The sequence below is a fragment of the Hevea brasiliensis genome, chromosome 4, assembly GCF_030052815.1.
Source record: "Hevea brasiliensis isolate MT/VB/25A 57/8 chromosome 4, ASM3005281v1, whole genome shotgun sequence".
Lineage (NCBI taxonomy): Eukaryota > Viridiplantae > Streptophyta > Magnoliopsida > Malpighiales > Euphorbiaceae > Hevea > Hevea brasiliensis.
Genome location: NC_079496.1, coordinates 110,808,943 through 110,881,031, shown reverse-complemented (window position 1 = coordinate 110,881,031; position 72,089 = coordinate 110,808,943). Strand labels below are relative to the sequence as shown.

Below are 72,089 nucleotides of genomic sequence, written 5' to 3'. Positions count from 1 at the left end.
CCCCATCATGTCTGTAAACTTAAAAGGTCTCTATATGGTTTGCATCAAGCTCCGAGGCAATGGTAAAAAAATTAAAATTTGCCTTGGAACAGCTCCATCTTGTCAAGTCAAATGCCGGTGCTTCTCTTTTATCTACAAACAAAGTGACATTCAAGCTTTTTATCTTGTGCATGTGGATGATATTCTAATTACTGGCAATAGTTCATCCTTCTTAAATCATGTCATCGGTAATTTAAAGACCTCCTTTATGGCTAAAGAACTTGGCTCCTTAGAATATTTTCTTGGAATTAAAGCTACCTCCACAGCAACTGGACTCATGCTCCCATAGTAGAAATGCATTGGTGACCTTTTATCTAAAGTGCAAATAGTCAATTTTAATTCCATTTTAATGCCAGTTTGTCCCAACACCAAACTCAGCACACATCAGTGTGATCCATTTTCTCAACCAGAACTTTATCAAAGCATAGTCAGTGGTCTTCAGTATCTCACATCCACCCATCCATACATTGCCTTTGCTGTGCATAATGCCTCTCAATTTTTGCAAGACCCTCGTAAGCCTCATTGGACTACCATTAAACGCATCATGCGTTATTTAAAGGGTACACAAATGTTTAGATTTCATAGTACTAAATGCTCATTTCATATTACAAATGTAAACTCGGATGCTGATTAGGCTAGCAATATTAACAATCGAAAGTCAATCACCAGATATACTATTTTTATAGAGCAAAATCTGGTATCTTGGAGCACCAAACGCCGAGCAACAGTGGCCAAATCATCCACTGAAGCCGAGTATCGGGTTATAGGCGCTGCCACTATAGAGGTTATATGGTTAACTTCTTTTCTTCATGAGATCAGCCACACTCCATCCACTCCACCAACTTTATAGTGTGATAATATTGGAGCAACCTATTTAACTACAAATCCTATTTTCCATGCTTGTACTAAGCATATAGAGGTATATTTCCATTTTATTCGGGACAAAGTATTGAAGAAGGGGTTGCAAGTTCATTTTATTTTCTCGAAAGACCAACTTGTTGAATTGTTAACTAAAGCAATTTCTAGGCAACGACATCTTCACTTGTGTCATCAATTAGCAATTCAACCCATACCTAGTTCAAATTTTTGGAGGGGGGAGGGGGGAGTATGATAGAGTATATCCATACACAATTCTAGTTCCACTTGTATTCTATATTCCTTGTATTATAGTTAGCTTAGAAAGAAAGTCCATATCAAACTATAATTGTATATGCTATATAAATATTCTTTAATAGTTTAATGAAATTCAATTGATTATCAAGAGCTCACACGAACTAGTTAGTTCGAGTAATGTGATGCTCAGATTGTGTCAGGAATTGGTCTCATAGACTTCTCAAAACCTGACGGTGGAGCTCAGACCAACAACTCCTTCAATCACAGAGTAGCAACATGAGTAACAGAAGAATAGAAGAAAGGAAGAATAAAGAAAGAGAAGAAGATTAGAGGAAGAAGAAGAAAGAGAGAGAGAGAGAGAGAGAGAGAGAGAGAGAGAGAGTAAATGGTTGTATTATTGATTAGATAATCTCTAATTCAAGATTTGTACAGTATTTATACTTGCTAGTACATTGAGTTTATTCTTTACATTTAGTTATAATAACAAGTGCTAACTTCAATAACAAATTATAAACAAACTCCTTAACTGTTCTCTCCTAAAATACAGCTAACTCCTTAACTATTCCCTCTTAAAATACAACTCAGCAAAGATCCTCTTGACTTGTTGACTTCTCCCTCTTCTTGAGTTACTGTTACAACATTACCCCCCTCCGCAATAGCATTCTTGTCCTCAAGAATGATCTGAGGAAATTATTGTAAAATAAAATTCTTACCCTCCCAAGTTGATTCTTGAATTGACAAGGTATCCCATTGTACCAACACTTGCTCCACATCTTTGCCATCCTTTTGAATAGTCCTCTTATTTAAAATTGCCACAGGACCCATCCATAGCCCTTGTTTGTTGAACTTAGGCAAGGAACTACGAAGAAATTGATCTGTTCCCACCTTCTTCTTTAATAGTGACACATGGAAAACATCATGTATGGAGGAATCTGCAAGTAATTTCAATTTATAAGCAACTGATCCAATTCTCTGCAAAACTAAAAATGGACCATAATACTTGGGAGACAATTTCACACATTTCCTAAGTTTCATTAATAGTTGTTTATAAGGTTGCAACTTCAGAAACACCTAATCCCCAACATTAAACTCTCTCTCAATTCTCTTTAAATTAGCATACTGTTTTATTCAATTTTGAGCAATCAATAAATTTTCTCTCAATGCATTTGCCAATTGTTGTTTTTCTAATAGTAAATCCTCCACTTTAGCTACTGAAATTACAAGAGGTTCTGCTATATTAAAAATGGGTGGTGGATATCCGTATAAGGCCTGGAAAGGAGACATTTGATGCTGGAATGAAAGCTAGAGTTGTACCACCATTCAGCTAAACTTAGCCATGAACTCCATTTATAAGGATGCTGAAACATCATGCATCTAAGGTAATTTTCTAAGCATCTATTGAGTCTTTCAATCTGGCCATCTGACTGAGGATGGTAGGCTATACTCATGTGCAATTTAGTTTCCAAAGCCTTAAATAATTGTTGCCAGAAAATGCTGGTGAAGACCTTATCTCTATCACTCACTATGCTTGTAGGAACCCCATGCAACTTGAAAATGTTATCCAAGAATATCTTGGCTATTTTCTCAGCTGAATAAGGATGTGCAAGGGCTTTAAAGTGAGCAAATTTAGTGAACCTGTCAACAACCACCATGATGACATCCTTACCTTTAGATTTAGGCAATTATTCTATAAAATCCATAGAAATACATGACCATGCATGAGATGGGATGGATAGTGGCTGCAATAACTTAGGGTAGAGCAATGATTCTCCTTTGCATCGTTGACATGTGTCACAACTCATAATCCATCTCTCAACCTACTGTAACATTTTAGACCAATAGAATAATTGAGACAACCTGTGATAAGTCACCTTGATACTTGAATGTCCCCCAACTGGAGAATCATGAGCAGTAGAAATAAGTCTCTGTTGGAGCTCAAAAGAGTCACCAATATATACCCTGCCCTTGTATTGTAGCATCCCTACTTTATATTGATAATGTGGCTTAGAATGAGGATTTATTGTAAGTGTAGTAATAAGGGCCTGAGCCAATTGATCACCCACATAACTATTACTGACTTCTTGCTACCACATTGGTACCACAGCAGAAATGGCTTGCAATTCTCCCTGCTGAGAAGTCAAGTTCTATTCACATTGGATTGAGTTTCAGGGACCACAGGCTCCTTACCTTTACCTTATGATGCCATCATCAATTCCATCATTTGACTCATCATCTCTTCCATTATATGGCTCACCATTTCTTCCATTCTATGCAGCCCTGCACTCAAATCTTGGATTTTCTGATTCTGCGATTGCATTTGCTCCTCCAGATTCTGCAATCTAGGGTTTTCGATCGCCATATTCTGCTTAGCCTTCCTCGCCAGCTTGCTCAACTCAGCTATAGTGGGATCTTGAGAGACTTCAGGATCTTGATGCTTTGGTACCAAAATGTCAGGAATTGGTCTCATAGACTTCTCAAGACCTGACGGTGGAGCTCAAACCAATAACTCCTTCAATCATAGAGTAGCAACATGAGTAACAGAAGAATAGAAGAAAGGAAGAATAAAGAAAGAGAAGAAGATTCGAGGAAGAAGAAGAAGAAGAAGAGAGAGAGAGAGAGAGAGAGAGAGAGAGAGAGAGAGAGTAAATGGTTGTATTATTGATAAAATAATCTCTAATCCAAGATTTGTACCATATTTATACTTGCTAGTACATTGAGTTTATTCTTTACATTTAGTTACGGTAACAAGTGCTAACTTCAGTAACAAATTACAAACAAACTCCTTAATTATTCCCTCCTAAAATATATCTAACTCCTTAACTGTTCCCTCCTAAAATACAGCTCAGCAAAGATCCTCTTGACTTGTTGACTTCTGCCTCTTCTTGAGTCACTGTCACAACAGATTGTTCTCTAGTAATGACTTCTTCTTTTTTTGACCTTTAAATCAAAATGTTTGACTTTTTGACTATTATGTTAGCTTTTTGATAGAGCACTGACTATTTAACTTAGTTTTGGACAGATTATATCAACTGAAAACCCAGATCAAGTTCCTAATTTTGAAACCCACCATGAAAATAATGGTAGAGTAGGAAAACAGCAAGTTTGTTGCGCAGGACTCTTATAGAGCTCAGAGCTGAGCTGTTGGCTTTTCATGTTGACACATTCGCTTGGCCTTAAGCTTTAGTTGTTATATTCATGACACGTGGAATTCGATGAAGGATAGGATTTTGATTTTATCTATATTACACATTGACCCTAATACTCCCATTGAGTTTAATATTATACAATTTTCTTTTTTCCCTTTCCGTTTTCGCCAACCTCCTTTAGAATTGTATTCCTCTCTTCATGCGCTAGAACAAAGAAGACTTTTTAGTTGGAATCTTATCTTCAAAATTTCAGAATTTTTTATTTTTTTTATTACAGTTTGTAGTGCATTTATTTACATTAAAATTAGAAAATTTGTTAAAAGATATATATATATATATATATATATATATATATATATATATATATATATATATTGTTAGAAATATTAATGAACACCTATGAATTTCCACTTGATTTGAAGCTTTTAGCTGGAATGATCCTTTATTATAGTGTGATCATGACTTTTTATATAATGAGTATTATGTACTTTAATTTCAAATATGAACATTTTTATAAAAATTATTTAATTTAAAATAAAAGTTATTATAAAAATAAAAGATCAACAAATTAATTAAGAGGCATTATAAGAATTATTAATAAAAAAATAGCTATAAGGGGGGATTAAAAAAGTGTAAAGCATGTTTGACAAAAATATTTACATATTCACACTATATATTTTAATATGGCAAAAGACTTATTTTAGCTATTAAAATATGAGTCAATACTCACATATAAGTTCTTAAACACTTTCATAGTTTGAATATATCTTTCAAATTTAAAACAAAATAAATAAATCCTTCAAATTATAAAAATAATTAAAAAGTCCTTAACAAATAAATAAATCTTTCAAATTTCAAAAATAGATCAAATAAATTTTTTAACTTTAAAAAATAAATCAAAAGAGACTGGGTTATAACTTGCCTCCAATATAAATCTTACATATCTGATCTGCAATATCCTGGTGGTATTTGATACATTCTGAAGTAGAATAAGTTGTTACTTGTCGAATGGTTCAATAAACTTCTCTATCACTTCATCATATTCATCATAGTCACCATCACCAATTTGATAATGATATAATGAGATCTGATTCTGACTATTCTATTGAAAATAATATTTTTCATCATTGTCACCACTATCATAATCTTCTATGTCAATAATAGTGTGAAAAGAGTGATACAAATTACAAAATGTGAGAGAATCAATTATAATTCAGAGGTTGGGTTTTGGATTTTAGGAATTCTTTGGTGAACATGTAGGGTGAATATGAATTCGAGATTTTAGGTCTAGGATTCGAAATGGCCCTAGAGTAATGTTCGAATTCATATTTTTCGAATTGGGGGTAAAAGGGTCATTGTCTTTAGTTGGTAGGGATTGGTTGTTATTAGTGGAGGGTAAAGAGGGTAGTGAATTCATGATTTAGAGAGAATGGAGAGGTGAAATATAGAAAAGAGAAGTTTTAGCCTTTAGAGTGTAGAAAGAAGTAGGCAACGCAAGCTTATAGATATCGCCAAAAAAAAGTTAGTCACAGAAAGATAATGTAGAAAATGAACAAAAATATGAATTGGAAGTTTGGGCTTATTTGATCAATTTTTAAAATTTAAAGAACTTATTTATTTATTTATTTATTTATTTTTAAATTTGAAAAGCTTGTTTTGGCCACTAAAAATTTTAAGGGCTTACAAGAGAATCCAAAACATTAAGCATTAAAATAGGTCTTTTTGCTATTTTAATATATATCAAAGTTCCAAGAAAAAAAGAAGTAACCCTCAAAAGAAAATGATGATCAATGGGATGACTAACCCAATTAGCATCGTATTAATCAGGTGTGGAATTACATATATTATAGCCTCCTAAATGTTTTTGAAATTACAATTTTACCTATCAAATTTAGTATATTTTTTAAAAGTTACTTATTGCCCCCAAAATTTTTAAAATTTTAAATTTTAAATTTTACCTATAAAATATTTTTTAAAAATTACTAATTGCCCATTCAATATTTTTACTCTTACTTTAATCTCTGCTTTTTATTCTTATTTTTTATATTATCTTATTTTGATCTCTTAATATTTTATATTTTTATTTTAATTTCTATATTTTATGAAGATTTTATTTATTTTTTAATATTAATTTTTTGCCCTAATCTTGAATTTCTAGTTCCGCCCAGACATTAACCAACAAGAATGTGAAGAGTGTCATAAAATGATTAACCATGTGAACATGATATAGTACATCAAGATGAGTCATTATAAGGTACACCAAGCCCCTAGCTAGATCATAAGGAATAAAATCATCAAAAGAAGTAACGTTAATAGAAGTGAGTTTAATGTTGGACTTCAAAGGAGTAAAAATACTCTCGTTATTAATGATGCCAATACATATGAGAAGAAAAATCATAATATACTTAGCTTAGGAAAGATAGTATCCACCAAAGGTATAGAAGAAACCTCAAAATCTCAAAAAGAAACTGAAAGAACTATGATCTTTTATCTTATAGTGTTGACTAAGATAGTGTTAAATATAACTTCAGTGTCATCACCTGTAATGATCATATCATTAACTAAATCTCAAGTATGAGCTTTCTCAAGAGCTTGAATTTCCTTTGTCACACCTTGTTATGAGGGGGGTGGTCCAAAACTAGCCTCACAATAAGAATGAGGCTCATGTGTAAGGAGACAATTGCAGAAAAACAATGATAAACACTGGTGATAAGGAGTTTCTCTTATCCATATGGAACAAGAAAGAGTGGTACCAAGAGAGTATGAACAATCGCAGTTAATTCCAGATGAATAGGTGTAAAGGCAATATGATTATGGAGCTCTTTAAAAACAACAATTTATCAGAACCAGGAAGCAATTCAACAAAAGAATGAAGTAGTGAAAGATTAATGAAATTTGGACAAGGAAGAAAACATGGAATGCTCCCAAAATGTGACGTGTTTAGAGACGTGCAATTGATTAGAAACAGGATCTGACAATGATAACATTTATGTTTTATTCCATAACCAAGAAAAAAATAAAAAGAAAGAGTATGAGGTTCTAATTTTGCAGGCTTATGAGGTTCATAGAAAAAGCGTGCACATCCAAAGACTTTAAGAGTAAACAGGAGGATTGCTACATAAACGCTCAAAGGGAGAAATTATTGAGGACTGAAAACTCAATTTATAGTGTGTATAAGAGCCATAGTTACTTCTCCTAAAAATATTTCAGGATGAGATGCTGAAAAAAAGAAGGGCACGAACATAATCAAGAACTTTCATTTTGTTGTGAGGGATGAGTACAAGAATGTTGAACAATAGACCTTCTTGAGAAAGAATGGGTATGGATAAGCGTGTGTGTGTTTGTGTGTCTATATATATATATATATATATAATTTTTTTTTTCTAATGGTACGTAAAAATTGAGTATTGAACATGATAGCTAAATTAATATAAATTTATGATAATATTATATCTATGTTTCAGAAAATAAATCCACGTATATAAAACAAGAATAATCAAAATAAAATATCAATAACTGCTCATAGTGGAACATAGAGAAGGACCTAAATATATATCAGAATAAACAAGACCAAAAGAAGTTTCATAGTCATAATCACTATTAAGAAAGAACAAGGTCGGTTGTTTGATAATTTTTCAATGCAGATAATCAAAATACTCAAATTTGAAAGTTCTCAAAATATAACATGAAACTAAAGGGGAGAATTTTACGAGAAGAAGCAGGAACAAAATGAGTACACCACTAATATGAAGGAGAGACAATTGCAATAGTAGTACTAAACAAGTGTTTATGAGGAGATGAAGAGAAGTGGGCTCAAATAAGCTTCCTACCTTGTGATAGTCATAAGATGATAATGAACTATTGAGCTCCAATACTCCATGGGCCACCACTGATACCAATTGATATGAATTGTTGAGTTTCATGAATCACTAAAGTTGTACCACGTGAAGATAGACCACGTAGGTAGAACTCACCCTTGAAAATTGGCTTGCAAAGGGAGAATGCCTAGGAACTTATTAACCTATCAATAAAGTTATTTCTTAGCGATATAGGATTGTAACATAAAATCTTGTACCCAACAACTGTGGGGAGCAAAAACAATAGTAAATCCAATATCACATAATTGACCAACAAATGTAAGATTATATGTCAAGTGAAAGACACAAAAGGTATTAGAAAGATAAAGGTTTGAGGCAAAAGCACTATAGCAAATAGCAGAATTAGCAGTAAAAATTTTGTAATGACATTAATTTTGCCATTATAAAACTAACATACAACAATAACATGAACAATTAACGCTAATGTTATATAAAAAAATATATAACTAAAAAGTATATTGCAACAATTATTATTACAATTGATAAATTTTTGACAACAATAATTATTGTTGTCAATAACTTATTTTAACAACCATAATTTTATTATAAAGTATTTACAACCACAATTTTATAGTAGCAATATGCAGTAATTCAATATTGCTGCCACAAACTTATAGTAGTAAATTTTATATTTTTGGTAGTAAAAATTTTTATTGTTAAATATGATATTTCTTACAATGAAGTATGATCAATAAAAGTGATTGGCATTAGAGCACCATTAGCAGTGTGAATGACAGGAATCGAAGTATTATTCGTCCGGGTAGTCGTGAAAGAAAAATTAGATATATTATAGTTAAAGCAATCGGAATTTGAGGTTTTACCTAGAGTAACAAACAGAACAATAAAAGAATAGAACTTCAAAGAGATAACATGATGCAATGTATATTAATAGGTATAGTATACGATCAAAACCGGAAAATTAAATAAGATTTAATTCAAGATCTAAAATTAAACAAAATTCCATCTATAATTCAACATAAAATAAATTAAGTAAGATAATTTAATTTCTTTGATTATGCCAATCATAATCATATGATTATATATATATATATATATATATATATATATATATATATATATATGATTATGATTAGCAATGGTAATTAAAGTTATAATTAAATTTGACTATTAAAAATGATAATATATGCAAATAAATTCTAGATTTCTTATGGTTAAAACAATCAGAGTTAAGAAGCCAAGAAGTTTTACCTAGAGTAACAAATAATGCAATGAAGAATAGGACTTCAAAGAGATAACAGTCCTATATTAATAGAAATCAATATACGATCAAATCTTCGAAAAACAAATAAAATTTAATTCAAAACCTATAATTAAACAAGATTTGATCTAGAATCCAAGATAAATTAAATTATGTTTGATAATTTCTTTGATTATGCCAATATATGACACACACTGGAAATTAAAGTTATAATTAAATTTGACTTGATTAAAAATGATAATATATGCAAATAAATTCTATATATACACTGAAGATGGTATAAAAAATGATATATATAGTAATTTTACAAGAGAAATTTAAAACAATTATATTTTAATTAATTTTCAATTAACTTTATTAGTAAAATAATCAATTAACTTTCTAAGTAAAAGTCATTGTGAAATTGAAAGATTAGTTTTAATTATTTTATTAAAAAAAATTGTTATGGTGGGGGATTGCAAAGGAAGAAGAAGAAGAAAATTTGTAGCATATTTAGGAGAAAATTAAATAGAAAAAGGGCAAAGAATCAAAGAAACTGATAAAAAAAAAGGAGAAATTTCCAAATACTGTGTCAATGCATCAGAAGAAGAAAGGATTTCCAATGAAAAGATATTGACAATAAAATGAATTTAGAAAAAACAAGAAATAAAGGTGGGTTTTCTACAAGTACATACGCACCTCTAGGGCTTAGCTCTTGCCTCAGTTGAGTTGCTTTCCCTACATAAAAGAAGAGATCAATCAATCACAGTGGGAGAACCTAAAAATGAACCACGCATCAAAACAATTTAAGTTTGAGAGCCTTCGGCTACAAAAACTATATATATAAGCTTTAATTTTCATTTACAAAGCAAAACACTTGTCCGTCCAATTTGCCATTTTGGATACTCATTTAGAAGTGGACATATCCATACCTCTCATATTCCAAAAGGATTGAAATGGTGCCAGCGTTTGGAGCATGAAGATTGAATGTTCTGAAAATAATTTCACGGATAGATACCTTCAACCCTAATCTTATTAGTGTGTGTTAGTCTCACCATATGTTATATATTTTTATTTTAATACAATTAAAATTAAAAAATATATTTTTATTTTAATACAATTAAAATTAAAAATTATAATGAAAAAGAAGGGGGGAATCTCGTAATCAACAGGAACTCAGTAAGGGAGTGGGAATTAATTTCCCACCAAAACAAGGGCAAATTAAAAAGGGGAATGAGTACCCTTTCCACTTGAGCCCATTAACCAGTGGTTACTGCTGTGGGTGCCTATCACAGGGTAAATAACTATGAATATTGTGATTGTGGTGAGCTAGGTAATATCATGAGTTGGTTTCCATTATATTGTGATTGTGGTGAGCTAGGTAATATCATGAGTTGGTTTCCATTTTTGGAGGTATAGACTGGAGGTTTCCAGATATAGAATGGACAAAAACCTTGAAACCCTAAAATTAAAGACCAATCAATGGTTGGCTCCTGGAGAAGTATTCACATGGTTGTCTCTGCAAATGAAATTTTGTTTAGGTTTTTCTCGGTCGTCGAAGTTGTTTCTCGTCCGTAGCTGGAATGCCGTTAAACGCTCTCCCATTGTCTTGCATCTCGATGAACTTTAGCTAGACCAACTCCAAGGCCACCATCTCGCTATCTTCCAAGCACTTCACATGGACCTATCTATCTAAACATCATCTTTTTCTTATCTTTATACATTTTTTAATAATAATCTTTAAGTTCTACTGTTCCCACGAAAGACATATTCCCATAAAATATGCCACCATCACTAGGATATATGTTTAATTATTATTTTATAATTCTCACTATATTAGGATAAAAAAAAATTCAAAATTGATTATCCTTTATACTAGTTCTTTGAAAGGTATATGAGATTAATTATATAAACATATTGTTAACATTATAAGTTATATAATTTTAGTAGCATGAGAAGATCTAATATCTTCTTGAATTATGGAGCTGGACACATTTGAGTTGGGATTATTAAGTTTGATTAATTAGTGAATGGTTTAATTGTCCAAGTATTTTGGACAACCCTACCTCATTAGCAGCCTAATACGTCAAATGCACAAATACTAACTATAAGTGGTACGGATATGTATAGGTTTCTGTTACCTATTTGATCTTTGAGGTCAGATAATTACGGTGCTCGTTTCAATTGAATCCTCATAAAATGGATTATGATAGTTTGAATTTAAGAAATAAAACTCCTATCGAATTTAGGTTTTATACATTAAATAATTATTATTTAAATTTATTTATATAAATAATTAATTAAATATAAAATATATTTTTTATAATAATATTTATAAATATTACATATTATATTTTAAATGAATAGAATTTAAATATTTTATAAAATTATTAAATTTTTAGAATATAAATTATTAATAAAAAAATTATTTTATGTAAATTATTAATTAAAATATATAAAAATTAAATGAGTTCTTATTTTTTTTTAATAATAAAAATTGAGTTTGAGATAAATTTAAATAGTTAATAATAAATTTTAATAAAATTTAAAGTAAATTTAAATATTAAAAATATTAATTAAATTTAAATTTAAATATAATATTTTTTAAGGTACTCCATTCATTGTCACCAATTCCTAAGAATTTCATAAGTGTTTCTCAATATAAAAATGTTCTAGCTAGGACTACAAATGGGCGACGCTCCAAATTCGCATATAATCAATGGCTTATAAACTTCATTTGGAATAAATTATTTGTAAGAAAAAAATTTAATTAAATTCTCATGAAATTATATTAAATTTTTATTTTTTTAAATAAAAATTTTTAAATTAAAAAAAGTTATTTTTATTCTAAATTTAAGAATAATTAAAAAAATCAATTAAATTTAATTTTTGTAAAATTCTACATTCTACAAAAAGAATAATGAACTATACAAGAATGATAAATGTATTTTTTTTTTATATTATGAGCATTCACATAATTTATTAATTAGATAAATTTATATATTTTTTTATAAGTAGATAAATTTATATTTAATTAATAAACAAATAAATAATAAAAATTAAGATACATAATATATAAAAATAAAAATTTGAAGTGGAGAAGATTATTTAATATAACTTAAGAGGGGTGAATTACAATTACAATTCACAGTGTATAGAAATATTGATTTTTTTTTTTTTGAAACCAAAAGAATGAATTTAAAATGATGGAATGTTGGTTTTCCCCTGAAAAATATTGAATTTATTCATGGGAGAAGTGTCGGGTGTTTCCCCCATGATTTGGTTTTTAAAAAACAGGCAAATTGCAAGGTGTGAAAATTTTATCGCGGTCAGACCAAGGCCTTAGAGACACGTGTTGCTCTTGTACAATTCAATATTTCAAAATTTTAAACAAAAATAAAAAATAAAATTTTTATTAAATAAAAAAATATAAAATTTCTTATCATTACAATGTCATATAAAAAAATTTAAAATAAATTATTTATATAAAATATATTAATCATTATCTTAATTTAAAAAATATAATTATATTAATAAAATATTTAATTTAATTATTTAATATGAAACATATTTCACTGTACGGTAATCTATCACATTAAAATGAGTCTTTATATATATATATATATATATATATATATATATATATATATATATATATATATATATATAATTAAAATTTTTATGAATTAAATTAGCATTTAACTAATTATCCACAATAATTTGACTTATGCGTTATTCAAATTATTTAATATTTTATTTTAATAATATTATTTAATATATTTTTTTATGTATTTTTATAATTATTTTATAAAATTTTGTTAATGATATAATTTTTAATTAATTATAATTTTATTTTAAGTGTTAAATAAATAAGTTAATTAATGTATTATTTTTTATTATTTTTAAATTAATCAACATATATTAATAAAACAATAAAAAAAATACATATATCATGGGACAATTTTTAAGTCATCACTATTAAAATTTTTAAACTTTAAATATAAGAAATATTTTTTAAAAATAAATTTTTAAAATTTATAAATAATATTTTATTGATTAAATATTTAAAAATATATATTAATATAATTTTTTTAAAAATAATTCATCATTAATATAATAGAAAGAATTTTATATTATCATTATATAAAATTTTAGTATATAGTTGAAATTTAAAAATTTAAATAAAAAGTTGATTTCAATAAGATAAGTTAATTTTAATTTAAAAAATATAAAAAAATAATAATAATAAGTTATGCCACATGACAATTTTTTAGGTCATTTTATTGAGTTAGCGACATATTTTTATCAAGTCATTTTTAAAGTTTTACTATAGCGACATATTTTTATCAAGTCATTTTTAAAGTTTTACTATGTCTATATTTTAATAAATTAAAATTAAATTAAAACTAAAATTATTAAGAAATGAGTAAGCACTTCAAGTCTCATTATATATATATTAGTTTTTATTGGTTGAGCATATAAAATATAATTTGTATACTTTGATGCAATTACAAAGTCTCCGACGTGACATGGTCATGAAACGCCCACGTGATTGGACAACTTCACGTGCCACTAGTGGTACTCCATGTAGGTAATTAATGGAAACCATGAGGAAAGAGTTATGGGAATTTAATTATTCAATATATTTCATTGAATCGATTGATTTATTTGCCTCGTTGTTCATATATATATATATATATATATATATATATATATATGATTTTTCCTCTAGGACTTAATTGTATGCCAAAAAATGATCTCCTAATATATTCTCAAATAAATCGATGAGTCGTTAATTTTTTTTTAATAATTGAATTCCATTGAAATTTAAGTTTATAATTTTAAAAATTACTTTAATATCAATAAATTAAAATTCATTAATTATAAAGTTATTAAATCTAAGAGACTTAAGCTTCTTCTTCATCTTTGTAATAAAAAGATAAATTTTTTTTACTAAATTTGTTAATTATGAAATCAAGATATAAATATATAGAATCTATGTATTTAATAAATGGATTCATCATACATATTGCATATATATTTAATAAGATTAAAAAAAAAGAAAATTTTTACCTAAACTAGGTACACTATGAATTAAAGATACAAATATGTGGATCTATGTATTTAATAAATGAGTCCTATCATATATTTTATATCTTAGATCAATGATGAATCAAGTTTAAACAAGAAAAATTGAAAAAAAAATTCTTGGCTAAGCTTTTTATATTAATAATTCAAAATATAAATATACAGAATTCATGAATTTAATAAGTAGGTCTGATTATATTATCTTGAATCGATAATAAATTAGATTTAGACAAAGAAAATTTAAAATAATTACCTAAATTCAGTCTACTATAAACATAAATATAAGATATAAATATATGATAACAATGTAATCATTCAATTTTCAAGAGAATCTTAATTTTATCTCGGCTAATAGTTCCAATTCCAAAGCTCAAATGCCTAGTAAAGAGTGCGAATCATGCAAGTTAGTAATATTTTTACAGGAATTTAAAGTCCTGAAAAGATAATGGAATAGTTGAGATTGGATGAAGTAGCCCTTCATCGCATTGTGCTTAATGAATTTGCGTGCAATTACTCTGAAGTTTCATTTTTCTTTTACATGAGAAAAAAAAAATAACAGACATGAGAAAATAATTATACTTAATAATAGAAATAACCATTGAACACTCATCATGTGCCAAACATTTCTTCCTCTTCGTGTCTATTGTTATATTGAATGATTTTATTTATTTGTTTATTTATAAATGGCTATGTTATATGGTAGAGAGTGTTGGGCACTGAAGATAAGATCTGCAGAGACGAAAATGTTAAAGTGGATGAGTGGTCATACTAAATTAGATAAAGTCCGTAACGAGAGTATTAGAGAAAATGTAGGAGTGGTGTCAATTGAGTATAAGTTGAGAGAAGAGAGGTTGAAGTGGTTTGGTCATGTGAAGCGTAGACATATGGATGCTCCAGTTAGACAAATAGAGCACATTAGGGGGTTGGTTGGTTAGAGGATAGAAAGAAAAAAAGGTAGACCTAAATTGATTGACTTGAAGGAGAGTAGTATAACATTAACATATTTATGAGGATCTAACTCAAAATCGTTTAGAATAGAGAAATATATATATATATAGGTAGCCATGTATATATTCACAAGCAGAAGAACGGAGATATTTTTGTTGGCTCAAACGATCAGGAGCCACAGATTTCTCTGCACAACTATGAAGATGGTGCACATAAAATTTGAGTAAACTAGCAGTGTTGGTGGTGAGAGATGCAGCAGGTGGCCGGTGGTCCGGTTAGTAAGGGACATCCCCGTGGCAACATGGTGTATTATCTCCCTTTTCTGCAGGCTGGCTCTTTAACTTTTTCAATTTTTCTATAACATCTGCACCGTGGCTAACTACTCTGTTTTTTGGATGTCGGGGACGGGACGGTCTAATCTGTTCTGTCAATGCTCATTTCCAAGAAAAGATGTTGTTCCTTGTAATAGCCAGAACAATAAATATACATATTGAAGAAGCTCAAGTTAATTTTGTTTCGCAGGAATACCTTTTGCTAATTGTAAAAATTAAAATCGGCAAAACCATATACTATATATATAGTTTGTCGACATTTAGATTTAATCAAGTTTGATTTACTGTGTACTTTGTGACTCGACAGATTCCCTTCTGTGTAGTGCAAGAGTTGTCGTAGACATGGGTACGGTTCAATTTCAGACTCGAATTAGAATATGTCTGGTGATTTCAGTTTTAAGAGTTGAGAATTTAGAATTGGATTAAAGGGTTCTCTTTAGTTTTGATTTATTTTTATTCAATTTATTACAGATTGAATTGAGATTGAATTGATTTGGACAAATTCAACCATCAATTTTTTTTATTCTATTAAAAGAGAAAAATTCAATTTTTTACTTGGATAATAAAACTAATTGCGTTCTCAACAGGAGAATTTAAATTACTCTGAAAGGATTAGTCTTATGTGAAACATAAAACAGATATAGAGAACTTCAAGGCTGAGGTATCTTCTGTTTTTGGATCAGCTATAAGAATTTTCAACATAATGCATGAGAAAATAGAAGGAAAAGGACATTAGTAGTTGGAGCAAAGGGGAGGAGAGAGAAAAGGCGGCAAAAGTCATGTGTTTTGGGAACTTGAACCAATGGCATTGGCACTTACCAGCTTGTCTATGGAATTTATCAATGCTTTAACTCTATATAATCCAATGCTGCTAAGCTTTGGCTTCTGGGATCTGTATACAGAACACTGGATTTCTGTTAAGGCCAGCATCACCACATCCACCTGCAAGTGTCTCAACTCTTAAATCTAAACACAAGACTTCTCCAAAATGAAGGTAAGAGAAATGACTGTCCTCTTTGTCTTTACCGTTTTAATTGAGGATAATTAATTAATTAATTAATAAGTACGTAATTAATTAATTATTTCTCCAACAATTGCAGATATTCGGTTGGATGCAAAACAAACTCAATGGCAGGCATGGCACCAAGCAACTTAATTCTATTTCAGTCAATCGTACGCCCTCTTTAGCCTTTTGTTTAACTTTTATATACGCAGGATTTCTTATTCTTAATTAATTTAGCTTGTCATCGTGTCAATGCCTAATATTGCTTGAACAGACCTCCATACACACCAAGAACCTCGAAACCAAGAATTCAGCGATTGGCCTCATGGATTGCTGGCAATCGGTACGTTTGGAAACAGCAACATAAAAGAAGATTCCAACAAAGCTAACTCTGTTCAAGAAAATCTATCCCAAGATCATCTGCAACAGCTTACACTTGAAGAAGTAGAAAAACTTCATGATGAGGTAAAATCATTATTGCTTAATGATACAGAATCAGATACTGCTAAGCTAGCATTAGACAAGCTTCTCAATGGCAATCCCAGCTCGGAAGATGAAAAAGATTGCCATCTTCAAGGCAGCACCCTCACAATTCTTGGCACAGGGAAAGGAACATGCTTGGATAATACAGGCAGTGCAATGAACAAAAAGTCCTTGTCATTTCTTCTGAAGAAGATGCTTGTTTGCAGAGGTGGATTTACTCCTACCCCTATCCTAAGAGATCAGGTCCCAGAGTCCAGAATGGAAAAGGTAGATATATACCTGTATACTCATTTATATAAAATGTCTAAATTATGCATGTATGTTTAGGTTTTGTCACTTACATGGCTGGATTTTAATATGCAGATATTGAGGGCAACATTTTACAAGAAGATATATCCCCAAAACCCAAGTTCAACTTCGTCTACCAAGAAATACTTGGAGAATAAACACAAGCCAAGGCCTGTCAGCGAGGATGGCATAAATCACAAGGATGACAAGGGAAGTAAATGGGTCAAGACAGATTCTGAATGTAAGTGTACATATTATGGGGCTAATGGGGTTTCCAAGTTGAAAGTTCGCATAAAAAAACATAATTATCTGTTGTTTATTAACACCATTTTTGAATTGCAGATATAGTTTTGGAGATATAATTAAACTAATTACCTCTTCCCGGCAGTGAAGAATATATTACTTGGTATTAGCCAGATATTGCTTCTTAATTGTTCAGTTCATGACAAAACAAACAAATCATATTATTTGATCCAATTTTAATTATAAGTTAAACTATTCTGCAGAAAAACACATGCTTCTGAGCTTTGGATGCACTGAGATGAACAGTTGAACCTAATCATTGAAGCGAAAGCTGTCTTCATTCTTCATGAATAATTCCTGGAATATATGATCTATGTGGATGATCCAATGATTGATGTGTACATGAACTTAATGATTTTTTTTCCTTTACCATTATTGGTTGGCTGTAATCTGTATGGACAGTATGGTGCTAGCTAGCACAAGGACAAATCCCCCACGTCTCTCCTTGTTCTTTAATTTCTTTCATTTAATTTTCCATATTTAGCTTAGTTTAATATATACATCTACCCTTTCTTCAATTCCAATGTATATCTCACATGTGTATACCCTTGATTTCTATCCCTCCTCTACCCCTCTATTGTAGGAGAAAATATTATATGTAATATGTTTTTATAAAAAGAAAAAAAATATGACAAATTTGCATGGACCAAGTCCCTGTTAAGAAACTCCAACGAAATGCAACACTATCGCTGATCTTTACTTTCCATCTTCAATGGATTATCTCAATTCTCAACTATACATCCGATGGTCTACGTTTACAGAGGTTTTCCCATGTGGGAGGAGAATTTTTAGAATAACGGTTTGCATGTAGAACAGTTTTAGGCTTTGTTTGGCAATAGTTTTTAAGATAGCATTTAGTATTTTGACACTAATTAAAATATTACTTCTTTTATTTATATTATTTATTGGTATAGTATTATACTAGTATTTAAAGGATGAGGGAGTGTTTTAACTAGATCAATAAGATTATCAGCTAATTCAGCATTTATTTTTTTTACTAAACACTTCTGATTTAACAGTTATATAAATAGCTAACTACTGGCAGTTAGTAAAATAACTGACAGCTATTAAAACAACAAACAATTACTATAACAACTAATATTGCCAAATAGGACATTAATGGTTGCCCATGGATCCTGCTATAATTAAGAAATAAAATCTATTTATTATATATATAATGATTGCACATGCACGAGAGATTTAATTAAGCATGAATACCTACTACTTTGTCAATAAAGATATATATGCACCAGATGCACCCAATAATTTTCTTTTAGAACTTTATCACTTTATTAACTTCAAATAAATCTAACGAAATAAAATTAAAATTTTACTTGTGTCTTCAAATTTAACGTTTTAATTTTTAAATTCATTTAAATTCAGAGTTTATGAGTGTGAATTGTTAATAAAAATCTTTTTACTTATATGTTAATTTTTGTTTTTGTATCGCTTGATAACATTAGCCATTTAAGAAGAAAATAAACACTTTTGGAAAAAGATTGTGATTAAAAATTAAATTTAGAACTTTTTTTCTATTTTTATTCAATTAAATAATATTTTTTTCAATTTTATCAGTGAATTGATTGTCAGAGTCAATTTTTTCTATTTATGATAGTAAAATGTATCTCTAATTTTACCATAACTCTTCCCATTTTTATTTGTGAACGTTGATCATGTGATTATCGCCAATGGACTCTTGACAATGGCACGCTCTAGGGATAAATAATTAATTCACATGGACAATCAGATTAACTATTAATAATTTAATCGAAGTAGTTATTGTTGATAATTTTGTTTTTATCCTTCCTTTTTTAAATTAGTCTTGGGCCTGTTTGGCAATCGTTTTTAAGATAGTATTTAACATTTTGATTTTAATTAAAACATGAAATAGTTTATGAAAAGTTACTCTTCTAAATTTTTATAAATTGAGAGAGCGATTTCACTATAGTCAATAATATAATATCATTATTTTATATATAACAATTAATATAACATTTATTTTAATCGTACACTTCTACTTTAGATCACTATATAAATAGTTAATGACTTATAATTAATATCTAACAGCTAACAACTAGTCAAATAATTATCATTGAGAATAAAATGAGTGTTAATTAAGATGATATCATCATATTCAATATAGATAATCAAATACTTCAGTACAAAAATGTGTTAAATTAATAGTGAAAGGACAACCATAAGGATACAAGAGATTAATTTTCTGTTGACTATAAAACAGACATAGATAATATCCTAATGTGCCAAAAAAAAAAAATAGTGAACGGAGTAAAAAGGAAATGGAGTAGACCTAAAATGATGTGTGGAAAAAAATAGCATCAAAATATTTATAATTTTTAAATGTTGATGTGAGATTTTCTCTAACAGAAACAAATAGTAAAAAATAATCGATATAAGTGACCGTACTAATTTGAGATTAATACTCAGTTATTGTTATTGTGATGAAATAGAAGTTTCATGCCTGCAGCACCTTGCCCAATATTATGTTGGTGGCCATCTCCATATAATTTTCGGACGGATGCACCAGTCTTTGGGAAACCTGGGCATTCTGGGATTCGAGGCATTCTTCAGACTGGTAGGGCATGTTCAAGACTCATGACGCGGAGGTTTTTGCAAAAGAGCTCTTCTTCTTTCTCCTTTAATTTATGGCTCACATATTAATGGTATTATTATTGAATCAGATTCGTTTGCTGATATTTCTTCAATCAATTCTTTTGATGGAAATAGAACTTAGCATTGACAAATTGGAAGAATTCGATCCCCAACATCTCTGTTCATCATGTTCTTAGAGAATGTAATTCATTTGCTGATTGTCTTGCTTAGCAGGGAGTAACAAGAACCTCTGAATTCGTTGCTTGGTTCTAATTCGGTTCTGGACACGCTTGTGTTGGTTGTCATCACCAAGCTTGAGCAAGAGTTTGAGAGGCTTGTAGAAAGTTCAGTCAGGGTTCCACAACTCGAAGCTAATTTTGAACAATTTGCCTTCTCAGATGATTTTGTCTTCGTTGCTACATTAGGCTATGTTGCTGCTGATCTTTTTTCAGGTGTTGATGCTCTTCCACTAATTTCTGCTCAACATATGCTGCTTGGCTGTTTCACTGATGGACCTGTCAATTTGTCCCTGAAGTTTGCAAGGCTCTTGATATTGCTACCGTGCATTTTGACTTGGTATGCAGCCTCTCTCTGGTTTTTTCATTCAACGTGCAAGTGTTAGGATTGAATGAATTGGGTTAGGAATATTGACCATTGGGTAAACTTCCATGTTAATTTTTCCCAGGTTATTTCAATAATAATTTCTCTGATTTATCCAAAAAAAGGGGGAAGAAAAATTACTACTGATCTGCATGATAGAAAATTATCAGCATCACCATTATGAGCCTAAGCTTGATCCAAAATACGGGGGAAAAAAACTTATTCGAAAATAACTCTGGTACAGGCTTTTATTTTCCTTCAGATGTATACTCTACAATAAGGACTAAGGGCTTATCTTCAATCAGGATACGTGAGCAAAGAGATGAGATGCTCATGACTGGGAAACCGTGAAATGAGCTCAGAGCATTTTGCCAGTTCAAAATCCAGAAACTGAAATGCAGGGGCACAAGTGCAGCCTACTAGAGAGAAGTGGCTCTCGGTCTCCCTCGGTGCAGCATTGGCAACTGCCCCATCTGGGGAAATGATGTAGTCCTTCGTTGGAAATGCACCAAACCAGACATTTGGAGGCACAGTGTACTGTGGTTGCTGGTTGTCTCCAGTTAGATCAGACCCTAGGCATGTTAGTTTGACCTGCCCGTCTGTCTCATTCAATTCCAATACCTGAAAGAGTACATGATCCATTAGAAATTAGAGAAGGTAAAATAACAGCTCGTGCTACAAAATGAAGACATTGAGAATCCGGAACACTGGAATTTCACAATGGTATGATATTGACATGTTGGAAATAGGATCATATTTTGGATTTATGAGATGATTTATAAATCAAATTCACTTCCCTTCTTACAATTATGCATGAGTTTGCAGAATTACATACAGAAAACATTTCACCATATAGGGTGAAGGTTTAGCCTTTGGAGCTTGGACTATGTACCGGTCATGGGGTTGAAATGTCCACAAAAAGGGTAACCATAAACCTATTATAAATAGCCATGAATTTTCTAACACCAAGTTCAAATGATAAAAGGCAAATTAGCTATGATGTTTTGAATTTCGATAAATTCAAATTTGCAGCTAGAATTTGACAGCGATGCATATAATATCACCTTCCAAACTGCTTTAACCTTAAGCTAGTCAAATATATATACATTTGTACCTTAATAGTCTTTTACTGTTTAAAGGAAAATCAAGAAATTAGCATCAATTCATTTTATGGATCCTCTTCTATCAAATAGTAAAAGGTTTGGGCTTGGCCGCATATCAATGCTCTTGGGCACCCAGTTACATAAATTAAAATGGAAGGCCAAAATTGTTTACAAGAAGTAACTGGGTATCAGGCTCTCACGTAAAATCCATTGTATATAACTAAACATGTTTAGCAACTGACCTAACCTCCAAGGACCCATTTGTGGTCAGATGTGTGAGCCATGGACTCCCATATAATGACCTAATGCAACTCCTAGGGATGAACATCAAATGAAAGTCATCTCATCAATTATGAGCAGAAATACCAACAATAAATGCAAGACTACATCAAATTCAAGAAGGCCAAAATGAATTGGCCCAGACATCCATCACGCATAAAATGTATTTAGGAGAATGCTGACAAAGGCACAAAGGAAGACATGGATTTAGATAAGCTACAAGACAGATCCTTGATTTAATTGAATTTTGTAAATGCCTGGACAACTACAACTTGAAATCATAATTCCATAGCGCTTAGCACATTTGAATTTGAAGGACAAGCTAACAAATTGTGAGAACAATAAGCCGCTGGTGAACCATCAAATCATCTTCAATATCTAAACAATGTAGAGAAACCTACATCTTACAGAATGAATCAATATGCCAAATGATGTCAGTGAAGTTGGATGATTACCCATCAAATGACTGTCAGAAACTGAAATAGCTGATGATGAAAATTAAACTAAAAGGAGGACAAGGCAATTCCATGCCAGGATTAAAAATAAGTTCTAAACTAAGGTCAGCCATACCGTAATAGGTTCTCCCAAATAAAAATGCCAGGTTTCTGCACATGGGATGCGATGAAGATGTGAAACACTCCCAGATGGTAGTAAAAAGTAGATAGCTGTGCTGACTGGGCGATCAACCTTATCTATACATAATTTATGGCAATATTACTAAATCAGTTAATAATAAGAACATAGAAGTGAGACTATTTAGTTGCAGGCTCTAAAGTTTGAATCTAACTAGCAAAACTCCCCCTACCCTAATTATCCCTAATGACAATAACAATAATCATAGTGACTGCACACACTAAGAATTTCAAAATCAAATCAACATTTTTACTTTAAAATTTACAGTTTCAGTTAAATGAATGGTCTGTCTGCCATCAAAACGCTAAAGATTCTCTGACATGGCACATTGGTTATAACCAATAATTCACAAAACCAAATGAGAGATAAGAGCAACATATAGAACCAAACTAGAAGATTCAAATGAGGAGGGAGAAGTTGCTAGTTTTGCCACAAGTTATTAGCAATTTTTCTAGCTCAATTAAAACCCAGATCAGTTATGCTTGCCCAATTTCATTTTATTTGGAATTCTAATTCGATGAAATTCAAAAACTTTGCCAAGTCAAAAACAATGCAAGGTTCATGAGTCCAAATAATAACCAAATCTACGCTGAATCCTTCATTCAACAACCTATTCATACGCAACCAAAAGGAGCCTGAACTCGAAGTCAACAAAATTTAAGTATGAGAAGCTCAAAGGCGTTTTAAAACCAACCATAAAAAAAGAAAGGAACAAAATAGCTTATGTAATAGCTGTCAGCATCTTCACAGCCTCAGATCCATTAAACCAAATCATGGAGGAAGAGAAAACATAGCCTGATTTATAGTAGATGAGATAAACATAGCCTGATTTGTAGTAGATGAGATTCATGACTAATGAAAGTATCAATAGCTATAGCTCAAAAGGGAAAAAGAAAAGGCATGTGAAAAAAAAAAAAAAAAAAAAAAAAAAAAAAAAAAAAAAAAAAAATTACATCTAGAGGGAAGTTGAGAAGTGGAAAGACTGACAGATGCATCTCTAAAGGTTTCACAGAAGAATCCACCTTCTGGGTGGGGTTGAAGATTCAACTTTTTCACAAGTTCTGATGTAGAAGCCATGTCAAAGTTCTACCTTGCCAGATGATAGATCTTAAGATATTTCCGCGTTTGGTGTGCATGGACTCTTACTTGTAGCAATGGTCGGATGTAAAATAAATAAGGACCGACGGTCACCTGAAGAATGACTGATCAACAACTTTCTTCGTGGAAAAGTATTTAATAAATTTTATAAAACTTGTTATTATTTTTTTTTTATAATTAATTATCAATTTTTTTCTTAATCTCTAATTTATTTAATATCTTTCACATCAAACAAAATAAAATCCCTCCTCCTTTCATTTTACTTTTTTTTTTTTTTTTACTCCCCTGGTTCTCCTCTCTTTTGTTTCATCTTTATTTTTCTCAAAATATTTTATATTTCTTTCTATTGTGTCAACTTCTTATCATAGAACTTTTTATTTTAAAAGCTAATTTTTTACTAAATGACAAGATTTAAAAAAAAAAAAACTTTTAGACAAGTACACATATAATTTACTCTCTTTTTTTTAATTGATTATTTTTAGCACAAATTGATTTTTTTAAAGGACTCTCAATGAATTATGTTGAACACTTTTTTTTAATTGATTATTCTACATACTCTATTGTACACCTATAATTACTTGTATATAATTTATATATATTGATAATTTGAAAAACTCCTAATAAATTTTAAATCATTTGTAGATGGTAGATTTAGGCAAAAATTTGTTAGACTCTTTGTTTTTTTTTTAATAATAAATATGCTTAATTCACTTAATTTTTATAAAAATTGAAACTCATTAAAAAAAAACCAAAATGAAGTGTAATAATTTGTTATTTGTTTGAACTTTCTACAATTTATTGTAGGGAAATTGAAAGTTGATAATGAGATAGATAAATAAAAAAAAAATTTTAAATACCAAAACCTTACTTTTCATACTTACAACCTTTTTTTTTAATAAATCTAATGGTGATATCTAGAATTCATGTAAGGCTTATCTTTATTTGTAGTCTAATAATTTGAAAATTTTTGTTTTAGTCTTTCAAAAATTCAGCTTTGTAGGAATGAATAACTTCTTAAGATTATTACAAAAAATATAATGACCCAAGTAAAATATGATGACTCAAATTAAAGAATTATGTTAAACAAATATAAGAATTTCTTGTTTAATCATACTTCAATGTCTACTTGCTTCTCATTTAAATGATTTACTTCAAATAAGCTAGTGCCTTATTTTAGTTTTTATTTCTCATTGAACTTGATGAGCATAAAAATCATAATAATATTTTTAAAGTTATTTGTTTATTTATTCATTATAGGTACCATGGATTTTGATTTAAATGAAAGTCAAGATACTCTTTCTGATGGGATGACTGATTGGGAAGATCATAATGAAGAAATACAAGATATTGAGAATGATAAATTTGCTATTACAGATCCATATATAGGAATGAAATTCAATTCACATATTGAGGCATATTCTTATTACCAAAGTTAGGCTAAATTTTCAAGATTTGGTGTCTCTACTATAGCTTCTCGTCGTTCAAAAGCTTCCAAAGAATTTATTGATGCCAAATATGCTTGCACAAAATATGGCCAAAAGCGAGAATCAAATGCTACAAATCCTTAACCTTGTTTGAAAATAGGTTGTCAAGCAAAACTACACATAAAATAGAGAAATAATGGGAAGTGGGTTGTTCATAGTTAATTTCATCAATGATCATAACCATGATCTCTTTTCAAATCATGCACATTATTTTCCTTGTCATGGGACTATCACATCATCACAAAAGAATGATATAAGCACTTTGCACACGATAGGGGTAAGGACAAGTCAAATATTTGCTGTATTGGCTAAGCAACATGCAGTTATCAAATTATTGGTTGCTTAGAGAAAGATGTTAGGAATCATCTTGACAAAGAGAGGCGTTTAGAATTAGAAGCAGGTGATGCAAATGCAATGATTGAGTATTTTATGTGTATGAAAGATAATGATAATAACTTCTTTATGTAGTTGATTTTGATAAGGAACACCGCTTGAAAAATGATTTTTGGGCGCATGGAGATGGGAGGAGTGATTATCAAATTTTTGGAGATGTTTCTTTTAATACTACTTATATTACAAATAAATACAAGATGCCTCCTTGCTCCTTTCATTAGAGTAAATAATCATTGTCAGTCAATTATATTAGGATATGCCTTTGCTTACAAATGAAACAGTCCAAACTTTTACTTGGTGTAACACTACTAATTTTTAAATTAATTATTTTATGGGTAGATATTAATATTTTATTTTATTTGAATTTGGAAAATTATTTGAAATTTTTTGGATTTTAGAAATCAGTTTCGATTTTTCGAAAATATAAAACTTTGATGATTTTTAAAAATTAATTTAAAGACCACATGACAAAACTAAAAATATATTTGGACTCTACGAATTTTTCTGAGTTTTCTAAAATTTTTTTCAAAATTTTTGATCTTCATTTTTTATTCCAGGGCAGCACAAAAATTCAATTTCGGATATCTTGAATGGAACAGGCCTAATCGAACCGGACTAGATCAGACCGATCGAATCGAACCTGCCCATTTTCTTTTTTCTTTTTCTCCTTCGCGCGCCCCCGACACCCTCCCTCTCTCTATCGTTTTCTCTCTGCTCTCTCCTCCTCTTGCCGCCCCACCGCCACCCCAGCTTGCCGGCGCACCACCTCAGCCCTTCCCCCTCACCCGCCGCAGCCTGTAGCGTCAGAAAAATGTGCCCAAAGGCACTTATGCGTGTAGCACGCCATTTCATCTTCCCAACCAAAATCCGGCCGATCCGGCCACTGATTGGACCGAGTCTTGTGCCAAAACCCATCTACACCTCGAGAGCTTTTCATAGACACCAAGAACACTAAAATCCATATAGCGGTTTGTCCTATTTTTGCCCGGGAAATTTTAGCCCATTTTGAATTTCGGGCTAGATTTCTCAAAAATCGTAAACCCCACCAAAAATCTGAGAGTACCAGAGTGCTCCACTCATCGAGAGCTTAGCGACAATACCCATTTCAAATTTTTCTGATACTATTTTTTGGTGAGTCCCACGAGACTTCACAGTATTTTTCTGAGCATTAAATGAGCTTAGAAAATTTCGTAAAAATTATATACTAACCCTCATGTTGTGGGCTTCGCGTAGGTACATTCAATTCGCGAAAATTCAACAGTTGTTCGAATCTATAATTTTGGGCCAGGCAAACAGGCTACCGAAAAAGTCTCTGAATTGGGTCAAGGTTATAGGCTACCTCATCATTTTCAGATGTTCCGGACGCGTCTCCAGGGTCGAAATTGGCATAGGTAAACCTGAACCCTCATTTTTCTTAATTATCTAGTGCTTGATTTCAATTAAAAATCTATAAAATATTCATGGTAGGTTAGAAAAATATAATTCTTTTTGCGTTAGCTCTATAATATTGCTAAGGACCGCGAGGCAAAATTTTAGAATTTTTAGAGCTCATTTGGGTAGTTTTTGCAAAAAGGGTAAATGTAGGGACTAAATTGTAATTTTTTAAATTGTGGTTGTTGACTGTTTGGATGGGCCTAGGAGGGGCCATGTGATGTGATTAAGTTGTGGATGTGTGGCTTGTGAATATAGAAGTGTAATTTGAACCCTTTTTCAGATTGGGAAGGTTCTAGGTATAGGGGAGACTCTGCCGAATTTTCGGCACAACTTAGGGTGTCTTTGGTCTTTTCTAAGCATGTATTGAGTCAAATATATTAAATAATTGCTATAAAATTATCAGGTAAGCTGGGACAGCCTTCCTCCTCCACCCAGCCGACATAGTGACCTCGGTTAAGTTTGTGAGTAAAATATTAATTTTAATTATAATTTCGATATTATTATATGTTCAAGCATGTCCATGCATCACTTATAAATATGTATTTATATAGTTAAATACTAAGCACGTTTTATATTGCATTCATAATTGATAAAGTGCTATGGATGTTGTTTGTGATAATTTAGAGCAGTGTGCGTGTGTTGGCATACGTGTGGTATGGTATTGGATATGGACAAGACGAGTAGACACGGCTTGAGAGAAACTCGCTGGGACCCGGTCCTTTATGGATAAGTCAGGGTAAACACGGCTTGAGAGATACTTGCTGGGACTTTGTGCTTGGTTTATTAAGTGAAAGTCCGGCTTGAGAGACACTCGTTGGCAGAGGTTGGATTAAGAGAGCTGTATAAGGGATCAGCTCCCATATATGTACTGTTTGTACAGTTTTGGGTGGGTGAGTGCTCCAAATTGCCTTTTTACTGCTATGATGTGGTTTGTATGAAAATTAATGATGATGTTGCATTTCCATTCCTTAGAATGCATTAGCTTTAGTTAGCTATAGAAATTGTGATTAAAATTAGAATTTTACTCTCTGAGTCAAAAGTTCACTCCTATTCATCTATTTTTCTAGGCTACAGGAGGATTATTTGTTGTGGCTAACCTGCTCTTCTTCTTCGCAGGTCCATTAATAGTATTTAATGTATTTTGTTCAATTGAGTTAAATTTTAGACTCCGCATGTGTTAGAAGTACTTATTTTTATTTTGGGCCTGTATTATAAAAGTTATGTTAGACCTGTAAAATTATTAACTGTATGTATAACTGGATTGGATGAGGGAGCTAAGCTCCCATTGGATTTTTGATATTATAAGCATGTGGAGGGTGAGCTGAGCTCCCCAATTTATTTTATATTGTGTTCACAGGTCGGGCGAGTCAAAAACTCTCCGTTGAATGGTCCATTTTATAGCCGGACTCTGTTCGGTTAAATTCTTGAAATTGGGCCCAAATGGGCCTTAGGATTGAGTTGGGGAATAATTAGGCTTACTATGGGCCTTGGGGGCTTTAGGCTAACCTAAGTCCTAGTGCCGATCCGGCCCATAGGTTGGGTCATGACAAATATGGTATCAGAGCTTAGGCTCTAGATTCATAGGGAATATATGTCTAAAGTGTTGGAAAGAGTCTAATAGGTGTCACATGCAGAGAATAGGGTCCACATTCGTCCTTGCATTATCATCTTTACTTCTAGTTTTTGCTTTGTATAATTGTGTGCAAATATGAGTCTATAGAGCTGTATAACATGCCGTTTTGAATTTTTGTGGGCTAATGCTGCTAAATTTCAGGAAAATGCATAGAAGCAGGAGAGTTGCCACTGCAACAGAACGGGATGTGCCAGACGAGGTGTCAAAACAGGATGAGGCTCCTACCCCGAGGAGGTAAGGTAGGAGGCCTAGAGCTGCTCAAGTAGAAAAGCAGCTGCCACTAGTTCAGGAACATTCTTTTATGGCCCAGGGTCCCATGGACCCAATAGCAGTTACCTTAGCCGAATTGCAGAGAACCATCGATATGATGGCACAATATATGGTCCACCCTCCTCAACAGCAGTAGCCCACCACACCAAGAGGGGAACCTTACAAACAAATAATTGATTTCAAGAAGTTGATGCCCGGTACTTATGATGTGCCAGATGATGCATATCGATTTTTAGACTCGTGTAAACAGGCAGGGATGGAGTTGCAGTTGACTTACAGGAGATTGGTAGAGTGTGTACAGCATGTATTGGGGCCAGTGCCAAGGCAGTGGATGACAGACTACGTATTACCTCGTATTGAGGGATTATCATGGACCTAGTTTGTGGAACTGTTCATCAACAGGTTTGTACCAAAAAGCTTTAGAGATCAAAAGCAGTGGGCCTTTGAGGCCTTAAGGTAGAATGGCAAATCCGTAGATGAATATGCTATATAATTTTTGAAACTGAGTAGATGCCCTCACAGTAGTGGCTACAGAAAGTATGAAGGTAAAGAGGTTCTGAAGGAAATTTGGGCAGAGGTATGCAAACCTGGCCATGATGTATAATTAGTCTTTTGATATGGTAGTTGATCAAGCCCGACAGATTAAGATTAGCTATACAAGAGATGACAATGGAAGGGCAAAGAAGAATAAAGCAGAAGGTTCTTCAGGTGTTCTCTACATGGGTACCACAGATAGCGGAGGCCAAAGTCACTACAGAGGAAGGGGTAGAAACAACAAGAAGGGTGGTTTTAAACACAAATCTCGAGGATTTAGACCAGGGTATGGATCCAGTAGTGGTCATAGTTCTGGTTACAGTAGTTCTAGGTTTGGTTCAGGATCTTCCTTGGCACCTTGCACGTAGTGTAGAAGAGGACATTCAGGACCTTGTATGATGGGTTCAGGAATGTGTTTCTGGTGTGGCCAGCAGGGTCACTTTGCTAGAGAATGTCCAGTGTTTAGTGAGCCACATATGGGATCACAGGGTTCTATTGTAAATGTTCCTCGTCAATTATATCCTGGTGCTTTCAGCATGGCAGGCAGTCAGTTCAGTGGCCAACGGGGCCGAGGACAAGGAGAACGTGGATTTGGAGGTAGGTCAGGAGGTAAAAGTCAATTATAGGGTTCTGCAATGTAGGGTAGGGGTCAAGCTCGGGTTTTCACCTTGACCCACTAGGATGCTCAGGCTTCCAATGCAATTGTGGCAGGTATTCTTCTAATCTGTTCCTATGAGGCTCGTGTTTTGATAGATTCGGGTGCTACACACTCATTTGTCTCCCCTGTTTTTGCCATGAGATTGGGTAGAAACCCTACAACTTTAGAATGCCCCTTGTCTGTAGCTACCCCACTTAGTGACAACATGGATGTAGATATGGTTTTTCTAGGTAGCCCAGTGGTAGTGGATGGAAGAATCCTCCCAACAGACTTGGTTCCTGTATCGGTAATGGATTTTGATGTGATTTTAGAAATGGGTTGGCTGGCAACTCATTATGCCACTTTAGACTGCAGGAACAAAAGGGTGTATTTTCATATACCTGGTGTGAAAGAGTTTAGCGTTGATGGTGACAGGAGCGTGGCTCCATATAATTTGGTGTCAGCAATTAGTGCTAGAAAAATATTGAGGTGTGGATGTCAAGGGTATTTGGCATTAGTGAGAGATACATCTGTAGAAGGTGTTAACATTGAAAATGTTCCTGTTGTCAAAGAATTTATGGATGTATTTCCTGAAGAGCTTCTAGGGTTGCCACCAGGAAGGGAAATAGAGTTCTGCATTGATGTTGTGTCGGGTACAAACCCCCTATTAATGCCACCTTACAGGATGGCACTAGCAGAATTGAAAGAGCTAAAGGAGCAGCTATAGGAGCTTTTGGACAAGGGTTTCATACATCCGAGCACTTCACCTTGGGGCGCTCCTGTTCTATTTGTGAGAAAGAAAGATGGGTCCTTAAGGTTGTGTATTGATTATAGACAGCTGAACAAGGTGACTGTGAAGAATAAGTATCTACTTCCTCCGATCGATGATCTGTTTAATTAGCTCCAAGGGGCTAGATTCTTTTCCAAAATTGACCTACGATCAGGCTACTATCAGTTGAGAATCAGGAATGAGGATGTGTCCAAGACAGCATTCAGGACAAGATATGGTTATTATAAGTTCTTGGTGATGTCTTTTGGACTCACTAATGCACTAGCGACCTTCATGGACTCGATGAACAGGGTGTTCAAGCCATTCTTAGACCGTTTTGTTATCATATTCATAGATGACATTTTGGTATACTCTCACACTGAGGAAGAACATGTGTGGCATTTGAGGATGGTGTTGCAGACTTTAAGGGAGCACCAGCTATATGCCAAATTTTCAAAATGTGAATTTTGGCTAAAAAGCATCTCATTCTTGGGACACATAGTTTCCAGTGAAGGCATTTTAAGTGGATCCCAAGAAAATTGAGGAGGTAACTAATTGGCTTAGGCCTACAACAGTTACTAAGGTGCGAGATTTTCTAGGCCTAGCTGGCTACTATAGGCGTTTTGTGTAGAATTTCTCTAGGATAGCAGCTCTCCTAACTAAGTTAACTCGGAAGAATGTTCCGTTTATTTAGACAGATAATTGTGAGGAGAGCTTCCAGAAGCTTAAGAAATGTCTAACTACCGCTTCTGTGTTGACATTACTGATGAGAGGGGAATGATATGCCGTGTACTGTGATGCCTCCAGAGTTGGCTTAGGGTGTGTTTTAATGCAGAATGGAAAAGTAGTGGCTTATGCTTCAAGGCAGCTAAAGAGGCATGAGCATAACTACCCCACCCATGATTTAGAAATAGCGGCTATAGTCTTTGCACTAAAGATCTAGAAACACTACTTGTATGGTGAAGTATGCGAGATATACACCGACCACAAGAGTTTGAAGTACATCTTCCAACAGAGGGATTTAAATTTGAGACAGAGGAGGTGGATGGAGCTTCTGAAGGACTATGATTGTACCATCCAGTACCACCCTTGGAAGGCCAATGTAGTAGCAGATACTTTGAGCAGAAAATCTTCTGGCAGCTTGGCGCACATATCAACGGAGAAGAGACTGTTGATTCAGGAAGTACATGAGTTGATGGATCAAGGTCTGATCTTAGATCTTTCAGATGAGGGGGTATTATTGGCCCATTTTTTAGTGAGACCATACCTGCGAGACAAAATCAGAGTTTCCCAGCATAGAGACCCGTAATTAATGAAGATTATAGAAAGAGTATAGCAGGGTAAAGGTGGTGAGTTTGCATTTGCCAATTATGGCACTCTTATCCAAGGTTCTTGGATATGTGTGCCCGAAGTGGACAATCTTAGAAATGAAATCATGCGAGAGGCACACTATACACTATACAATGTCCACCTAGGCTCACCGTTTCGTCTTTCCGATCAAAATTCGATCGATCAGGCCACCGATTAGACCGGGTCTTGTGCCAAAACTCATCTACACCTCAAGAGCTTTCCATAGACACCAAGAATACCAAAATCCAACGAGCAGTTTGTCCAATTTTTGCTCGAAAAGTTTTAGCTCATTTTGACTTTCGGGCTAGATTTCTCAAAAATCGTAAACCCCACCAAAAATCTGCGAGTACCGGAGTGCTCCACTCGTCGAGAGCTTTGTGGCAATACCCATTTCAAATTTTTCCGATAACGTTTTTTGGTGGGTCTCACGAGACTTCACAGTATTTTTTGAGCATTAAATAAGCTTAAAAAATTCCGTAAAAATTATATACTAACCACCGTATTGTGGGCTTCCCGTAGATACATTCAATTCATGGAAATTCAATAGTTGCTCGGGTCTGTAATTTTGAGCATGGCAGACAGGCTACCGAATAAGTCTTTGAATTGGGTTGAGATTATAAGCTAACCCATCATTTTTAGACGTCCCAGACGCGTCTCCAGGGTCGGAATTGGCATAGGTAAACCTAAACCCTCATTTTTCTCAATTATCTAGTGCTTAATTTCGATTAAAAATCTATAAAATATTCGTGGTAGATTAGAAAAATATAATTCCTTTTACCTTAGCTCTATAATATTGCTAAGGACCACGGGGTAAAGTTTTAGAATTTTTAGAGCTCATTTGAGTAGTTTTTGCAAAAGGTGTAAATATAGAGACTAAATTGTAATTTTTTAAATTATGGTTGTTGACTGTTTGGATGGGCCCAGGAGGGGCCATGTGATGTGATTAAGTTGTGGATGTGTGGCTTGTGAATATAAAAGTGCAATTTAAACCCTTTTTCAGGTTGGGTAGGTCCTAGGTATAAGGGAGACTCTGCCAGATTTTCGGCATGACCTAGGGTGTCTTTGGTCTTTTTCAAGCATGTATTGAGTCAAATATATTAAATAATTGCTATGAAATTGTCAAGTGAACCAGGACAGCCTTCCTCCACCCAGCCGCCACAGTGACCTCAGTTAAGTCTGTGAGTAAAATATTAATTATAATTTTGATATTATTATATATTCAAGCATGCCCATACATCACTTATAAATATGTATCTATGTAGTTAAACACTAGGCACATTTTATATTGCATTCATAATTGATAAAGTGCTATGGATGTTGTTTGTAATAATTTGGAGCAGTGTGCATGTGTTGGCGTGTGTGTGATATGGTATTTGATATAGACAAGACATGTAGACAGGGTTTGAGAGACACTCGCTGGGACCCAGTCCTTTATGGATAAGTCGGGGTGGACACGACTTGAGAGACACTCGCTGGGACCCCGCACTTGGTTTATTAAGCGAAAGTCCTGCTTGAGAGACACTCGCTGGCAGAGGTTGGATTAAGAGAGCTGTATAGAGGATCAGCTCCCATATATATACTGTTTGTACATTGTTGGGTGGGTGAGTGCTCCAAATTGCCTTTTTACTACTATGATGTGGTTTGTAAGAAAATTAATAATGATGTTGCATTTCCATTTCTTAGGATGCATTAGCTTTAGTTAGCTATAGAAATTGTGGTTAAAATTAGTATTTTACTGTCACACCTTACCCCTCTGTAAGGCATGACATATTCCCGTAGAATACCTAATGAACTACCGAACTTCACCTACCGATAATTCATTAAGTACACTACAAGGGATTTTAAAACTATTTTCTTGCATTTTGGAAGTGGTGAGCATTTTGGTAGGAATTAAAATCATTTATTCAAAGCTTAAATACTAGTAAAAATTTTTGTCAATTTTAAATTTTGCCGCAAATTTTATAAAAATTTTGTGAGTTACATCTGTATTTTGAGAAAACAGTTCTTCAAATACCTGAAAAAAATACTTCTAATAATTTTTCATAACTCCCAACCTCCATTTAATCTCAAATCAACTCAATTCAATCCACTTCAAAATAATTTCATAATCCAATCAAAGTTTATCATCTCAAAATATTTCATTACTTCATTCACAATGCATAAAGTATGAAATTCACAAATACAAATCTTAATTTACAAAAAGAAGTTCCAAAAATAATATTATTACAATTTATTATACAACTGCTCAACTTTACATTGATACATAAAACATAGCAATTTTTACATCAAAATAACTATAAGGGTATAAAACAATACCCGTACAAAAATATTAGTGTAGTCCTTAATATCAGTAGCAGCTCACTCTGCTGCCTTCTCCTTGCTCTTATCTGCGACAGCAAAACAAGCTATCGCTGAGTATAAAAATACTCAGTGGTGCACAATAAAAATTTAAATACAATACATAAATTATTCATTAACAAAACACAATTTAGATATTTCTCAATCACATTTCACAAATTATCAAAACTCAGAATAACACAATTTAGTCAAATAATTTAAGAACACAGTGTTGCCAATTCATACACAACTTAAGCCATGACACAAAATTTTCGATCAATGCCGTGTTGTACACCACGACAAAGCAATCTACAATCCCACTAATCGAAATCAATGAGGGAGGTGGCTAGCTAGCTAATGAGTACTTATTCGATCTACAACCTCAACTGGTAAACCAGAGAGGGAGGAAAGATAACCGATCTCACCCCATGAATGGAGGAGGAGTAATAAGGCACTGTCATGCTAAGTGTGAATCAAAAATCCATTTCAAACATTTTATTCAAATAATTCATGAGAAATCCGATAAATTTCCAAAGTCATAATTTCATTCACAAGGTGGCAACACAATTCATGATTAACATCAATTTTTCATAAATTATACTAAATCAATTTTTCAATGACAAAATGCTCAATTAAGGTTTATTGTGCACAAACCTGACGTGAGTCGCCTCTAGGCCTTGACTCAGTCTCTCAAAGCTTCCAAGTCTTTTTCAGCTGAAACACATAGTTTCACAGTGTTTCAGTACCATAACTTAGCATAAATCCAAAAATAAATTTAACTTCACTTTTATCTAGCTCTAATGTGCTAAACTCGACGTTCTTGAAATTTTTGTGTTTCGGGTTACTATTCACTACACTATTCAAGTCAAATTATTGACTTTCTAAAGCTTAATAGGTATGGGAATTCCAACTTCACCCACATACCACATTTTGGTTACCAAACTTGTTGGTTTTGGTTATTTTCTCAAAACTTAGGTCTTTTAGGCAAAATTGCCAAATTTTCAATTTTGATGTCTAAGGTGCACTATTCCATTGGTCACTTTTCTGTTGAAATTTGGCAAAACTTCCTTCATAGAAAATGTTCCTTATTGTCTTAAGTTTATTCTCCTTTTTGAATCACTCCAATTGGAGTTTTGTAGCTCAAGTTATACCCAAATTACGGTTATTGTTCATGCTGCAGATTTTAGTTCTGGCAGATTATCGATCCAACTTCGTTCAGCAATTTGATCAAGTTAAGTCCATAATTTGGTCTAATTTTCTTCATATGAAATGTTCTAATATGCCTTAGGTTTCCATTGATTCAAGAATCACCTAAATCAGAGTTTTCTAGAGAGAGTTATAGCCATTGAAACTTTATTGTTCATATGATAAATCTGCAGTTCTGCAGATTCAGTGATTCAATTTTGCTCAGTAATTTGATTGGGTTAATGGCATAATTTGGGTTTGTGTTCTTCATGAAAGTTTTAGGTCTAAATCTCATCTAACCACTGGTAAAATTTCAGGTCATTTTGACCTTCCTAGCTCAAGTTATAACCAAATGAACAAACACTGTTCATTTGGTCAATTTATACAGGGCAGCCTGCAGATTTTCAACTTTGGTCAATTTGTTCATTTGGTTTTGGTCACTTCTTGGGCATACTTCCTAAATAAAAATTGTGTCATTTAGTGCCTATTTTCATTCCCAATTAGTCTCATACCAATTGGACTTGTAAAAGTTTATTTTTGGTCCCTTAAAGTTGACTTGGTCATGCTGCCAGCAGCATGACCACACTCCCTCCGAATTTGACTTAAATTCTAACACTTCTAACACACTTAATTAGGTCACAAATGACTATTTCTCACTTCACATTAGGTCAAAGACACCATTTACAAGTTTCTCACATTTTTGTCTCTAACCCTAAGTGTCCCAAAACCCTAACTTACTAACTTGTTGCATTTAACTAATTTAAAACATTTAATCATGATCATTCAACACCAATAAGCTCACATACACCTTTAAATTCACCAAGTTCATGCATACACATCCCAAACCCTAGTTGACCGAAATTTAGGTTTGGTCCTTCAACAATTTATTTCATTTCATTTTTCCACAATTTCTAGTGTAATTCAACTACTTAATTATGAATTTAAACATAATATTAAAAACTAACCACTAATCTCTTTTGTTGAATTTCTCCCTCTTCAAATCTCCTTTCTTTCCTCTTCTTTTTATTATCAATAGTTTTACCAGGCTTCAAAAACAAAGTTTAATGAAGGAATTTGTGAAATTTATGGTTAGTTTTAGGGTTTAAGAAGCTTGAGAATAAGCTTCTATGGAGGTTTAACAATGGAGAGGGAGAGAGAAATGGGAGACGTCCACTTTGGGAAGAAGAAGGACTTTTGTTTATTTTTTTTTTCTTTTCTTTTCTTTTACTTTTTATGTCTTAGGAAGACCCAAAAATTTCAATTACGTAAATATATTAAGTATCATTTTTGTGGCATCATGCATGAGGTCATGCATGATGTCATCACCTTTTGACTTTTTTATTTTCTTTTTATTTATTTATTTTTCTATAAGTTCTTTAATTTAATTCTCAATTCTGAAATATTCTTTTCTCCGATTTTATTTGACAGTTAGGTCAGGAGTCAGCTCTCGGGGTCAATTGACCAAATTGCCCCTCGCTGGTTCATCCCGGTTTGCAAATAATTCAACATTTCTTCCGGCTCTCTGACCTAATTATTTGACTGGCTTAACAGTTCTTTTTCATGATTTTCTCTTTTTCACTGTGTTCGTAATGGTCCTAAGGACCGCGGCGTCACATTTTACGATTCGAAATTTGAATTTAAATTGACTTCGCAGTCGTTCCCAAGAAGGTCACCCATTGCTGTGACTCTCGGCTCATTTAACTTCTTATGCTCTGTTTTTCTTATTTATACTTAACTAATTGGCAATTACTAATTGATGCATACATTTTGCATAGTCATTTAGGTCTAATTTCATAGCCATTTAATTTGATTATTAGTCACTTTTAGCTAATTTCATTAGTTATTTAGTTAGTTTTTCATAATTGTCAATTTTTGGATTAATTTGTAATTTTTACTTTGTTTTGTAGGAAAAATGGTGTTTTTGAAGGACTGAAAAGAAATTTTGCCACTAAGGAGTGACTTCTACCGCCAAAGATGTCAAAAACAAGTTTTCAAGTTGAAATATGCATTGACCAAATTGCGCATAACTTGCCGCATAAGCTATGCAGATCTGCATAAGGAGAAGAAACACTGTCCAACACCTGCTGAATTGTGCATAAGGATATGCAGATCTGCATAAGGAGAAGAAACACTGTCCAACACCTGCCGAATTGTGCATAAGGAGAGTGCATAGCCTATGCAGATTCACGCCTCCCTTATGCAATCTCACGGAATTGTGTATAACCTATGCGCCAAGTCATGCAGTTTCGCATAAGTGAACCAGAAATAGCCGAAAACTGCATAAGGGACTGCATAACTTATGCAGTCCACTTATGCAGTTCCACAAAGGTTTTATTAATGAGTGCGTAAGATTCCCTCAGAAAATTCCTCCTAAAACACACCATTTTAGGGCTCCATGTCAGAAAATGCTATAAATAGCCCCATTTCCCATTTTAGAGGGAGACAAGGAGCAGAAAAGGAAAGGGAGAGGAGAGGCAGAATTTGAAGAGTCACTTTCACCTTCCACACCATTTTCAACCAAGATTTGCAGATTTCTTTCTTTCCTTATATTTTTCCTACATTTCTAGTGTTTAGTTTCTTGTTTCTTAGCTTAGATTGAAGCTTATTTCCATTTAAACTCATAATATCTTGTAAGGATTATGGATAGTGAGTAGTTTACCTTTGATTCTGGAGTAAGGGTTGTAATATTTGAGATATTTTGTGGAATTTGATTGGGTAATCCATATTTTGTGGTCTTAGTGAGTTTTATTCATTTCTTGTGTACTTAATGACATGCTTAGTGTAGGATCCCATTAAGTAATGTTCTTAATCCATGGTTGAGGCACCGAAAGGAGAAGGCCTTGTGATAGATAATCAAGGAATTGGACTTAATTAACTTAGATCTAGAAATAGACTAAGGATTAAGAGGATTCACAGATAAATTAAAGAACCTAACGGGTCTTAATTAATTCTAACTCCACGAAAGTAGGATTAGTTTGATTAAGGCACTCTTTGTCTCACTCGAAAGGGTATTTGTTGCACTCATTTCATATAGGCATTTTAGGATAGTTTTGCATCCATTTTGCCCTCATATTTTGGTATATTTTATGTTTTTAGCTTTATTTTATCTTATTTGTTAATTTTAGATACTTTATATTTGATTTTCGTAATTTTTGTTGTTTTGATAGGATTTTGTGGCAAATCGAAGATCAATGAGTGCAATAGGAAATAATTTGAAGAGATTTGAAGTTCTTTAAGCATGGAGGAAAGTTGAAGAAATCAAGCCTTGAAAGAGCAAACTAGCCGAAATTTGCTTGAGACTTTGCTTAAGGTCATGCTTAGGGTAAAGCGGCAATGCTTAAGGTGCAGCACAAGTCAAGCATGAGCAGAAAAGTCCATTTTACTCTAAGTCTGCCGAGATTTGCTGAAGGTCTGCTTAACCTTAAGCAGACAGTGCGACCAGAGGCTAAAATTTGCTAAGAAGCTGCTTAGGGTTAAGCCGAACCCTAAGCAGAATGCCTAGAACGTGAATAGTGCTGCTGACTTGGATAATTTTACACCTCATTTCCTATCCACTCCTTGTCTTTTATTTACTTTTAGGGCAACTTTTAGGGACCATATAAATTCATCATTTCCTTATTTTTGCCATAAGAGGAAGGGAAGGAAAAACAAAAAGGAAAGAAAATTATATAGAAAGAGGGAGAGAAGACGCCATTCTCTCTAGGAAGAGGAGCTGCTGCACGAGTTTGGAGCTCCAGAAACCAGAGACCTTGGTTCTTCCACCTGGGTTTTCCTATTTCAGTCCTTTTGTCATGTTTTTCTTTATTCTTCCATCAATATTTCTTGTAAATACCATCATGAGTGAGTAATTTCTTTAGATTTCAGAGTTGGGAAATATGTTTTAGATTAATTTGTGGATTTGGACTGGGTATTTCCTTATTTTATATGAATATGAGTTTTGATTCCTTCCTTGTGTGCTTGATTTACTTGCCTAATGTTGGTACCCATTGGGTATTGTGTTAATCTTTGATTGAAGGACCGAAAGGTGAAAGTCATTGATGGGTAATCATGGATGGGAACTTAAAATCACCTAGATTTAGAAATAAACTAGGACTTTAAGAGGAATTAATTATTGGTTACAAAACTTAATGGGTTTTAAAGTAATCAAATACATACGAAAGTAGGTTTGGTTATTTTAGAATACACTTTGATTTGCTTGAAAAAGATATCAAAGGGATTTAGAATCAATTTCCTTCAAACTCTATTTTTCCCTAAAAATTGGAATGCCCAAGACAAATCCCAATTAATTTATGCATAAACCCCAACTCGAATCACTTTTACCATAATTAGACTTTCGTTTAAATTACCCATTGTTAATTTTAGTTTAATTGCGAACTAGAATTAGAATTTATTTGTTTGCTCTTTACCCATTTCAATTAGATTAATCAATTTACCTTGCTCATTTACATTTACCATTTATTCATTAATCATTAGCCCAAATAATCGCTTCATTCATAGTTTAGTAATCAAACAGCAAATCCTCGTGGGAACGATACTTGATTCATCACTTTATTACTTGAGACGACCCGTATACTTGCGGATTCGCCCCATCAAGTTTTTGGCGCCGTTGCCGGAGATTTGATTTTTTTTTTGTTTGATATTGAACAATTGTTTGTTTGGTTAATTTGGGCATTTTATTTTATTTTCTTTTTACCATTTTACTTTGAGAATTTGTTTATTTTTGTTTTTCAGGTGCTTTATTTTATGAGAAGGACAAAAAGTGAAGAAATCAATTTATTCTTTGACCCAGAAATAGAGAAGACAGCAAAGGCTTTAAGAGCAGAATCTAAGAGGAGAAAAGCTGAAATTAAAGCTCAACAACAACAAGAAAGAGCACAAGAGCAAGAGCAATTACAAGAAGAAATGGCCAACAACAACAATAACAACCGCTCTGTGAAAGATCATGCCTATCCTAACATTGGAGATTTCATGCCAAGTATTACAAGACCAAGAGTAGAAGCTAATAATTTTGAACTGAAGCCTGCACTCTGTCAAATGGTACAACAAGCACAATTTGGAGGAAATCCAAGTGAAAGTCCACATGTGCATCTAGCACACTTTCTTGAGATCAGCGATATGTTGAAGATAAATGGAGTTTCTGATGATGCAATTCGACTCAGATTATTTCCTTTTTCTCTGAAGGACCGAGCTAGAGAGTGGTTAAATTCTTTGCCACCGGGTTCTATCACAACATGGGATGAACTTTCTCAAGCATTTTTAGCTCAATATTTTCCACCATTGAGAAATGAGCTGACTTCTTTCAAACCTAGAGATGATGAGAGCTTGTATGAAGCATGGGAAAGGTACAAGGATTTGCAAAGGAGATGTCCACATCATGGGATTCCTAAGTGGATGCTTGTTCAACACTTTTACAATGGAGTTTCACCAGCTATTAGAAGTACGATTGATGCATCTTCTGGAGGTGACCTTATGGAGAAATCTGAAGATGAAGCTTTTTCCGCTCTTGATAAAATTGCTTATAACAACTACCAATGGAGTTGTGAGAGGAATGAGATCAAGAAACCAGCTGGTATGTTTGAGCTTGATGCCATGAATATGATTAATGCTAAGTTTGATGCTTTGACAAGGAAAATGGACAAGCTAAGCATGAAAGTAGATTCTTCAGCCGGAGGTTCTAGTAATTCAGTAGAAGTTGGAGCTGCAAATGTCAATTGTGCAGCAGATTTTTCTGCACTAAATCAAGATTTTTCAAGTGAGCAAGTGGATTATGTGGGGAACTACAATCAAAGACCAGGTGGTAACCCATTTTCTGCAACTTATGATCCAGCATGGAGAAGCCACCCCAATTTCTCATGGGGAGGTAGACAAGGGCAAAATCAGAATTTTCAGCAGAATAGAGGTCCCCCTCCTGGAATTTCTAAACCTCAAAATGTACCTGCTCCACCTCTACCACAACAAGCACAACTAGACAAGACAGCTAGATTGGAATCTATGATTGAAACTCTACTTGTGAGCCATCAAAGTCAACAAGAAATGATTTCTCAATTAGCATCTAAAGTGGATCAAATGGCAACACACAACAAGATGTTAGAGAATCAAATAGCTCAACAAGCTAGCTCTTCAAGTAACAAAGCATTTGGGAAGCTTCCTAGCCAACCAAAAAATTCAAGGGAGCATTGCAAGGCTATTACATTGAGAAGTGGAAAAATATTGGAGAATGGAGATAAAAAGATTGAAGAGGAAGTTGAAGAAAAGAAAAGCAGAGAAGGAGATGAACAAACTGAAGCTGAGAAAGAAAATTCAGTGGAAGAAAAAGGAAGTAAGGAGAGGGAGAGCAAAGAGGAAGAACCTAAATATGTTGCACCTAAAGCCTACATGCCACCTTTACCATTCTCACAAAGGTTTCAGAAAGCAAAATTGGATAAACAATTTGGGAAATTTTTGGAGGTATTGAAGTATTTGCATGTGACTATTCCTTTCACTGATGCCTTAGCACAAATGCCTTCATATGCCAAATTTTTGAAGGAGATTTTATCTAACAAGAAGAAATTGGAGGAATTTGAGACTGTAGCTCTCACGGAAGAAAGCAGTGCTATTTTGCAAAATAAGCTTCCACCCAAACTGAAAGATCCTGGGAGTTTCTCCATACCATGTCACATTGGAGATATCAGTATAGATAAGGCTTTATGCGATCTTGGAGCCAGTGTTAGTCTGATGCCATTATCTATCTATGAGAAAATGAAGATTGGAGAAATGAAGCCTACTACCATATCACTACAGTTAGCAGATAGGTCTATTAAATTTCCAATTGGGGTAGTTGAGAATGTTCCTCTAAAAGTTGGGAAATTTTTCATACCAGTGGATTTTGTGGTATTGGAGATGGAGGAGGATGTACACATTCCTATTATTCTTGGTAGACCTTTCCTTGCTACTGCTGGAGCTGTGATTGATGTAAAAAATGGGAGGCTTACATTAGAAGTTGGGGAAGAGAAAGTAGAATTCAATTTGTTTCAAGCAATGAAAAAGAAAGATGATTCAAACTCATGCTTGAGAGTTGATGTGATAGATGAAGAGGTTAGAGAAATGCTTAAAAAGCAACATCCTAAAGATCCCTTAGAAGCTTGTTTGGTTCATAACATCAAAAAAGGGGATGAGATTGAGGAAGCTGCAGAATATGCTACAATTTTGGAAGGAAATCCACCATTGCCTATGGCTGATATTGAAAAGATTGGGAACTTGAAGCAAGAAACGACTTCATCATCAAAGTTTGAAAAAGGTGAAGCACCTAAGGTAGAGTTGAAACCTCTTCCAACAAATCTCAGGTATGCTTTTCTAGGGCAAAATTCTACATATCCTGTGATTGTTAGTGCTAAATTGACTGATTGTGAGGTTGAAAAATTATTGAGAGTTCTTAGGAAGCATAGAAGGATAATTGGTTATACCATTGATGATATTAAAGGAATACATCCTTCTGTGTGCATGCATAGAATTTTGTTGGAAAATGACCATAAAGCCTCTCGAGAATCACAAAGGAGATTGAATCCAAACATGAAAGAGGTTGTGAAAAAGGAGATCTTGAAATTGCTTGATGCAGGTATTATTTACCCTGTTTCTGACAGCAATTGGGTAAGTCCAGTTTATGTTGTACCTAAGAAAGGGGGCATCACAGTGGTGAAAAATGAAAATGATGAACTAATACCTACAAGAACTGTAACTGGATGGAGAATGTGTATAGACTATAGGAAATTGAATAAGGCAACTAGAAAGGACCATTTTCCATTACCATTTATAGATCAAATGCTTGAGAGACTAGCTCATCATTCTTATTTTTGCTATTTGGATGGCTATTCAGGGTTCTTTCAGATCCCTATTCACCCAGATGATCAGGATAAAACTACCTTCACATGTCCTTATGGTACCTTTGCATATCGAAGGATGCCATTTGGACTATGTAATGCCCCTGCTACATTTCAACGATGTATGATGTCCATATTTTCTGACATGATTGAGGGAATTATGGAAGTGTTCATGGATGATTTTTCTGTGTATGGTAAATCTTTTGATGAATGCTTATCTAACTTGTCTAAGGTTTTGCAGAGATGTGAAGAGTTCAATTTAGTTTTGAATTGGGAAAAGTGCCATTTTATGGTACAAGAAGGAATTGTTTTGGGACATCTTGTGTCAAACAGGGGTATTGAGGTGGATAAATCAAAGGTAGAAATTATTGAGAAAATGCCACCCCCAACATCTGTGAAGGGAGTGAGGAGTTTCTTGGGGCATGCTGGATTTTATAGGAGATTCATCAAGGATTTCTCTAAGATTTCTAAACCTCTTACCAATTTATTGAGTAAAGATGTGGAATTTAATTTTGATACTAATTGTATGAATGCTTTTTGCAGGATAAAGGAAGCTTTGATATCTGCTCCTATTATGCAGCCACCCGATTGGTCATTACCTTTTGAGTTAATGTGCGATGCTAGTGATTATGCCATTGGGGCTGTTTTGGGACAAAGGAAAGATAAGAAGGTGTATGCAATATATTATGCAAGTAGGACCTTAGATGATGCTCAAATAAATTACTCTACTACAGAGAAAGAGTTTTTGGCAGTAGTATTTGCAGTAGATAAATTCAGGTCCTATCTTGTGGGGTCTAAGGTCATAGTATACACGGATCATGCAGCTATCAGGTATCTCCTTCAGAAAAAAGAGGCTAAACCTAGATTGATAAGGTGGGTGTTACTCCTTCAAGAGTTTGACTTAGAAATTAAAGATAAGAAAGGAGTAGAAAATGTGGTAGCGGATCATCTATCTAGATTGAGGCAAGAACAAGGAGACAATCTGGGAAAAGAACCCCCAATAGATGATTATTTTCCTGATGAGCAACTGTTAGTAATCATGAATGCAAAAACCCCTTGGTATGCAGATTTTGTGAACTATCTAGTGTGTGGAATCCTTCCACCTGATCTAACATGGCAGCAAAAGAAGAAATTTCTTTTTGATGTGAAGGATTATGATTGGGAGGAGCCATTTTTGTTCAAGAAATGTGGAGATGGGCTGATTAGAAGATGTTTAGCTGATGAGGAGATAGGGAATATTATCAAAGATTGCCATTCTTCACTTTATGGGGGTCACATGAGTGCGACAAAGACTGCAGAAAAAGTTCTTCAAGCAGGGTTCTTTTGGCCACACATGTTTAAGGATGTGAGGAAGTTTGTAAATGCATGTGATAGGTGTCAAAGGATGGGTAATATCTCAAAGAGAGATGAAATGCCCCTCCAAAATATACTGGAAGTGGAATTATTTGATGTGTGGGGCATTGATTTCATGGGACCTTTTCCATCGTCCTTGGGACACAAATACATTTTAGTTGGAGTAGATTATGTGAGCAAATGGGTTGAAGCTATACCATCTCCAACTAATGATGTAAGAGTTGTGATTAAATTCCTTAAAAAGTTCATTTTTACAAGATTTGGAACTCCACGTGCCATTATAAGTGATGGAGGTTCTCATTTTTGCAACCATCAATTTGAAAGATTATTGCAAAAATATGGAGTGAAGCATAAGATTGCAACACCCTACCATCCACAAACTAGTGGTCAAGTGGAGATCTCCAATAGAGAGCTGAAAAGAATTCTTGAAAAAACAGTGAATAGTTCAAGAAAAGATTGGTCACTAAAGTTAGATGATGCTCTTTGGGCCTATAGAACAGCTTTTAAAACTCCTATTGGAACTACCCCATTTAGATTGGTTTATGGGAAGGCTTGTCATTTACCTTTGGAGTTGGAACATAGAGCATATTGGGCCATAAGAACACTGAACTTTGACTTAAAAACTGCAGGAGAAAAAAGAATGCTGCAACTAAATGAACTTGAGGAACTTAGACTGGATGCTTATGAAAATGCCAAGCTTTACAAGGAAAGAACTAAGAGATGGCATGATAAGCATATTAGGAGGAAAGAATTTCAGGAAGGTGATGTTGTTCTTCTATACAACTCTAGGTTAAGGTTATTTCCGGGAAAATTAAAGTCAAGATGGTCAGGACCCTACACTGTTATAAAGGTATACCCCTATGGAGCTGTTGAGATAGGCAATGAAACCTCAGGGACTTTCAAAGTTAATGGGCAGAGATTAAAGCATTATATTGTTGGAGAACCCACGCAAAGGGTTGTAGAGGTTTCATGGCTTAGTTCCCCAATCAAGGATGCTTAGAATTGGAGTGGAAGGTCAAGCTTAAGACCTTAAACAAGCGCTTCTTGGGAGGCAACCCAAGCGTATCCTTTTATAGATTATTAATTTTCCATTTCACTTCATTTTCAGTTTTTACCCTCATTAAACTCAAAAGTGACATTTGTTTATCTTTTGTAGGTCATTCATGAAGATTGGGCAAGTTTACACTTGTGGCAAAAACAAAGAATTGAAGGGAAGCAAGTATAAGCAACATTCTGCACTTTATCCAGTGCTTGTGAACAGTAACACCTTTAAACTTGTGCTAAATTACTGATATTGCAATCCACTTGATAGCACATGCTTGATTTTGTGTCTTGTGTAAATTCTGTGATATACAACTTGGATGAGGATCAATTTTGATATTTAGGACTGATGAGAGCTTTATTGAAGTGCAAAAATAGTGTTTGTTAGGTTTTACCTTTTAGTGTTTATATAATTTTGTAGTCTGTTAGGAATTTACATGTTTTTGTTTGAATTGCTGCTAATTTTTTGCAATCTGCAGATTTTTACTACTGTTCATGCTGCTAAAAAGGTCAATTTCTATGTCTTTTCTGCAATTCTTGAATGTTTGGAACTTGTATCAAATGCTGCTGAAAATATGCTTTTGGTATAAGTTTAGAAAGGAGACCATTTCATTGAATGTGCAAAAAGGTAGTCACAATTGGTGCCTAAATTGAAAAATGCTTGCATAAGCTAAATGAATATATTGTGTTTGATGAGTGCTAAGAGATGATGAACTTAAATCCCTCAATTTTATGGTGTTTGTATGTATTTGGAAATTGCTGGGGGTCATGATAGAATTCCATAGCTTGTGGACTGTTTTTGGCAAGCAAAACCATAATTTTTCCCAAAACCTGCCGAAACTTGCTGATGACATTGCTTGTCAAGCAGAGTCTTAAGCAAATTCTGCTGAACCTTATGCTTAACCCCAAGCATGGCCCATCTTACAACAAGTCTACCCCACAATTTAAAATAGCCTAAGATGTCCGCCAAATTTTTTAAAAGCCTCGCCAACACTCCCGATAAACCTCGTCGACTTCTTTTCCCACGCCATTTCTTCCGGCAATCTTTACAGGAAGCCGAACGGTTTCTTTCCTTTCATTAAAATGGTAAGAACTAAAATGTGGTCTTCCCATAAACCCAAACTCAGCAAATTTCGACCTAAAATGGGTACTCCATCCTCATTGCCCACAAACCCTAACCCCAGCCCCAGTCCGCCATTACCTCAGTCACCGCCACCACAAACGCCACCATTACCACAATCGCCACCACCTCAGTCACCGCCACTACCCCTAAGCCAAATACCACCTCTCATTCCGCCGACTCCCCTCTCGCCGCAATCCGAGCCGCAAAATGAAACACCAATTCTCGACACCCATTCCCCAGAACCTGCGCCTACTCAAGCAAAAACAAAAGGCAAAACAAAAAGGGCCGCAGGTAGACCCAAAGAAACCCCTGTCGGAAAAAGGAAACGAGTACCCTCTGTTCTCTGAACCAGTTAGCAAAAGGACCAGGTCTTCCTCGCAAACCACAGCACCAGCGGTCCAAACACCAGTACCTCAGTCTCCCTTACACTCTCCAGCACCTGCATCATCTGCAGATAATATCGAGGAGGTAATTTCTCCATTACCTTGGGCTTTTAGGGATATGGATATGAAAAAGGCCTATGAGAAATTAGTTTCTAAAACTATTTTGGCAAATAAGTATATGGATGAGCAGATTTTGAAAGAATTAGGCATTTATGACTCTGTATTTGCCTATTTGAATGCTGTTAGCTGGATTGATTTTGCTAAAATTAGGGAACCAAAGGTACAAGGATCTAACCTCGAATTTTTGAGTTCCCTAAGGCCGAGTTTCAAACCAACAAAGGTTCTGAACATAAAGATATGATATATTTTCAATGTGCTGGAATTGATAGGGAGTTAGACATGGCTGCTATGAATGCAATTTTTGGTTTTCAGGATTCGGGGTATAAAAACATTGAGTGGCAGCAAACTGTTTATGACCCTGTTCAATTCTGGAAGGATATTGCACCTTTTGGGGGTTATTATAGACAGAGGACTGCAAAAGCCTCTAGGATAGTTGACCATGTATTGAAATACCTCCATAGGTTCATTTCTTACCTTTGTTTTAGGAGGGGACACAGATAATGATTGTGGGTCTGGTGACTTGTTTCTCTTGTGGTGCATGAAGGAGAGAAAAAAAGTAAGCACAGCCCATTTCATAGCCACTCATTGGCACCAAATTGTCACAAAGCATACTAAAGGTAGTATAGTTTTTGGGGGGTATATAACTGCTATAGAAAACTCATTTAGCTTTGATGCTAGTCTATATAAATTGTTGCTACTGGAAATCATATATAGACAGACAATGTTGCTGCATATGGATGTTTGTGAGAAAATAGGCCATACCTATACTCACATAAAGAAGATCCCGATACCACCGTACTACAGACCCCACTACCTTTACACCAGCAGAACCACAACCAACCACTACCCCACAGTTTTCAGCAGACATTTTATCCCTTTTAAGATCCTTGGAATCCAAATTAACAAGTTTCACTGTCCAACCATCTGTTCCTTCACCTGACAACACAGAAATTCTTGCTACCTTGAAAAACTTAGAAATCAAAATTGAAACCATGGGTCAGCAGCAGGTTAACCAAAAGAAGAAGCTAGAAAAGAAACTTAAAAAGAGATTTTTATCTCTTAAAAAGAAACAGAAGCAACACCAAATTCAAATGTTGGAGCTTTACAACAAACTGGCCCAATCCTACAACAACTTATATCATTGGGGCCAAGCCATGTTTCAAGAAATGAAAGACCTCACAGAAAATTTGGAAACTGCTTCTGAAGCTTCGGATCACAATGAACCTACTGCAGAACCTGAAGCAGACCCTGATGCAGCAACAAAGACTTGATAGCAGAGCTTGATCAGTAGCAGCAGTTTTAATTTCTGTTTTAAGTTTATTTTGTAATCTGTTTATTTTAGTTTTCGAACTTTGGTACTAGTTGTAATACTTTGGTAATTAGTTTTTATGATTATACTTGCACTTCTTTCCTTTAGTTTACTTTAGTTTACTTTATTTTATTTTATTTTCTGCTATGGACATAGTTACTCTGTGAATGCTTTTTGGTTTAATTTTTGATTTAATTGTTAGATCTTATTTCTTTATACTTTTTCATCTTCTTGCACATTATTTTTGCACTTTATCTTTTCTTCAATCCTAATTTTGCTAACATTGATGAGTTGCACAAATTTTCTTTGAGCCACACCTGTTCCACATCAGCTGCAGGTAACAGCTTCCCTTACACCATTTAAGCTTATGGTATGTTACCAATGCTTATGCTTCCGCTTTACCCTACGCAGCAGGTTAAGCAACATCTTAAGCAGTGTCAATTCATACATTTGGGATACCTTTTCACATTTTTCTCTCTAAAGCTTCATTGTTAATATCACTTTGAGCTAATTTTGGAATTCTTGACCTTATATTGATTTAATCCCCAATTGTATAAATTTCATTAATTGATTAGTTTACACAATTTTGCCCATTTTTGCATTCATTTTAAACATTGAGGACAATGTTTCATTTGAGTTTGGGGGTGAGGGCAAAATTTTTGCAAAATTTTTTAAAATTTTCTTTCATTCATTTATTGCATTTCATTCATCCATATATAGATAATCCATATACTTATACATATACCACACACATGTCTATACTCATACACATACATTTGCATATAGTTTTCATATAGATTACACTTAGTTTTAATTTGATTTATGCATTCACTTTAGGATCATGCATATCATAAAAATAATTTTTTACCTTGTCCTTAGAGGATTGAGAATTGCTTTGAAGAGCAATTGAGCTTACTTTTAGAAGGGTTTGATGGATTGAAAGTTCTAGATAGGTGCAAAGTTATTAGATTCTTGCCTTAGTTTATATCTTCTTAGCCAAGGGCCAGCCAATCAATTGCATTGACTTTGAGTGCCTAGAGAAAACTTTAAGGTGAGAAGTAGCTAATTGATGTCTCACCAATCCTAGAACAATCTTTCTAAACTTTTCAAGGCGAAATTATAGCATACACTTGAAAAAGAAATGATATAGGCAATCTTTGAATTTTAAACCCATATTTTAGCCTTAGCCAACCTCACTTCAAAATTTCCCTTTGAAACCAATTTGAGCCTACATTTATCTCTCTTACTCCTTTGGAACCCACATCAATGCCTAGCCATAAACCCAAACACTTACCTACCCTCCATGAGAATAATTCTTTGAGTGATAGATACACTTAAAAATAATAATAATAATAATAATTAGTTGAGAGAAGTGATTCAAAGTAAAAAAAAAAGAGGCTAGCAAATTCAATTATGGTATGTAAAGTAATTCACTAGCCAAGTACACAAAGAAATGAGTTTGGGGGTGAATTGAAAGGGATAATTCAAAGTCAATGTTATCTATGTAGTCCCTCCAAAAGCTTCAAAATTATATGCTAGCATTGGTGAATAGTTGTAAAGTTCCTTCCCCCATTTGATTTAAAAAAAAAATAAAACTAAAAAGTAAAAAAATAAAAAAATAAAAAATAAAAAATTTTGTGTGTCTTGATCTTTTAATAATTTGATTATTCTCATATTTTGTTACCTTTATCCTTTCTTTGTTAGCCACATTATCACCCCCTTAGCCCCATTACAACCCTTGAAAGTCCTTTTGATCTTTTGATAGTGTTTTGCTACATTAGTGGAGATTGGAATAGGAGAATTGCCTATGGGATTGTGATATCACTAATACATTCATGTACTTCCATCATTATTTGGGACACTTTAGTTTATGGATTACCCTATAGTCTATTTAAGCATGATTATTCTTTGTGATTGATTGGTTTGAGTTTAATGATATGGATAATTGACCCAAGGTTAAGCGGTGATAACTTTGGTAAGGATTGAATTCTTTGCATCTTGAAAGTGGGTATATGGCTTGTTGGTGGCTAAAAGTAAGCTTGAGAATTTGGATAAGTAATTTTCATAAATTTAAGGTAAGGTACCCCAAATTGTATTAATTGTTTTAATTTGCTTGAGGACAAGCAAAGGTTTGAGTTTGGGGGAATTTGTTACACTCATTTCATATAGGCATTTTAGGATAGTTTTGCATCCATTTTGCCCTCATATTTTAGTATATTTTATGTTTTTAGCTTTATTTTATCTTATTTGTTAATTTTAGATACTTTATATTTGATTTTCGTAATTTTTGTTGTTTTGATAGGATTTTGTGGCAAATCGAAGATCAATGAGTGCAATAGGAAATAATTTGAAGAGATTTGAAGTTCTTTAAGCATGGAGAAAAGTTGAAGAAATCAAGCCTTGAAAGAGCAAACTAGCCGAAATTTGCTTGAGACTTTGCTTAAGGTCATGCTCAGGGTAAAGCGGCAATGCTTAAGGTGCAGCACAAGTCAAGCATGAGCAGAAAAGTCCATTTTACTCTAAGTCTGCCGAGATTTGCTGAAGGTCTACTTAACCTTAAGCAGACAGTGCGACCAGAGGCTAAAATTTGCTAAGAAGCTGCTTAGGGTTAAGCCGAACCCTAAGCAGAATGCCCAGAACGTGAATAGTGCTGCTGACTTGGATAATTTTACACCTCATTTCCTATCCACTCCTTGTCTTTTATTTACTTTTAGGGCAACTTTTAGGGACCATATAAATTCATCATTTCCTTATTTTTTCCATAAGAGGAAGGGAAGGAAAAACAAAAAGGAAAGAAAATTATATAGAAAGAGGGAGAGAAGACGCCATTCTCTCTAGGAAGAGGAGCTGCTGCACGAGTTTGGAGCTCCAGAAACCAGAGACCTTGGTTCTTCCACCTGGGTTTTCCTATTTCAGTCCTTTTGTCATGTTTTTCTTTATTCTTCCATCAATATTTCTTGTAAATACCATCATGAGTGAGTAATTTCTTTATATTTGAGTTGGGAAATATGTTTTAGATTAATTTGTGGATTTGGGTGGGTATTTCCTTATTTTATATGAATATGAGTTTTGATTCCTTCCTTGTGTGCTTGATTTACTTGCCTAATGTTGGTACCCATTGGGTATTGTGTTAATCTTTGATTGAAGGACCGAAAGGTGAAAGTCATTGATGGGTAATCATGGATGGGAACTTAAAATCACCTAGATTTAGAAATAAACTAGGACTTTAAGAGGAATTAATTATTGGTTACAAAACTTAATGGGTTTTAAAGTAATCAAATACATACGAAAGTAGGTTTGGTTATTTTAGAATACACTTTGATTTGCTTGAAAAAGATATCAAATGGATTTAGAATCAATTTCCTTCAAACTCTATTTTTCCCTAAAAATTGGAATGCCCAAGACAAATCCCAATTAATTTATGCATAAACCCCCAACTCTGGAATCACTTTACCATAATTAGACTTTCGTTTAAATTACCCATTGTTAATTTTAGTTTAATTGCGAACTAGAATTAGAATTTATTTGTTTGCTCTTTACCCATTTCAATTAGATTAATCAATTTACCTTGCTCATTTACATTTACCATTTATTCATTAATCATTAGCCCAAATAATTGCTTCATTCATAGTTTAGTAATCAAACAGCAAATCCTCGTGGGAACGATACTTGATTCATCACTTTATTACTTGAGACGACCCGTATACTTGCGGATTCGCCCCATCAGTATTCAAAGGATTTAAGAATTAATCTCCTTAAAACCACAAGTTTCACAAAATTGGATAACCGATCTAAAATCCCAAAATAGCTCGAATATGAAATCCCGAACTCCGGAATCGCCTTTTTATCATTGCTAATTTTCAATTGAATTTAATTGCTTGCCATTTTAGAATCTTGCCATATTTGAACTTGCTTATTTCAATTTGATGCAATTTTAGTTTAATTAATACATTGATGAATAGAATATTAATTTTGCACATATAGATTTCACATTCTCAACACCCATCAATTCATTACTTTAATTTCAAAAATACTTCGATTTAGTCAACTTTTATATCAAAAATTCAATCATTAACTCAACTCCTTGTGGGAACGATATCTTTACTGTATTACTTGTACGACCCGTGCACTTGCGGTTGGGCCACATCAAGTTTTTGGCGCCGTTGCCGGGGAGTTGTTTGTTTAAGATTGAATTCTTGATTATTTTAGTTGTTTATAGTTTTATCTTTGTTATCTTTTCATTTTGTGTTTGTTTGTTTTTTTTAGGTACTCTTAATCTTTTATGAGAAGAGCTAAAAGCACAAATGACACATCCTTATTGTTTAATCCTGAAATTGAAAAGTTTTGTAGAGCCAACAAGAAAGAAACCAAAAGAAGAAAAGAAGCATTGAGAGAAACTGAATTAGAAGCAAACATGGCTGATGAAAGAATGAGAATTGGTGGTAATGCTGGAAATGATCGAAACAATGAAAATATAGCCCAAGGTGAAGAGGTTGTAAATGCTAATGTACCTAGGGGAAGTATGATGGATCATGCTTTTCCTCGTTTTGATGACTTGAGAGAAAGCATAGCAAGACCAAGAATTGATGCAAATAGTTACAAGATGGATTTTGGAGTTCTTCAAATGATTCAAAATTCTCAATTTGGAGGACATCCTTCTGAAAATCCACACACACATCTGAAGAAGTTTACTATGATTTGTGATATGCAAAAACAACCTGGAGTATCTGATGATGCAGCAAGATTGAAGCTATTCCCATTCTCTTTGAAAGATAGAGCATTGGATTGGCTTGATTCTTTACCTCACAACTCAATTACAAATTGGGAGCAACTCACTGATGCATTTCTTGCCCAATACTTTCCACTTGGAAAACTCAAGAGTTGAGGAATCAAATGATTGCTTTTAGACCAAGAGAAGATGAGACTCTTTATGAGTCATGGATGAGATGGAAGGAATTGGAGAGACAATGTCCACATCATGCCATTCCTAAATGGATGATAAACCAGAATTTTTACACAAATGTCACTCCTGCAATTAGAGGGATTATTGATGCTCAAACAGGAGGAGAATTTGTTATGAAGCATGAAGATGAAGCTTATGAGCTATTGGAGAAAATTGTAAAGAATACTCATCTTTGGAGTAGTCCAAGAGGACCAGCTCCAACTCAAAAGAGGCAAGCTGTTGGAATGTATGATCTTGATCCATTCAACATGATTAATGCAAAGTTTGATGCACTTACAAATGTCTTGGCTAAGAAGATGGAAGATTTGAGTATGTTGGTTAGTTCATCATCATCATCTGGAAGTTCACAACAAGTGGCTTATGCACAAGGAACTACCAGCTGTGGAGTAGACTATGGAGAGCAAGCTGCATATGTTGGTAATTATGGAAACAAGCAAATGGGGAATCCTTACTCTCAAACTTATAATCCAACTTGGAGGAATCATCCCAACTTTTCATGGGGAAATCAGCAAAGTCAAGTTCCATATCAGAATTTTCAACCACAACAGCAACAAGGAATTCCATATCAGCAAAATAGGCAACCATTGCCTAATTTTCAGCAGAAAAATATGAATCCTCCACCAAAACAGCAAGAACAAAGTTCCACCACAGAAGTTTTATTACAACAGATTCTTGCTAACCAAACTAAGCATGATGAGGAGATGAGAGAGATGAAAGCAAGGCTAGAACAGATGCAAACACATAACAGAATGTTGGAAAATCAGATTGCACAACAAGCATCTTCCTCAGGTACCAAGTCTTTTGGAAAACTTCCAAGTCAACCAGAAAACCCAAGAGAGCAATTTCATGCCATTACACTGAGTAGTGGTAAAATAGTGCATAATGAGAAGAGTGAAAAAAGTGAGAAGAGAGAAAATGAGGAAGATGTTGATGAAAATGAAAAACAAGAGAGTGAAAAGAAAGAGAGTGCAAGAAAAGAGAAAGAAGAGAAATACATACCTCCAGAGCCTTACAAGCCACAGCTTCCCTTTCCACAGAGATTTCAAAAAGCCAAGCTTGATAAGCAATTTGGGAAGTTCTTAGAGGTTTTGAAGAAGCTATATATAAATGTGCCTTTTATTGATGCTCTTTCCCAAATGCCTTCTTATGCTAAGTTTCTAAAAGAAATTCTCTCAAATAAGAGGAGACTTGAAGATTATGAGATCAGAGCCTTAATCGAGGAATGCAAGGCTATCCTCCAAAGGAAACTTCCTCCAAAGCTCAAGGATCAGGAGTTTTTCAATTCCATGCCACATTGGGGAATCATGTTCTATAAAAGCTTTATGTGATTTAGGGGCTAGCGTTAGCCTTATGCCCCTCTCCATCTATGAGAAGCTCAACACGGGAGATCTTAAGCCAACCCACATTTCTCTTCAGTTAGCTGATAGATCAATTAAGTATCCTGAAGGGATTTTAGAGAATGTGCCTCTGAAGGTTGGGAAATTCTATATACCTGTTGACTTTGTCATCTTGGACATGGAAGAGGATTCTAATATCCCAATCATTTTGGGGAGGCCTTTCCTAGCTACAGCTGGTGCTTTGATTGACGTGAAAGGTGAAAAGCTTACTCTCAGAGTCGGAGAGGATCATTTAGTCTTCAACATTGGCGATGATAAGAAGAAGCAATATGAAGATGTAGACTCTTGTTTGAGAATTGATATAGTTGATGAGTTAGTAAAAGAGCACTTTAGAAAGAGCTATCTGAAGGCTTCTCTTGAAAGTTGTCTTATCCATGAAGGGAGTATCAATGATGAAAATCCAAAAGAGGCTGCATTTGCACAAGATTTGAATAGTAATCCACCTTGTCCTATGGCACCAATCTTTCAAGTTGAGCAAGTGGAGAAAAGTGAAGTAAAGCAACCATCTCTCAAAGAAAAAGATGCACCAAAGGTTGTCAAGAAAGAAATGGTCGGATTTTTAGACAAAGCAACAAGGATCTTCTCATGTGATGGAAAGAAAATGAAGTATAGATTCATTGAAGCACTTATTGGAAACAGAGGCAATAAATTCCAATTCCAGCCACCATGAAATGCATAAAAAGTCCAGCTAAGGACTATAAATTAGCCCTCTTGGGAGGCATCCCAAGTTCTTTTATTTTCCTTTTTATTGATTTACTTTTATTTACATTGCTTTTGTTTTTATCTTAAATCTCCCCAAATTCAATTTTTGACATTGTTGAATCGTGTCCCTTGTAGATGTATTTCAATGGAGGAAGGTTGGTGAACTGCTGGGGAGTGATTCTTAACTTGAAAATTTTGTCCTTCAAACTCTCCCAAAAACTAATTGGTTTTTACTGCATAACTTGTGCAGGGTTGCTATCTGGTTTATGCAGAGAGAAGAAATAAAAAAAAAAAATGAAATTCTGCAGCAAAGAAGGGTCTGCAGCAGATGAGCTATGTTCTTGGTGAGGTTGGGTGTGTAACTTTTTAATATTTCTGCTTATAATGTTAATATGGTGGTAAGTGAGTCATTTTTGCAGTTTTGAACTTATTTGGGTTGTGGGATTCAAGGTAGATATGCTGCATTTTCTTGGCATAACTTGGGGAGTCATTTCTCATTTGTGGATAGATGCAACTTTATGCAGATTTTATTGAGTCTTAATGTGCTAAATGTTGATTTGCAGAATTTGAGTCAAAATGGCATGGTTCACAAAGGCCTTTTATGCAGAATCCATTTCTACAAGCTTGTGTGATGCAATTTTGATGCACTTTGTATATATTGATGTGTTTTTAATGACAATTTCTCATGATTTATGCTTCATAGAATTATATTTCTTCATTCTAGGGTATTTTTCACACTTGCAAATCATTTTCCATTGCAATCTCAATCTAGTTGAATTGTGCATAAGTAACTGCATAGCTTATGCACTCCTGCATAGCTTATGCACTCCTGCATAACCACAATTCTTGCCATTTTCATCCCTGTTGCAAACTGCATAAGGAGAGTGCATAGCTTATGCAACTCTGCATAGCCACATTTTTGTCAAATTTCATACCTACTGAGACTTGCATAAGTGTGTGCATGACTTATGCACATTTGCATGACTTCAAATCCTGCATTTTCTCTCTCTGCCAAAATCTGCTTAAGGAGGGCCCATAACTTATGCACTTCCGCATGAACTATTTCTCTAAAGTCCAAAACCCACCGAGAGGTGCATAAGGAGAGTGCATGACTTATGCACAACTGCATGACCACCAACCCCAAACACCAAAATCTGCCGAGACCTGCATGAGCAGAGTGCATGACCTATGCACTTCTGCATAACCACCTTCCACAAACACCAAAACCTACCGAGACCTGCATAAGGAGGGTGCATGACTTATGCACAACTGCATGACCACCAACCCAAGATTTCAAAACTTGCCAAACAGTGCATAAGGACAGTGCATGACTTATGCACTTGTGCATGAGCTATTTCTGAAGTTCAAATCATACCGAAACATGTATAAAAGAGTGCACAGGTTATGCACAACTCACTTTTCACTTATGTAGTTTCTACACAAACCCGATTCAAATCAAATTTCTTTTAGGCAATTTTCTTTTCCCACCTCCACCTCCCGATATCCCTGCTCACCCCTTTTCCCCCACGACCTCAATTCCGGCATACCCTTTTTCTCCACTCGCATTTTTATCGGATAAACCCTAACTTCTCCCTGCATTCTCATTTCCGCCCTCATCTCCTCCATCCTCACTATCAAGAACCATGGAGTCGCCTCCCCATTCCCGTCCAGTTTCCCCTCTCCAGGTTTCACCATTGTCAACGCTACCTCCACCACCCTCCACAACCACGTATTAATTCTAACTCCACGAAAGTAGGATTAGTTTGATTAAGGCACTCTTTGTCTCACTCGAAAGGGTATTCAAAGGATTTAAGATTAATCTCCTTAAAACCACAAGTTTCACAAAATTGGATAACCGATCTAAAATCCCAAAATAGCTCGAATATGAAATCCCGAACTCCGGAATCGCCTTTTTATCATTGCTAATTTTCAATTGAATTTAATTGCTTGTCATTTTAGAATCTTGCCATATTTGAACTTGCTTATTTCAATTTGATGCAATTTTAGTTTAATTAATACATTGATGAATAGAATATTAATTTTGCACATATAGATTTCACATTCTCAATACCCATCAATTCATTACTTTAATTTCAAAAATACTTCGATTTAGTCAACTTTTATATCAAAAATTCAATCATTAACTCAACTCCTCGTGGGAATGATATCTTTACTGTATTACTTGTACGACTCGTGCACTTGCGGTTGGGCCACATCACTAATTATTTGTGTTTATAGGTTATCTAGTTGTCTTAGATGTGGTTCTAATCCCCTTAATTGTCTGGACCGACACCGATCACCGGAATAGTGAGATCTACTAGGCTATGCAAATGGGGGTGTTACAATTACTCTCTGAGTCGAACGTTTACTCCTGTTCATCTATTTTTCCAGGCTACAGGAGGATTATTTGTTGTGGCTAACCTGCTCTTTTTCTTCACAAGTCCATTAATAGTATTTAATGTATTTTGTTCAATTGAGTCAAATTTTAGACTCCGCATGTGTTAAAAGTACTTATTTTTATTTTGGGCCTATATTATAAAAGTTATGTTGGACCTTTAAAATTATTAACTGTATGTATAACTGGATTAGATGAGGGAGCTGAGCTCCCATTGGACTTTTGATATTATGAGCATGTGTAGGGTGAGTTGAGCTCCCCAATTTATTTTATATTGTGTTTATAGGTCGGACGAGTTAAAAACTCCCCGTTGAATGGTCTATTTTATGGCAGGACTCTGTCCGGTTGAATTCTTGAAATTGGGCCCAAATGGGCCTTAAGATTGGGTTAGGGAATAGTTAGACTTACTACGGGCCTCAGAGGCTCTAGGCTGGCCCAGGTCCTAGTGCTGGTCCGGCCCATAAGTTGGGTCGTGACACTTGGTTAAAGGAGACATGGCTTAAAGCCTAACTATTCCTAGCTCAATCAAAAAGCCCATAAATATAATCCAATTTTAAAAAAAATTAAATAGATAGAGTCTAATCGTAAATTAGACTATCTAATAAGGAGTATTATCTCGCTCGACCTATAAACATAAAATATTAAAATTTGGGGAGCTCAGCTCACCCTCACAATCCTCAAGCAGATAAATAATTAAATGGGAGCTTAGCTCCCTCATCCAAAGAAAAACTCATCTCATGCATCCAAGCACATCTACATAATAAGTTTACAACACCCAAATGATTAAGTTATTACAATCCTAGACAAAATTAATATACTAATGGTACATGCGGAGTTCTATAAGATGAAGTAAGAAAAATGAAAAAAATGAAATACAAATAAGCTGCCACTGGTAAACTTGCGAGAAAGAAAACAGATTATTCTAAAAAAGTCTACCTGTCACCTATGGAAAAATAGTTAAACAGGGGTAAGAGTTTGACTCATAGAGTAAGATATTGATTTTAATTATAATTTCTATTATCTATCTAAGTCTGATGCATTCCTATGTATGAAATGCAACATACATACATATTTCTAAACAATTCAAATAATATTCACATAAAAGATAATTTGGAGCACTCACACACTTGTGTGTCACATCAATACATATATATATGGGAGTTGATCTCCTATACATCTCTCTTAATTTCAACACCTGCCAATGAGATTAACTCGAGCTGGACTTTCTCTTAATGATCCAAATGCGAGGGTCAGCGATATCAACTCAAAGTAGTACTCACCCCAACTTATCCACATATAAGGATTGGGTCCCAGCGAGTTAAGCTTTAGCCATGACTACCCGTCCTACCCATATTCATAATCACACCACACGCATGTTGATATACGCACACAACTTTAAATTATCCTAAGGCAACATCCACAACAATTTCATCAAATATATATGCAATATAAGGCGTGCTTAGTAATTAACTATATACATATATTTATAGTGAATGCATGGGCATGCCTTGAATATATAATAATATTGAAATTATAAATTAAATCAATATCTACTCATAGATCAACCAGAGATCACTGAGGTGGCTGGGCGGAGGAAGAAGGTTGACTTGGATCAACTAAATAATTATATCCATGAACTTATCAATATTAAAACAAAATAATAATCTAATGGGTCAAAGATATTCTAATTTTATACCAGAAATCCAGCAGAGTTTTTCTATACCTAGGACTTACCTCACCTGCAAAGCAACTCAAACAACACTTCTAAATCCAAGGGCCTCAGGCCCACATCACAACAACATCATACGGCCACTCCTTGGCCCGCCAAACTAGACAAATCTCAAGTAACTACACAATTCAGCTGTAAGGTTTAAAACTAACATTTTGCAAAAACCATTCTAACTAACCCCAAAAATTCTATAAACCTACCTCGCAGTCTTTAGCAATGTTATTATATTATTGCAAAAGGAATTATAATTTTTTTGCTACTCACAAATATTTTATGAATTTTTATTTTAAACCTGGCATTAGGCAAAAAAAGGCAATTCAGAGTTCAAGTTTACCTATGCCAATTCTGACACCTGAAACACATCTGGGGCGTCTGACAACGGTGGAAAGTACTGTAATATTGATCCACTTCTGAAGTGGGTCTGGCAGCCCGCTTGTCTGACCTGAAAATGCAGTACAAGTCGCTAGTAGAATTTTATTGCGAAGCTATTACCGAGTGGAGCATGCTGATGGTTTCAGAATCTCTGTGAGATTCACGGTTTAGGAGAAATATAGCCAAAAAGTCAAAATAGGCTAAAACTTCTCGAGCTTACTTCATACAAACCGCCCGATGAAAATTGGCAAAATAGGTGTCTACGGAAAGCTCTGGATGAGTAGAACATGAATGAGACTAGATCTAGTCTAATCGGTGGCCGGATTAGTCATAATCAATCTAGGAAGATGAAAGCATTGCACAGAGGAGAGAGAAAGTTCTAGGCGCATTTCTGGCCAGACGGTGATGTGGCAGCGGCGGGGGAGACCAGCTAGAGGTGCACCAACAAGGGGGGAGCAAGGGGACGTGGCCGGCTGGTGGTGGGGAAGGGAGGAGAGAGAGAAAAAAAAGAGAGAAGGAAGGGAGGCTATGATGCACGGGAAGAAGAGAGTAGGGAAAAAAGAGATCGATCCAATTCAATCGATCTAATTTGATCAATTCAATTCTATCGGTTCGATTCAAGGTTTCCAAAATTTGATTTTTACTCTGCCTTGAGACCCAAAATGAGGTCAAAAATTCTGAAAAAATTATAGAAAACTCAAAAAAATTTATGAAGTTCAAATATATATTTAAACTTGCCACATGGTCTTTAAATCAATCTTTAAAATTTGATAAAATTAATTGTCTCGAAAAATAAAAACCCTATTTTGAAAACTCAGACAATGAAAATTAATTATCATAATATTTAATATATTAAAATATTATAATTTACATATAAAATAATTATTTAAAAATTTGGAGTCTTACAACTAGAGAACACTAAGACTTCATGGGAGTATTTAAGAGATGCATTTACAAATCATGGACTAAGGAGCAATTTGAATTGAGATGGTTGCAAATGATTGAAAATTTTGAGCTTGTTGAAAATGAATGGCTTCAATCATTATATAAGGATCATAAGCATTGGGTGCCTACCTATATAAGAGATACATTTTTTGCAAGTATGTAGTACTAAATGCATTTTTTTATTTGTCAAATATTATTAAGATCATGAATTATAACGGCTTAAGTAATTTTCTATAGTTCCATTTTTTTAACATTTTGGTATATTTAGTTTCTTAGTTGAATTTATATTTATTAATTTATACACTTAGTGTGCACATTATTTTCTCTTATGATACCTTTTTTTTTTTTTTAACAAAGTGATAATGTGTTATATATAGGTATGTCCACTACACAAAGATCAGAGAGTATCAATTTATTTTCTGACAAGTAAGTGAACAAAAAAATGACTCTAAAATAATTCATTGAAAAATATATGGTAGCGTTACAAGATAGAAATGAAGTAAAAGAGCGTGCAGATTTTAATAATTGGCAAAAAGAACCAGTTTTGAAGTCACAATCTATGTTCGAGAAGCAAATGTCGTTAACATACACTCATGAAATTTTCAAGAAGTTTCAAGTTGAGATTTTAGGAGTAACCGAGGTTATCATGTGAAAAAAGATGATGGATTCATAACAATTTTCAAAGTTCATTCATAACAATTTTCAAAGTTCAAAACTTTGAAAAGCATGAAGAATTCATTGTGGAGTGGGATGCTCAAAATGAGAAGATCATATGCTTGTGCAGGACATTTGAGGATAATGGATTTCTTTCTCGACATTCATCATGTGTGCTCCTTCAATCAGGTGTATTCACTATTCGTTCTCATTAGGTGGATTAGAGATGTGAAAAGCAACTCTAAAGCAGGACATGTGCCAAAACAAGAACGTAGTAGTGACTTGTTTCAATTAGCCACTTCATTAAGCAAAGAAGGCTCTATAAGTCATGAAAGCTATGGTTTTGTTTCTCATGCTATGAAAAAAAAAAGGCTTTGGAGCAGTGTAAATCAATGAATGGTGTAATGAAAAACCACGAAAGATCTATTTGTTCTGAGCATATTAATAAAGAAAATATTAATAGTAATGTGGTAAGCGAAAATATGGTGATACTTGATCCAGAGTTATCAAAAACAAAAAGAGCTCCTAAATGAATCAAGTCTGCAATAGAGAAAGGACACAAAAGAAGCAACCAAAAAGTGACAAAGGTTAGTAACTTTATGTGTGTGTGTGTAACTAAAATGTTTTGTTTTATAGTCTTGTTTCATTTGTATTATTAGCATTATATGTTTTTAACTTTTTATATTTTTGTTAAATTAGAGTAATGCTAACAGTACGTCTATGTAACCCATGCTAGAATTCAGCACTCAAGGGATGGTAAGCAAATATGTCATTTATTGTTGTTGCATTTATTATTGATTTATAATTTAAAATCATGCATTGCAGGATGCATATGGCTCATCGACCTATGATTATTTCTCAAATCAATTGCCATTAATTATATGGTAATCATTTATATTAATTAAATTATATTTTATGTGTTTATACAATTAGAAATTTGATATCTGATTAGCTTTTATTAAACACCATAGAGGTACATATAGAGTAATAGTTTACCTACATTCAACTTTTTTTCAAATTGAAGGCAAAAATGTATTTTATGACAATTGCTAATAGAACTTTTAATTGAACATATATATTTAATACTTCTATTTAGTATCTTTATGCTTGCCTAAATCATAATTATTATTTTTTTTTTTTACATATAATTACCCTTTCGAATTTTTTTTCTTCCAACTTTCTTGCCAACATTAAGATGTTGATCCCTTTTTTTTCTTTTTTTTTTTTTACTCATGTTGATATAGATTGCTTGAACAGCTTGTTGGGTTTGGTATGAAAATTAATATGGAGTTTGTTCAAGAGCATGAATCATGTATTTAGTTAATTTGGAGTGGATATGTAATTAGACTGCTTTGTTGTGCTTTAAGTAGTATTTTTATTTTCAACTTTTTTTATTTTTAATTTCAAAAATTTTTATTTGAATCATTTCCATATATGATTACTTGAATAATATTTTTTGTTTACTAGAAAGGAAAAAAAAATGGTATTTTGATTATTTTGTTTACCGAAAAAGAAAAAAAAAATAAAAATAAGCTTTGTTAGCAGCAATACTTCTTTTCTTCTAATCACATTTTTTTCGTTTTGAGTTTTATTATTTTAAATTAATTTGTTACCAAAAAATATTTTTTAGAATTAATTTAATCTAAATTAAGATTTGAAATGCCCAATTAAAAAAAAGAATGAATAAATTAAAGATTAAATAAAGTAATTAATTAAAGAGAGAGAAAGAGTAATTAATTAAAGAGAGAGAAAAAAGTAATTAATTAGAAGAAAGAGAAAAAAATAATAATTTCTCTATTATCTTAATAATAGGTAACAAATTACTTAAAAATTTAATAAATATTTTTTCACTAATAAGGAGAAGATTATTGAATAGTTCAAGTGACCATAACTAGCATTCCTCATGCAATGATTATATTTTAAATTCTTGCAATGATAATATAGAAGGATTATGATTTACTTTTTATATTTTTTAAATTAAATATTAAGAACCTTTAATGTAAAATTTTATATTTTATTTATTTTTTTATTATTTTCTTTCTGATTTTCTGTTATTATCAATATTAGTGAATTGGTCGCCTTATATAAATATTTGACTTTATATAAAATAAAATTATTTTATTACAAAAAGCAAAAAGTAAGATGATTTAAAATAAATTTACAACTTATTACATAAGATTTTTATAAAATAATTTTTTTCATAAAATAATTAGTTATGAAATATTTAATAACTTAACAAAAAAAGTTTCTTTACATGAAAAACACATAATATTTTAATAATATTAAAACAATAATTTTAAATAACACCAAATAAGATATAGTAACTTAATAAAAGAATAAGTTATTTCATGTAAAAAAAAAGCACATTAAATATTATATGAGCTTTTTTTTGTAACATCCCTAATTTTTAAATTTATTATTTTTGAGAAATTATTGATAATTTATTTTATTTGAATTTTAGGAAATTATTTGAAATTTTTCGAATTTTAGAAATCGGGTTCGATTTTTCGAAAATAAAAACTTTGATGATTTTTAAAAATTAATTTAAAGACCACGTGGTAAAGTTAAAAATATATTTGGAGTCTAAAAATTTTTCTGAGTTTTCTAGAATTTTTTAGAATTTTTGGACCTCGTTTTCGGTCCTACGGCAGAGTAAAAAATTTAAAATTTTATATCCTGAATCGAACCAGATCGGATCGAACCGGCCGAATCGGGCCAGCTGCTTTTCTTCTTTTTCTCCTCTTCCCGCGCGCGTTTTCTTTCCTCTCTCTCTCTCTCTCTCTCTCTCTCCCATTTTCTCTCTCCTCCCACCTCCCCTCGCCTTGTGCCTCCCACCACCGGCCGACGCTCCTCCCGACCACCCAGCTCGCGTGCCCGGCGCTGGAACGCCAAGCGTCGCGCGCTCATCTTCCGACCGAAATCCGGTCGATCCGGCCACCGATTGGGCCAAGTCTTGTGTCTAAACCCATCTACTCGTCGAGGGCTTTCCATATACACCAAGAACACCGAAATCCATAGAGCGGTTTGTCCAATTTTTGTCCGGGAAGTTTTAGCCCATTTTGACTTTTGGGCTAGATTTCTCGCAAATCGTGAACCCCACGAGAAAACCGAGAGTACCAGAGCCCTCCACTCGTCGAGAGGTTCGCGGCGCTATAAATTTCAAATTTTTCCGACACCGTTTTTCGGTGGGTCCCACGGAACTTCGTAGTGTTTTTCCGAGTATTAAATGAGCTTAGAAAATTTCGTAAAATTTATGTACTAACCCCCATGTTGCGGGCTTCGTATAGGTATTTTCAATTCGCAGAAATTCGACAGTTGTCCGAGTCTGTGAATTTTGGCCAGACAGACCGATTACCGAAAAAGTCTCCGAATTGGATCGAGATTTTGGCTACCCTACCATTGTCAGACATCCTGAGCGCGTCCCCGAAGTCAAAATCGGCATAGGTAAACCCGAACCTTACTTTTTCATAATTTTCTATTACTTAAATGGGATTAAAAATCCATAAAATATTCGTGGTAGCTCAGAAAATTATGATTCCTTTTCCAATAGCCTAATAATATTGCTAAGGACCGCGGAGCAAAGTTTCAAAATTTTTATAGCTTATTTGGGCAGTTTTTGCAAAAATGATCAATTATAATGACTAAACTATAAATTTACATATTGTGATTGATGACTGTTTAGATAGGCCCAGGAGGGGCTGTGTAATGTGATTGAGTTGTGAGTGTATGATTTGTGAATATAGAAGCGCATTTTGAGCCCTTTTGCAAGTTGGGTAGGTCCTAGGTATAGGAGAGACTCTGCCAGATTTTCGGCACGACTTAGGATGTATTTGATCTTTTCTTAGTTTGTATTGAGTCAAATTTATTAAATAATTGTAATAAAATTGTCAGGTGAGCTGAGACAGCCTTCTTCCTCTGCCCAGTCGCCACAGTGATTGCTGTTAAGTCTATGAGTAAAATATTAATTTTAATTGTAATTTCGATATTATTATATGTTTAAGCATGCCCATGCATCACTTATATGTATATGTCTATGTAGTTAAACTCTAGGCACACTTTATGTTGCATTCATAACTGTTAAAGTGCCATTGATATTGTTGTGGTAATTTGGAGCAGTGTGCGTGCGTTGGTGTGCGTGTGATGTGGTGATGACTATGGATAAGACGGGTAGACACGGCTTGAGATCTTCGCTAGGACCCGGTCCTTCGGGGTAGACACGGCTTGAGTTCTTCGCTGGGACCCGATTTGGTTATTAAGTGGAAGTCCGAGCTAAGTTCTTCGCTGGCACAGGTTGGATTAAGAGAGCTGTATAGGGGATCAGCTCCCATATATGTATTGTTTGACATTATCGGGTGTGTGAGTGCTCCAAATTACCTTTTTGTTGTTATGATGTGAAAAATATTGCTAATGTTGCATTTCACTCTACAGAGTGCATTAGCTTTAGATAGTTATAGAGATTATGGTTAAAATTGATATTTTACTCTCTGAGTCGAACGCTCACTCCTGTTCAATATTTTTTCCAGGCCACAGGAGGATATTTTTGAGGTTAACCTGCTTTTCTCCCTCGCAGGTCGTTTATTTATTTTTGTATAAACCTGTTAACTCTTAGAATTTTCGCATGTATTAGAAATATTTATTTGATTTTGGTCTATAATATAAATTGTTATTTTGGACCTGTAAACTTATTATTTTATGCATGTTGATGGACTGGATGAGGGAGCAGAGCTCCCATTTATTTTATGTTGTTATGAGTATGTGGAGGGTGAGCTGAGCTCCCCAAATGATTATATATTGTGTTTACAGGTCGGGTGAGTCAAAAACTCCCCGTTGAAAGGTCCATTTTATGGCCGGACTCTGTTCGGTTGAATTCTTGAAATTGGGCCCAAATGGGCCTTAGAGTTGGGTTAAGAAATAGTTAGGCTTACTACGGGCCTCGGGGGCTTTAGGCTGGCTCAGGTCCTAGTGCCGGTCCGGCCCATAGATTGGGTCATGACATTTTTATATAAAGAAATTTTATTTTTTTAAATTAATAAATTTTTTATAATTAATTACTTTAAAAAAATATCAATTTATAAAAATTTCATGAGATAAATCATAAAATTTTATTAAATTACTTTGTAATAAAATTAAGCAAGCATAGAATATATAACAATACACATTAAATTTTGTACAATAAAAAAATTTAACACTAGTACTTGATATACTTTTTTGTTCATATCAACTATCAAATATGCACAAGACACTTTACAGTTTATTTTTCTCATAAATAATTTTTATATAATATTAAAATATAAAAAAATAAAATTTTAAAATTTTTTTAAAAAAATTATTTCAAAATGAAATTTTAAAGGATGGTGTTGGTGGAGAGTTGGGATGGAAGCCAGATTCTAGTGTTGTTTGATCCTTGGTTGACTGAGACTGATAATTTAGAGCCTGGGTGTGAGAGCATGTGGGTAACGAATATTATAGATGAGATGGGCAGGTGGAATATTGATATGCTGCATGGTTTGTTTCAAGAGAGGGATTTTGGGTGGTGATGATTCCTGGTGTTGGCACTTCTCTAAGGCCTAAATTTGGTCTATCATGGACTGAGATACAAATATGTTGGACTCCTATACATCGGCCATCTTTATCAAGAATTTTTCACCTCTAAACGGCGAGCTTATACAGTTAAGTCAGCATATTGTCTTGCTAGATCTGTGTATTTTCCCTCTTCTGCTCTTTTAATCCCTGGTGATTGGAAATTATTGTGGAAATTAAATATTCCCTCAAAAGTGAAAAACTTCATGTGGATGGCATGTCAAGAAATTTTGCCTGCCAAATCTCCGTTGATTCAAAGGGGAATCAATCTTAAATCTAGGTGTCCCGTCAGTGGGAGAAACCAAGTTAGGGAACTTTAAAATGTAATGTAGATGTTGCAATGTTTTCAACATAGAATTGTTCTAGGTTTGGCTTTATATTTAAGGACCATACTGGTAGATTAGTGGAGGCTATTATTTGGTGGCCTTAAGGTATTGTTCAGGCGCTTCTGTGGTGCGTTGACAAAAATTGCAGTAAAGTCCTTTTTGAAATTGATACTCAGGAGGTCTTATATGTTATTCAGTCTCAAGAAGAGAACCTATCAGAAGTTATAGTGTTTGTAGCTAATTGTTGTAATCTTCTTGCACAGGAAACTCTGATTTCCCTACTTTGGGTTTCAAGATAGGCCAACATGGTAGCACATGTTCTTACTTAGGTGGTCATTAAGGGTAAGCATTCGGTTCGAACCAAACTGAATCGAATCGAACCGAATTAAATTATAAAAATCAAATTATATATTTTAAAAACCGAACCGAATCGAAATAGGTGAAAAATCGAATCGAATCGAATCGAACCGCTCTATTTCAGTTCAGTTCGGTTTAAATCGATCGATTTTGATTTTTGATTGATTTTTAATTTAGAATTGATTTTCAAGTTATTTGCTCTAATTTTGACTTTGGTTTGAACCTAATAACCATTAATCAATGAAATTAAACAATTAATATATATATATATAATTAAATATAATTCATAAATTTTTCATAAAAATAAATCAATTCAAAAATCGATTCGGTTCGATTTGGTTCGATTTGAATATAAAAATTACTTTTCAGTTCAATTCGGTTTAACCGATTTTTTTCTCTTCAAAATCGAACCGAACCGAACCGAAATAACCGAAATTTGTATAATATAAAACCGAACTGAATCGATTAAATTTTAAAATCGAACTAATTGAACAAAATTAACTTGATTCGGTTCAATTTTTCGATTTGAACTGAAATCTGCTCACCCCTAGTTGTCATGTTCTTATGCTCGTTTTGTTAGTTGGAGCGATTTCATTCAGGCTTAGCTTGTAGCATATGCTTTTATTTATTAATGCAATTTCGTTTATATATATATATATATATATATATATATATATATATATATATATATATTATGCTAATAATACATTTTTATATCCGTGTTTATGCAACATAAAAAGGGAATAAGATGAGAATATCCTTTTTTTTTATGACTATTTTATAATTATAAAATTCACAATTCAATTCTTCTATTTTTATAAAAAATAAATTAGATTATAAATTATTCTTTTTCATTTTTATTTGCGCCAAATGTATTATCTTTCCTCTTTGAATTTACATTTAATTTAGGTCAAATCTAAGACCTCAAGATCTCTAAATTCGTGTTAAAAATTTCAATTCTAACATGAATGTCGACACCATATTTTGGCCGATCCTCGAAACCAATAAACTTTGAAGCCGATCCCCAACACATAGTCTCCCCTTTGCCAAATAACCACATTTCCGATCTCTCCTCAAAAGGAATCTAATCAATACTAAGTCTCCATATCATCTAAAGCCTCACCGATCTCTCAAACTAATTGTCAAATCCCCTGACCAGTCAATTACATTCCCGATCTCTCTTGTCAAATGAAATTAAATCAACACTAGATCTTTATGTCACCAGTTTTATTGCCGATCTCCCTTTTAAAAGTTTAGGAATAATCAAGTTAAGGTTCCAATCCGGTTTAATGATGATTCCGATCTTAAGTATCCAAATTAAATTTCCAATTTTAATCGAGTCCCGTTTGGCGTTGGTTCCCAGCCGATCTCATGCTTATTGTGTTTTTCGACCTCTTACACTTAGATTAATAATCACTTTTAGATGTTGTTCTAATATGCTCAGACAATCAAGTGCTTATGCAATTTAGAGACTTTCCGATCACATCCAATCATTGAAAAAAAAGGGAATTTCATTTCATTTCATATTAAAATTTATACAGGTCATTCGGCTGGGGGTGATCTCCCAGCCTGATCTACATTTTGTTCGCTCCCTCTCTCACCTTCGGCCTCCTCCTTGCTTTCCTCTTCGTCTTGGGGAGCCAGGTCGACCATCCAGGAGAAGTCCTCATTCTTGAGCTCGGCCAAGAGATCCCTGTGAGCATTCACATAAGCGTCGGCCTCCCTTGTCACCGCCTCTTCTTCTTTCGCTTTGAGCTCCTCAGTGAGGTGAGCAACTTCACCGGCCCGGAGCGCCTGAACTTCTTCAAGAACATGACCTCGCTCGGCCAGAACATGAGCTTGCTCAGCCAGCTTATCCTCGTAGAACTTCATCCGCCCCTCAATTTTAGATATGTAGTTTTGAGCGGATGAGAGTTGGGATCGGAGGGAAGCCACTTCATGACCCATCTTCTCGACCTCCTTACCCAGGCGGTGAGCCTTCTCCCGGACAATGTGCTGGTTCACCAAGCACTCCACGTTCAGGCTCATAGATCGGGTCAGGATGTCATCAAGATTGTCCGGAGACAGCCTATCCCGATCCTTACGAAGGCAGATGGAGGACCCCAAGACCTTACCAAAACCCGGGTTCTCTCGAACCGTGCGGTTCTTCTCCAGCGAATGGATCAAGATTTGGGCACCGCGGGAAAGGATCCTTACAGGAGGTTGGGAAGGACCCCCTTCCGCACTCGAAGCGACTGGAGGAGGTGGAGGCGGCTCTTCTTGGCGAGGAGGAGATCGGACCACTTCTATGACCGGCGGTCCCAAGGGTTGAGACGAGCCTCCTTGCATCTCCCCGAGATCATGACTGGGCGTTTGAAGCAGCTCGGAACGCTTCATCTCCCGCACTTTCCAGGAGACCTCCCTCTTCCGCTTTCGGCTCTCCTTGGAAGCTTCGCCGCTTGCCATACCTGCACAAAGAAGAGGTCAGTGAGATCGCTAAGGTCCAAAGATCTGAGATATAGAAAATACCGATGCCGAGGTCAGAGAGCTGAAGCCCGCGATCTTCGCCAGTGATCAACTCCATTGTCTAGTGATGCAGTTCGGCAGTCATTGCATCCAAACAAGAGAACTTCTCTCTGGCCGCCTGATCTTTCAGCTCCATCACCATCAGGCCTTCTCCCCTATTTAGGGTGATGCGCTTCGGAAGTAAGGGGCCCTGGTGCAGCCAGCTGCGAGGGAAGCCCTCAAAGCCATTCGGAATTTTGCTCCTCAGAATGAAGAAGCGATTCTTCCAATTCTTCAGGGAGGAGGGCAGATCGGTAAAAAGCCCGCAATGTGGCTTCGCCTGGAAGAACCAATACTCATCATCCTTTCGACGAGTTAATCTATGTAGTTCGGCAAATACCTTAGCTATAGGACGGAGTCCCTTAGCTCGGCAGAGGCCTCTGAAGGCTACTAGAATCCGCCACGAGTTCGGGTGAACTTGGGCGATGCACACTTGGTGAAATTTTAAAACTTCCTTGAAGAAGTCATCAAGGGGGAACCGCAGCCCGGCCTTTAATTGTTCTTCGTACACCATGATCATATCGTTCTCCTAGAAGAAATGATCGGCACGAAGATCGCCGTGACACTTAATCAGCTCGTATGAATCAGGCCGGATGTTGTACTCCTGGCTGAACGACTGCAGGTCGGTTTCTTGTAGGATTGATGGCAGCTCATCCATGGGAAGATTTTCTCTCCCTGAAGAAGGTACATGCCTTGATGGTGCTGCTTGCCCCCGAGCTGGAACGGAGACCCTAGGAGGTTCAGGTCGCACGCTTGGTCCGACCACCTCCAC

At 34.2% G+C, this 72,089-nt stretch overlaps 2 protein-coding genes and 2 non-coding genes across 5 annotated transcripts; 1 reads left to right on the top strand and 3 right to left on the bottom strand.

Annotated features, from left to right (window-relative positions):
* Positions 1–16,592: 16,592 nt before the first annotated feature.
* Positions 16,593–18,343, top strand: LOC110632522 (protein DEEPER ROOTING 1-like). 2 transcript variants are annotated; one of them, XM_021780783.2, is made up of 6 exons: positions 16,593–16,736; positions 16,843–16,915; positions 17,020–17,495; positions 17,592–17,757; positions 17,859–17,922; positions 18,023–18,343. In XM_021780783.2, exons 1-5 carry the CDS (start codon positions 16,731–16,733, stop codon positions 17,876–17,878), a joined length of 741 nt encoding a protein of 246 aa, XP_021636475.2. In that variant the 5' UTR covers positions 16,593–16,730; the 3' UTR covers positions 17,879–17,922; positions 18,023–18,343. The 2 variants fall into 2 exon arrangements, with proteins under 2 accessions (XP_021636475.2, XP_058001902.1); XM_058145919.1 differs by lacking the exon at positions 18,023–18,343 and having other exon boundaries at positions 17,592–17,922.
* Positions 18,344–21,182: 2,839 nt separating this feature from the next.
* LOC110632516 (uncharacterized) lies at positions 21,183–24,259 on the bottom strand. Its single transcript, XM_058145920.1, has 3 exons — positions 23,998–24,259; positions 22,982–23,103; positions 21,183–21,650 (listed from the first exon to the last, which is right to left on the bottom strand). Exons 1-3 carry the CDS (start codon positions 24,119–24,121, stop codon positions 21,327–21,329), a joined length of 570 nt encoding a protein of 189 aa, XP_058001903.1. The 5' UTR covers positions 24,122–24,259; the 3' UTR covers positions 21,183–21,326.
* A 17,182-nt stretch (positions 24,260–41,441) lies between these two features.
* On the bottom strand, positions 41,442–41,549 carry LOC131179818 (small nucleolar RNA R71). Its single transcript, XR_009148704.1, has one exon. It is a non-coding gene; the product is annotated as a small nucleolar RNA R71 (small nucleolar RNA).
* A 12,681-nt stretch (positions 41,550–54,230) lies between these two features.
* On the bottom strand, positions 54,231–54,338 carry LOC131179696 (small nucleolar RNA R71). The gene has a single exon (XR_009148583.1). It is a non-coding gene; the product is annotated as a small nucleolar RNA R71 (small nucleolar RNA).
* Between the last annotated feature and the right edge of the window lie 17,751 nt (positions 54,339–72,089).

Excerpts from the sequence above, each read along its gene's own strand:
- LOC110632522 (XM_058145919.1), top strand. Across the intron at positions 16,916-17,019 it reads TAATTCTATTTCAGTCAATC|ACCTCCATACACACCAAGAA; the intron begins GTACGCCCTCTT and ends TTGCTTGAACAG. Across the intron at positions 17,496-17,591 it reads CAGAGTCCAGAATGGAAAAG|ATATTGAGGGCAACATTTTA; the intron begins GTAGATATATAC and ends TTTAATATGCAG.
- LOC110632516 (XM_058145920.1), bottom strand. The coding sequence starts at position 24,121 with ATGGCTTCTACATCAGAACTTGTGAAAAAGTTGAATCTTCAACCCCAC. Across the intron at positions 23,104-23,997 it reads TTCTCAACTTCCCTCTAGAT|ATAAGGTTGATCGCCCAGTC; the intron begins GTAATTTTTTTT and ends AATTATGTATAG. Across the intron at positions 21,651-22,981 it reads ATTTGGGAGAACCTATTACG|GTATTGGAATTGAATGAGAC; the intron begins GTATGGCTGACC and ends GTACTCTTTCAG.